Genomic DNA, 72,089 nt, shown 5'->3' on the forward strand with positions numbered 1-72,089 from the left:
TGTTATCTGGAGGACAGAAGAGAGATCACCTTGTAGTGGGAAGGCTCTGTGCTACCGCCCCGCGGTCTCTCTATACCGCCCTCCCCTATACATGCAGCGCACCTGACGACATGTACTTCATCTTCCACGGAAACTTCCGGCACACAGCGTTGTAGTTGGTGAAGATGTAGTGGAGGCACCAGGCAGTCAGCTGCTTGGCATTGTGGAACTAGGAAACAAAAAAGGATGTGGCACCCGTCAGTCACCCAGGCAGGGTGCCAATTACTGGCAGATCCTTGTTAACCCCTCAAAAAAGGCCTTAAGCGCCCAATGACACCACCCTTTTTTTCTCTACAGTTTCTCCTCCCAATTTTCAAAAACTCCTCTTCTTTCCTTCAGATTAAGCGGTCTGGGGTTTCTGCGGGACGGCTTGTATTATTCAGAGCTTCCATTTGATGAACCCTATAAATGTACTAAAAACTTTAAAAGATTTGAAAGTGGAATGAAATGAGAAAAATAACCACCCCCAGTTTTCTGCTGCCCGAATCTTTTTATCTTCTAGTTGACGCAATTGTGTGCGAACTCGTTTTTTCGCGGTACGTCCCGTAGTTTTTGTTGGAGTATATATGGCTTTTTGATCGCTTTTTATTAACATTTTTCTTGGAGACAGGTGACCAAAAAGAGGGCACAATTCTGGCATTGAGTATTTTTTTCTAAGACATTCACCATGCAGGATAAATGTTTGGGGTTTTATTACAGATATTAATAAAAGACTTTCGAAAACCCCTTTCTTCTCTTTTCTTAGTCCCCATGAGGGACTTGAACTTGCAATTGTTTGATTGCTCATAGAACAGAATATACTACTACAGTTTTGCATTTTATCGCTTTCTGACAGGCAGACATCCATGAGGGCCTTCATAAGGGCACGGCAACCGAACGGCACCTTGTGAGCTCATCGGGGCTGTAATCAGTACTCAGACCGATTGTACTATTTCGGGTGGCTGTCAGCTGTCGAAGACCGCCAGCACCGGCTGTATATGGAGCGGAAGCAACTCCCCCCCCACTCTATACAAACCCCACGCTCTCATGACATAAATATACATCCTGCACCATGAAGGGGTTGACGAAGTCAGACTATTTCAGGTCCACCGAACAGTACCGACCGATCCCTCCTCGCAGGCAGCTCACCTGTGCTGTGTCCAGGTACAGGAAAACTTTCCCATCTACATCGGCTCCTTGCACATAGGAGGCCAGGAGCTTGTCCACAGTGTGTTGTTCTAGAACAGGAACACAGACACGTTACATACAACACAGACTCTGCGGAGACAACAGGACTACCTGCTCGATAATGGAGCCTTGCCAGCACATTATAACCAGGGGCCACACGGCCAAGTATCAGAGCAGTCGCTGGAAACTTTGTATTGTTCCCAATGGCACATTCTGGAGGTCACATTGATAATCTATAGAGGACGGGGAGCGCTGTGCGTCACTCACACGTCAAGGACAAGGCCTGCAGAGGAAGCACAAGAGCCCGGGGCAGATAGCACTCCGCTAGTATTGTGAGCTGCCATCCAGCATCAGTGCACACATTAACGGCACGCTACACGCTAACTGCAGTAGTGTCATACAGCTTCCATGCACACCAACCTAAGCCATACCACACGTCAGCTACCGGTTCCACAATAAAGTGCAATCTCAATGTACGTGGCCTGTCCCAGTGCGTTTATAGTATGTGAACCCCCCTGGTGTGCTCACCAGTCAGAGCCTGCAGGTGCGGAAGACACAGCCGGTTATTCAAGATGAGGAGCTCCATGCAGTCCAGCTCAGGTCTTGGTGAGAAGTGACCCAGATACAGATACTCCAGAACTGCCTGCAGGCAGGAGGAGGACGTGCCGGGCAGAGAGACCTGCAAGACAAGGAATGGTCAGGATTAGGTCATGGTGGACAACACTCCGTAAGTGAGACCTAACCTCTAGACTCAATGGCAAGCTACTGCAAAAGGCCCAGCAGCACCCTCCACATAATGTTAGCCCTAGGCGGTGCGTAGGGCATCAGCAGAGTACTGATGGGCTCCTAGCTGCAGCCCAAGATCAGCAAGGCCATGTACAACTACAAAAACGTGGGACGCTGTCTTTCAGAAATTGATGTCAGCCACATCTCACAAAAGTTCGGACAACTAACAAAAGGCTGCAAAAGTGGTAGAAGGAAATTAACCCTTCCGCCGGGTTTAATTAAATCACATGACTGTATAAAAAGAGCTGTTAGAGAGGCCGAGTCTCTCAGAAGTAAAAGATGATCAAAAGTTCACCAATTTGTGAGAAACCGCATCTAAAATCGTGGAACAATTTCAGAAAAGTGTTCTTCGATGTAACATCTTTAAGACTTTGAATATCCCCCATCTACAGCTCATATCATCAAGAGAACCTGGAGAACTTCATGTGTACAAGGGACAAGGCTGACGGTCAGTACTGGATGCTGGAGATCTACCGGCCCTCAGGGGGCGCCGCATTATATACAGGCATGATTCTGTACTGTACACAGTTCACCCTGCAGTCCACATTGATGACCTGTTTTGAGAATAGGTCATCGGTAGTTTAGTCCCGGAAAACCCCTTTAACTGCTTGTTGCCCTATGACATATGTATACGTTCAGGGGAAGGAAGAGGTTGCTGTGAAATGCCATATAGTGGCGTCATGCAGCTGGCGTGGGCTCACTGCAGAAGTACTGCAGTATATTATGTTAGCAATCATGAGATCACAGGTTAAATTTCCTCTAAAAAATGAATTTAAAAAAGTTCATGTTTGGTATACCTGCATCCTTAACGCCCTGTGCAATAAATTAAACACAATCTCCTGCATGGCAAATGCTATAAAAAAAGCAAATACTGAGCCGAAATGTTTTTTGTTCATTTCACCTCCAAAGAGCATAATAACATTGAACAATAACGTCATATGTAGCCGAAAGTGGTGTCAATAAAAACTACAGCTCATCACCAAAAAACAAGCACTCCTACGACTTTTTTAATGGAAAATTAAACTGTTATAGGTCTTTGAATGCATTGATGCAAGAGGCTTTTATTGTGCAAAAGTGTAAGACCTAAAAATGTTTTCTAAACCTCTTATAAGGACAAAGTATGGTCTATATACAATAAACCACAAAGACAAGAAAAAAAAATCACATAGACCACAAAAGAGGATTTGCAGTTTAAAAACTGTCTGGCATAATGTGTCACACCTCCCAATTTATTAACTTTCAACTGCGCATTCTGCTTACAATGAACGCAGAAATCGCACTTGAAATTACCGAATTAGCAATTTATTCTAAGCAGCTCAGAGTCTTTTCTTTGTATCTGCCTTTAACAAGTTTATTTTTCAAAGTGGTACCTCGTCTGAAAGAGACCTCTGTTTTTCTTCCCCACAAAGACATTTTAGGGTCTTGTTCAACTAGATGCCAACTCCTAAAAATCATGGACTGTATAACTTTATGTTACACATGTAAAAAAGAACGCATTGTTCTCTTCAGGTTTTTTTCCAAATGTACTGTATATGCAATTACTTTGTGTGTTTGCAATATTTTTTTTACATATGTTGCTAGTGTACATGAGAAGAACATGACGTAAAAAAGAAAGCAGGAAGTTGTAGGCAGACAGTGCAGCAGCCTCTAGGGACCACCACACCCATCCTACCGTTGTCTGTGGATATTGGAGGCCCCTATATACAAGCCATGGCTACGTTTGATATGGGCAGACTCATTACTATAACCGAGGACTTTCCTGTAATTTGGGACACCAATTGCTCGAATTACCAGGAGAGGAATGCCAAAGATAAAGCATGGGAAGTGGAAACTGAACAAATATCGCACTCTGCTATGCTATTGTCTGTGTTCAAAGAATATAAGAAAATGGAAACCTCTGTGTCTCGAAGAACAGATACAATTTTTGGAAAAACAAAACAGTTTTTTTTTTACACAGATTATATATACATTTTGTATTTACTGCAATCAAAAGAGAAAAGGTTGTCTGTAAGCCATAACGCTACTGCAAATAGAGCCTACATACAAGATTTTACAAAAAAAATAAGAAGCAGCATCAAAAATATGCATGTCTGATGTGGTTCTTTCTGTTGCAGTGGATGACATTAAGAGGAGGTCAAGAAGCGCCCTTGACCAGTTTCGGCGCGAGTATACAGCGAAGAGCAAAAGTGGTGCTGCCAATGTTACAAAGCGTATTATGATATCATCATGTGAGCCTGGCCTTAGAAAGTCAGCAAGTTGGCTGGAGTACTTAGAATATGTTGGTCTAATAGTATGGGTATAACTAATAGGCTGTAAGGTCTCTTTTATACTGGACAATTGTCATTTAAACGAGCGCACAAGCGGGTGATGTCATCGCTACTTGTTCGTACACGTGCAGAATGTTTAGACAGGCAGAACATCGCTGAGAATTGCTACCTTCTTGCTCACTTCTAGCTCAATGCTTCACATTTCTATGTGCAACGCTGAGCGGGGAATGTTTAGACGTAGCGAGAAATGAGCGAACCAGTACTGATTTCTAATCAGGCAAAAAGTAAACAAAGTGCACAATGGCTTTCCATTTAAATGCAACGATTATCACACAATTTTGTTCATTTGAATGGATTTTTAGTGACAATCTCTATGTGTAAATGGGCCATACGTCAGCATGGTACACTAGACATAATCATGTGACTGGCACCTTATAGGAGCCTCTTATATGTGTAATTATCACGCTAAACAGCCAACCCATTCCTGAATGGTAGGTGCGTGAGTGTATTGTCATTAGTACATTGCATCTGTGCAATTTTTCCCCTTACAGCGTTGTGGTTTGTTTGCATCCAGTTGAGAAATGGTATTTTCACGTGGCTGTGTAACACTAAGTATGGCCTTTTTCTGTGATATAAAAAATACTACAGTATCTATATTCAAAGACACCCCAACCCTGCATGAAAAAATCTGGAAAATTCCTTCAAGCATGTTTCTCAATATACTGAAGCAGAATTCTGAGCCATTGTGCTTAATATATCCTTGGGAAATTGATGGAAAATTGTCCCATAATTAAAATCTTGGTGGTCTGTGAGATAACTTCTGTATGCATCAATATATGCTTCCTATTGGGAGGGGTTTATTACAGTAACATTCACATCAGCATTGGAGGCTTTGTTCCTATCCCCATCACAGACTTAAAGGGGTTGTCCCGCGGCAGCAAGTGGGGTTATACACTTCTGTATGGCCATAATAATGCACTTTGTAATGTACATTGTGCATTAATTATGAGCCATACAGAAGTTATAAAAAGTTTTATACTTACCTGCTCCGTTGCTAGCGTCCTCGTCTCCATGGTGCCGACTAATTTTCGCCCTCCGATGGCCAAATTAGCCGCGCTTGCGCAGTCCGGGTCTTCTGCTTTCTTCTATGGAGCCGCTCGTGCCAGAGAGCGGCTCCGTGTAGCTCCGCCCCGTCACGTGCCGATTCCAGCCAATCAGGAGGCTGGAATCGGCAGTGGACCGCACAGAAGAGCTGCGGTCCACGAAGGTAGAAGATCCCGGCGGCCATCTTCAGCGGTAAGTATTGAAGTCACCGGACCGCCGGGATTCAGGTAAGCGCTGTGCGGGTGGTTTTTTTAACCCCTGCATCGGGGTTGTCTCGCGCCGAACGGGGGGGGGGGTTTAAAAAAAAAACAACCCGTTTCGGCGCGGGACATCTCCTTTAAGGTCCATTTGAACACAAAGATAATCTTTCAAAGGAATGAAATATTAAAATATTTAGCAATATTTTGCATAAAGTATTACTTGCTATTAACACTTCATCATCTTCATTTGCATGTAAAAGAACCTGCACCAGTTGTTTGCAGAGCCCAGCTTGTGTTTAAACACACACCCAGCTGTGCAAACAGCTGCTGTCACATTCCATTGTTTTCCTCTGGGATAGGCCACCTGCAGACGGCCGGGTTGGATCCGGCTGCCAGAATTCTCGCAGCGGGACCCGACCCGAACATCTGCAGAGAGCAGCGTAACACTCACCTGCTTTCACCACTCACCTGCTTTCATGTACCGGCTGCCGGTGAGTGACGTTTCTGTGCGGGGCTCGCAGAAATAGAGCATGCCACGATTTGTTTGCAGGTGGCCTTAGTATAAACATGCTTTGGGGAGAACAACCTGCAGCCTTTTGAAAGATGAGCGAAATACATTCAAATGGAATGTATTTGCTCAGTCTTTCAGAGGCTGAACGATGGATTTTCAGTGAACCAAAATTCAAAAAGTGCTCGATGCCTGCATATAAAATGTAATGATTATTGCTCATTCTTGTCCATTTGGCCGAATTTTGAGCGATAATCGTTGCACGTAAAAAGACCTTAAGAAGCGCTGAATGCAGTGCTATCTTGTCCATGAGAATGCTGGAGTGCATAATGGCGCCAAGTGGAACCCATTATAGTCAGTGGATGCAGTTTGAGTCCAGCATGTGCTGAATCTGCCACTTTGTCATTTGCCAAGGAATCTGTCAAATGGCAGAGTAAACATGCCCTAATTACAATTCTGGGCAAACAAAGGTTTGACACCCTGAATATGCATATATTTGTTTCCATATAATATTGGTTTATTAAAAAAAAACCAAAAAAAAATTAACAGTAGGTAGATTTTGGATGATCTCATCTCATTATGGGTTGCAAAAATACAGATCTGATTAATGCTTTGGCAGCCTGCTCACTACACATATTTGATGTTCATATGTTCTACATTTTGTAATCTCAAAGGCTGGTCATGTATGAAAAAAGGGAAACAATGTTTCAATATCAGATTTCACTTCCTCCCAGCTATATTTCTTTGCAGCCCAACCGACCATACTATACTTCTACTTTAAGAGTCCTTCTAACAAGAGGAGGTGGTGAAACTGTGCAAAGATGAGCAACTGGGTGGGGAACGAAGGGATCTCCATCATTGTAATTGTAAGTAGTCAAACTCCTGACCCTGCATGCTATTATAAGTTGTACTTAGTGGCTATAAGACATTTACAATATACACTGTATAAGACATAATGGATTGCAGCAAGCCAGAATTAGAAATCAGTTTTAGATCATTTGCAGACTGCTGAAATACAACTGGAAGTTAAACTATCATTTTATTTTCGTTCTTCTTTATTACTTTAACATTTATCCTTTTTTATAATTTTTTCATACATGTAAATTCCACTTTAAGGCTGTAATGTTGCCAGATGTTACCATTCTTATTATTGCCCTAATATCTGGATCTCCCATGGTGTAACTGAACTAAACTCAGACCACCATAGGGTTCTCTGGTGAACTAAGTAGAGCTGATTTCAGCTACAGCAGACCTGGGTTTACAGCTGCGGGCTACAATATGGCCACATTAGAGTGGTCTGAAAGTGATCTACAATTAAGCAAACACTGGGAATTTCTATCACTTTACTACACAAGATCGCTCAGAAAGCTCTGTCCAAGGCATTGTACTGTTTGAATATGGAAATGTCCTGAAAATCACTATACTAAGTGAAATGCAAGGGATTTCTATATTAATTCTTATTCAGTGGGATTTCTGAGTGATTTTAAAAAGTAGTAGCAACTTTTTACCTCCATGGACTAATAGGAAAATACAAAATACTGTATTTAAAAACATTCAACTAAAGAAATAATACAATGCTTCTAAGGGCTCAGTCACAAAGGCGCCGATGCGCCCATCTTACTGCATGATAAGACTGCCGCACTGCAGGTGCGGACGACTCTCCACATCGCCGGAAAGAAGAACACATTACCGGCTCCATTGTCAGTCATGTGTTCTTTCTTCCGGCGGTGCGGAGAGTCGTCCGCACCTGCAGTGCGTCCGAATTCTACGTGCAGGAACACAGGCGCATGGGCGCCTGTGTGACTGAGCCCTTAGGTGCATTTATATGGGCGATTTGCATGCGAGTACAATGCGCTTTCTCTATTTTTACTATTGAAACAACATACCGAGTTTCTCGGCCCGATATCACGATTGCCCGTGTGTAGGTAGCTGAAGACAGATAGTCAAACACCACAAAAATAGATAAGAATTAACTTTTACCATAGGGCTACTTTAAAATGCAATAATTTTTTTTTATGTTATTTTATTTTTTAGGACTCACAAAGTATATCAGTTTAGCAGTAATTTTTCACATTTACTAGCAAATTTCAAAACTGATTTTTTTAAAAGACCAATTCAGTTCTGACATGGATTTTTGGAGTCTCTATATCAGAAAACCCCCATTAATCACCCAATTTTATTCCCTTAACGCTCCATGATGTACAGTTACGTCATGGTGGTTTGGGGTTTATATAGTGGGGAATCAGGAGCCGATCTTGCTTCTTACAGCAGACACATGATGCCAAGAGCTTATCACCACTGTTAACCCATTTAATGCTCTGCTGTTCAGGGTCCCACATGGCCCCACAGGATTAGATCGCAGGGTGTTGTTCGGTTGCCATGGGTCTTCTAAAAGCCCCCCAGAGCTGCCTTTGCAGATTGCCTATTAAGCCATACCTGTAGAGTGGTTTGATAGATTGCCTGTCAGATCATGGTATGATGTAATACTGTCATTGTTACAACATACTACTGGAGCAATTAACCCCTTGAGTGGCACGCCCGGAAATTTTCCGGGACGAGCTCCACTGCTCCTGGCAACATAGCCCGGAAGATTTCCGGGCAATGTATCACTATGGGAGCTGCAGAGCACAATGCCACAAGCTGTAACATTGTGCTCTGCCTGCACTGTCCCACAGAGAACAAAGCAAGGGCTTTGAAAAACCAGCAGAAGATATTGCCGATATGTCGGCAATCTCCTGCTTTGTTTACAGGTTGCCATAGAGACCATCGGCTTGTCAGAAGCAAGCCGATGGTCTCTGTGGCAGGGAGAGCTGATGCTTGGCTGTGAGAGGACAGCTAGGTACCTGCTCTTACAGCAGAGATCAGAGAAAACCTCCGATCTCTGCTGTGTTAACCCCTTACATGCTGCAGTCTATGTGACTGCAGCATGTAAAGGGCTGTCACTGCAGCATGTAAAGGGCTGTCACCATCGGACCCCCGGAATGTGATCAGGGGTCCTGATGGGTCCCTGTGGAAGTCTCCTAAAGGGACAAAAAATAAAAAAAAATAAAAAAAAAAAAGTTAAAAAATTATAAAAAAAATAATAAAAACACTTGTCTCCCTTTACTTTGTAAAAAAATCAAAAATACAATCACACATGTGGTATCCGTGCGTCGTAATGACCCAGAGAAGGAAGTTAATGCATTATTTAACCCCTTAATGACATGGCCCCTTTTTTTCTTTTTTCCCCATTTCTTTTTTTCCTCCCCCGTTTAAAAAATCACAACTTGTCCCGCAAAAAACAAGCCCTCATATGGCCATGTCAATGGAAAAATTAAAAAGTTATGGCTCTTGAGACGCAACTGCAAAATTAGTTTAAATTCAATGATTAGACCATTTTAAAAAACCTGCCCTGGTGGGCACGACAGGGTGGTAGGAAACCCGCCACTCAAGGGGTTAAACCATCGCAAGTTCTTGTCCCTGATAGGAACTAAAAAAAAATCTGTGGAAAAAAGTTTTATTCATTATTAATAAAAATAAAAGGTAATAAAAGTTTTTAAGAAAAAACTTTTTCCATATTTATAATTTAAAAAATATCTACATTAAAACATACATATTTGGTGTCATTGCATCCATAAAAGTCCGATCTATCAAAGTAATGGATTAATTACCCAGCATGGTGAACGTCGTCTAAAAAAAACCACACAACATCAGAATTGCACTTTTTTGGTTACCCCGTCTCAAAAAAAACACTGGTGTAAAAATTATCGAGGTAGAGATAGTAACCCTGACCCAGTAGTGGTTGCACCAATTCCCGTACAATTTTTCCTGCAACTCCGACGAAGGTGTGTGTGTGTGTGGGGTGGGGGTGGGGGGCATTTTGGGGACTCAATTTATAGAAGCAATCATAATTGGGGTCATCACTAGGTTATTATAATGCAGGAATTTATGATCGCTTCAAAATGCATCCTAAAGATATCCATGTGGAACATTGAGGTATAAAATGCTCTAATGCGTGGCTTTTTTTACTAGCCCCATACATAATACTATTCTCCAAAATTATGCAATTTCTAATGCATCCATAGGTGTTCACTTATTGGGTTTTGCAAAACTGGAGTTGGGATTGGGTATTAAATTGCATCCCTGAGGTCCGAGTAAAGTCTAGGATCTGGGGTCTGAAAGTTCCTGGGGTAATCCACTGAGCATCAGATGAATTGGGTCCTCTGAAGTGGCAGTCCTTGGATACCTTCTCTGGGGTATAAGGGGTTCAGACTCGCTTGATGATAAAGAAGATAACGCCAGAAAAGTGTGGTCATACTCACTAGTGAAGTCTGACTCAGACACAATAACTGCATAAGTCTCCTCCGCAGTAAACCTCCTGCAGGCCATGGTGTAGATGTATCACTCTTTATGCACTAAAAGAAGCACAGCATATTTTTTTAAAGGGTGGGTGACCACAGGACACTGGATGATCACTAAGACGGGGTGACCAAAGATGGGTACAGGAACACAGCAAAAACCTTTGGTTTTTGTGTGTTTTTTTTATTTTGATGGATACGTTGACACTACATTGAGTAACCACACACTACACTACACTGACTAACCACACACTACACTACACTGATTGACCTGTTGCACTAAGTACAATACGTCCATGACGTAAACGTACGTCCTATGATATTAAGGGGTTAAGAACTAAAAAAATATTACAATATAACGACAACAGTTCCCTATTAATTACAATATTTTAAAAATATATGAAGTATTGCTTGTTATTAGGCCAGGCACACAACTAGAATGTGTGCGAGAACCTCTTGGGTGCAACACAAATCCGACAGCACGCGGCGCCTGTCCATGTGCCGTCCTATACACATGGACACAGCGTATAGACAGGCATTAGCACGTCCTATTTCTCATCCATGATATGAACAGGAATAAGACATGCGGTGTCCATCCTTTACTATTGAAAAACACATTAATCTGCATAAACCCATTGGCTATAATAAGGCCATGTGCTGCCCATGAATTAACACGGATAGCATGCGGCCCCAAATACGCTAATCTGCCAAGTCTGGGAAATCACCCAGTGCATTGCCTTCAGAAATATCACTTGTAAAAACACTGTTACAAATGGGTAATTTCGAATTTCTCCTTTAGCATATCTGTTAGGCCACATTCAGATGACCATGTGCGAGTTGCATTAGAGATTCTCAGGCACAACTTGCATCAGACAGCACAAGGACATATATCCAAGTGCTGTTCAATCTCTGTGGACAGTGGACATTGCATGTCCTGTTTTTTTCTATAATGAAAACAAAGATCTGGTACCGTGTTAGCCAGTAGAGCAAAATGTGATTGTTCTCAGCAAGAGAAACCACGTAATCTTGTAGATATGATACCTTTTAATGGCTAACAAAAATACATGATGTAATAATAGCGAGCTTTCATACCAACGCAGGGTACTTCTTCCGGCTTAAATGGATTGGATCTGAAGAGGCATGCATATTTATACACACTTATAACATACATACTTATGACAAGGCACAGATATGGATGGGATTGGTTCACACTTAAAAGGAATTCTGCAAACCAGAAAACAAACTTTTTTTGTCTAGGCACTGATAGCGGAGTGAAAGTTTTATGGTCCCTAAATTACTGTTGGAGGGGGGGAAAAAGGTCAACAGGCTCGAATTGTTATAAGAGATATACAATTCGAGCCTGTTGACCTTTTCCCCCCCTCCAACAGTAATTTAGGGACCATAAAACTTTCACTCCGCTATCAGTGCCTAGACAAAAAAAGTTTGTTTTCTGGTTTGCAGAATTCCTTTTAAGTGTGAACCAATCCCATCCATATCTGTGCCTTGTCATAAGTATGTATGTTATAAGTGTGTATAAATATGCATGCCTCTTCAGATCCAATCCATTTAAGCCGGAAGAAGTACCCTGCGTTGGTACGAAAGCTCGCTATTATTACATCATGTATTTTTGTTAGCCATTAAAAGGTATCATATCTACAAGATTACGTCGTTTCTCTTGCTGAGAACAATCACATTCTGTTTTTTTCTGTGATACACAACAGAATAGATCATGCAGCAACCTTATTCACATGGACCATAGGTCAGTGTGCAAAATTGCCCGTGTATATAGCCTCATGAGCTACAATGGGTCCATGTGCTGTCCATGAAATACTGAGACATCACGTGGATGGGAAATATGCCTGTGGCAATGGGCCCTCAAAGTGCATTTTATTATGTACAGTTATACTATATACAGTTATATGATACAATTTCTATGTTTTCATAAATAGGGATCAAACGAGCTGTGATATACTGATATGTGGTGCAGTGTGGTCCTTTAGTCCCGATCTGTCATGAGGGTGTTTTTTTCTTTACTTATGTTCTATCCATTAGTAGGTGATAACTATGTAGATCCTTGTGGGGTAGCAAGTCTGTTAAAAGACACGTGAAAGTGCTTTGCCCATAGTGCCAATTTAATAACCACTTTAGAATCCACATATTATTGCCTATTTAAGGCCCATATAATAGTGGCAACCAAATTACTCATGTGGTGTTGGTGATTGTGAAAATCAAGCAACAGCTGATCGTCGAAAGCTGGTACCCCTCTTCAGCAGGGCCATTTATAAGCATGAGCTTCCATGCCTGTGAGACAACTTGGTTATAATGCATATTAATTCTCATTATTATTATTATCTTTTCAGCTGGCATGGCTAGGAATAAATGCATTCCTTTTCTGGAATTACTACCTTGTCTATGATGAAGGAAGAAGTTACATCTACTCTAGAAAGCTTTATAGTGTAAGTATCTTTAGCGTTTCGTAAAATGTAACTGTTAACTGGAAAGTCCCTACATATGCTTGAGTTTAACTCTTGATTCAGTTAAATTATGAAGATGTTTCCACACAGTTAGAGGGGTTTTCCATTCTAGACATTTATCTTCTATCGACAGGAAATCAGCATCTGATTGCTGGTCACTGGGAGCCCAGTGATCCTGAGAGCGGGGCACCCCAAATACCCCATCTGAATGGAGCATGCTTGTTCATTTCTATGGGACACAGGGAGACAGATAGTCAAGTGCATCAAACTGCGGGCAGATGGACCACGAGTGATCAGTCATTTTACCCCACTACAGATAGGGAATAAATGCCTTTAGTGGTAAAACACCCTTTAATTGAGAAAAATAGTGGTGTAATTCAAAGCAAATTATTATTACCTATTTCTTTCAACTATTTTTATGCCTAGTGGTGGATTATGTAAATCATAGGCACTGAGCGGCTCTCCAAACTCGGGTCTCCCTTTTCTCCTGCCCTGCCATGCCTTGTCAGTAGTCAACATTAACTTTTTGCGCTAGCAAGTTCAATACTGGTAACACTAAGGATTTGTTATGCATGTATGAGTAAATTGACAACTGGATGTTATCGTTCCCTTTATTGAAGGCTTTGCCCAGATGCAGTGTCCAGTCATCACTGATAATATCCTACTGTTTAGGGACACTGGCGTAACTATAGGGGATGCAGGGGATGCGGTTGCACCCGGGCCCAGGAGCCTTAGGGGGCCCAGAAGGCCTCTCTTCTCCATATGGGGAGCCCAGTACTATGAATAAAGCATTACAGGTTTTGCATTGGGGCCCAGGAGCTTCAAGTTACACCTCTGTGTAGGGATATACCTTCTGACAAAAGCAGTGGTAACATTCTGTTCTCAATTCAACCTCGGCTACAAAGAGACTTTCTGCATACATTTTGTGGAGTACAAGTATTTACAGACATAAATCAAATGACTTACAGGTGACGTTTTCTATAATTGAAGATTTTTTTCTTTCCTTTTTTCCCCACTATGAGCCCAAACTGCAAAATCACTTCTCCTGACCACAGCAGAGTTTTCTGCTGAGACGCCTTCATAAAAAGGGAGTTAAGATTATGGTGGAGATTTTTTAAAACTATTGCATGGTAAAAGTGGGATAGTTTCATTACAAAGAAAAGAATCAGGATAAACATATATGAAAGCATACAGGTATGGTATATACCTAAGAGGGAACAGTGTTATCAATTGGTGTTGTATATTTGTCTATGGGGCAAACTGAAGATTACAATAACCTGTTGGTTGATGAAATTGCTCAAATGGCAATAAAGGGGAATATTGTAATTATGGATGAGCTCAATATACCTGATGTTAATTGGAATATCCAAAAAACAGGACCAGGAATTTGATAGAGGCACTTAAAGAAGCAACTCTAGGACGGCTTATTAGGTCATCAACCAGAGGAGATAACATTCCATATTTAGTATTTACTAATAAGGTCTGGTGTCTGAAGTTAAAGGGGTTGTCCCGCGCCGAAACGGGTTTTTTTTTTTTTTAAACCCCCCCCCCCGTTCGGCGCGAGACAACCCCGATGCAGGGGTTAAAAAAACCACCCGCACAGCGCTTACCTGAATCCCGGCGGTCCGGCGTCTTCATACTCACCTGCTGAAGATGGCCGCCGGGATCCTCTGTCTTCATGGACCGCAGGGCTTCTGTGCGGTCCATTGCCGATTCCAGCCTCCTGATTGGCTGGAATCGGCACGTGACGGGGCGGAGCTACACGGAGCTACACGGAGCCCCATAGAGAACAGGAGAAGACCCGGACTGCGCAAGCGCGGCTAATTTGGCCATCGGAGGGCGAAAATTAGTCGGCACCATGGAGACGAGGACGCCAGCAACGGAGCAGGTAAGTGAAAAACTTCTTATAACTTCTGTATGGCTCATAATTAATGCACAATGTACATTACAAAGTGCATTATTATGGCCATGCAGAAGTGTATAGACCCACTTGCTGCCTCGGGACAACCCCTTTAAGGTGAAAGGGGATTTGGGTTCCAGCAACCACCAATATTTATGGTTTGACATAAGAACAGACTTTAAGCAATATTTTACTACAACCAAAGTATTATATTTTAGATATGCTCATTTAAATGAAATGGGTGAGATTTTAAACATGAATTAAAAAGGTGGAATAAAACACCAGGAGTGTGTGTTCAGTGGACACTATTAAGAATAGCCATTTGAAAGGCAACTAAACCTTATGTCAAACTAACTAGCAAAAGTAGAAGGAAGAACAAAGCACAATGGTTTACTAGAGAAGTAATACAGTAAAAGAAAAGAAGTCTGCTTGTAAGAAGTATAATGAAACTAGAAGTGTCACAGTCTTGTGTAAAATTAGAGAGAAGTGAGTAAACATATTGTTAATGATATTAAAGCACAAAAGGAGAAATAAATGGCCAAATCCATTAAGGGGGGGATAAAACCTTTTTTCAGGCATATTAACAACAGAAGAGCAACTAGAGGGTTTGAGGAGACTTGTAACAATGACTGGGAATCCAAAAGGAGAAAACAACCATGTACAGACAGCTGTTTCGGGGTGATTGTTACAAGGTTTGTTAAAAGGTCTGATATCAACTTACAGGAATGCTGCCTTCTAATAGTTGGTGCTGCAGAAGTATTGTTCCAGCTTTCCCTTTGCATATTTCCCAGAGGAGCATGGATGGTCTTATAGGTCTCCTCTTACCGTCTAGTTGTTATCCCTAAGGAAAAACAATACTCTTCCCGACCCACGTGTACAGCCTTTCACTAACCAGGCCAGAAACCTGCTGCTGATTGATGAGGGGCAATCACCCTGAAACAGTTGTCTGTGTATGGTTATCTTCTCCTTCTACAGAAGATTATGGCTTTGGCTCATAATTCCCAGTGATTCTTACAAGGTTTGTTAAGAAGTCTGCAGAAATGCTGTCTTCCAATAGGTGGCATTCTTTCATCTTTCCACTGACAGAAGAAAAACTACGGAATTATAAAAATTAAAAATGGGGATAATAATTATATTAATGGAGATAAGAATGTCACTGACCATTTGAGTATCTACTTTTGCTTAGTATTTTCAGAAGGTGGCCATCAGAATCATAATACGCACGGGGTGGATTTACCGTGAATTTTCAGTGCCGACCCTCCGGGCGGAGAATCTGCAGCATTTACAGTGGCAGCATAGCACTAGTCGCATAGCTTGAGCTCCTGACAAATTCCAACAGCATAATTTTCATTTAAAGGGGTTGTCCGAGTTATAGTTTTTCTGTAAAAAGTCTTTTCCATGCATTAAATAAACAGTGATATACTCACCTCTCCCGCTGTGTCCCGTCCTGATGCTTATTCCTTCTGTGTTTGTTTACAGGCTGCAGAACGCCCAGTTTATGGGACAACACAAGCGCTGCAGCCAATAACAGAGCTCACCAATCGATCGCTGAACTGTTATTGGCGACACTGCCTGTGATGTCCCGTAAACTGGCTGGGACAGCCTGTAAAGATAATGTCAGAGGGGAGACCTAGACCAGCACTGTGGGACACAATGGGGAGTGGGGAGAGGTGAATGTATCATTATTTGTTATTTTAATGCTTTGGAAAGGCTTTTTTACAGGAAAAACTCTTAACTCGGACAACCCTTTTAGTTGTAAATGTTCAAAATAGATAATTGACGAGTTTTAATGAAAAGTATTCATTAGACCACTGATACTGAGAGGGCACAGTCAAGCAAAATTATTTTTTCTATTTTACATCATTTTCAAGTGTATATTATTATGTTTTACTTTTATTGCAGTCTGCTCTCGCTTGGGCCAGGGCTCCGGCTGCCTGCTTGAACTTTAACTGCCTCCTCATCCTTCTTCCAGTATGTCGGAACCTACTTTCATTTCTGCGTGGATCCAGTGTGGTAAGAAAAGAGCAAAACTACATTCCATAATGCAGGAAAACCCCTGCTTTTACTGTTTTTTACTGAGCAACCATAAGTCAATGGTTATTCTCATGTTTCGTAATTACAGTAACAAACGTATAATCAGCCTATACCTTTTAAATAAATTCACCTTTTAAAACCTTTTAGATAGCCAGAAGGGGAGGAGATAAGTGACCCATCAATGCAGCATTAGCACCCAAGGGTTTTACCAGGATCACAAGCCTTGAATTTTTGCTGATTTTTGTCCATCGCCAGGGCTAAAGCTGCATGCAGAATTTTCAACGCGTTTCCATGCAGATCTGCATGAGAAGCGACATGGTGCAGTTTCATGGGTGGATTCTGTGTGGAATCCGCTGTGTGAACCCGTATTATAGGGGTATAGCGAATTAGTAGATACCATGCCTTTACTAGGTCCTCCTCGGAGCATGGGCAGCTTCCCCGGCATAGTGATAGTGAGATCTTCCTCCCTGGCTCAACACAGAAAAATCGCACTATTTATTGCTGTGGTGGAGATGCTACCTGCACCATGAGGAGAGCTTAGTGAGAGCATTAAGTTTTGCTGTCAGTCAGCTTTTATTGTGCTGAGGGGGGTCTGTGGGCCCCCCTAGCTTAGCTGTGCAGTCATAATGGCGACCCCGGTGACCCATAGAGCTATGCCACAGCCCGACTCTACTTATAAGATTGTGGATTCCTGATCCTCACAACATAATTTATATTTAGGGAAGGTAATATCCTGTCTACCTCATATGTTTATCGCAATGTGTAATGTTACCCACTAGCTTTCTAATCTTCTTACTCACTCTATCTGGAACTCTGTTACATGATATATACTAATTCTAGGTGATATTTGACAGGATCAGGCAATGTATATGTTCTTTAATATACTACTTTTTTTGTTGTCATATATACACTACTTCATTAATACTGCCTTAGGGCTTTCCATCTCTCTATTTTGTTTTTGGAGCAGACAAATATAATTAAAACTGAATGAAATGGTTTTCCTTTTTCTCCATTGATTTCAATGGGTTTAGAAAAAAAAAAAAGGAAAGCTTTCAGTTTGCTTCCACTGCGTTAGGTTTCCGTATTATTAATAGAACAAATAGCGCAGTGTGCAGCACTTTTTATTTCATTTATAAGATGGAAACTTAATAGGATAGAAGAAAACTCAAAGCTTTCTTTTTTTTGAAACACCATTGAAATCCTTGTGCAATAAAGCAGACGTTTAATTCCATTTTAATTCTGTTTCTGTGTTCCAAAAACAGAACAAAGAGATAGAAATCCCCACAAAAAGCCCTAAAACTTATGTAAATGAGCCCTTAAAAGAATTTTGAAAAAGTGTACTATGGTGTCCAATATGGGACTTACTGATTGTCCTATTGCAATGCTTTTTTTTCATGTCACAGAAGCTGTCGCTTTTGTTATCCTAGCAGAACCCACTTATTTATCCTTGCCAATTTCTTTATTGGAAAGGAAGGCCATAGTGAGAATAGTGACTTGTACATATACAGTGTATCTAAATGCGGTCATACACCTTAGGCTGGTGGCAGAGGTATTACGGCCTCCATTTTGCGTGTGTAATACATATATCCGTACCGGTTTGACTGAGGGTCTACTGATCCAAACTTCGAGCACCATACATTCCTGTGATGCTCAGAGTTCAGGTCAGGAGATCCGCAGTCAGGCTGCTACACACTGTGCCACCACCCTTAGCTGTCAACTAGCTATTCCTCCATACTCCCACATACACACTGGGCTCGGCTGAGTGTGTAAGTATTCTCAATGGGATAAGGGGGGTGGGAATAGGATACCTGTGGCAGTGACTAATTTCTCTTGAGAATAAAAGGACCAGGTATGTTGAAATCCAACATGGTTAAACCAACTCTCACCTCACATGGGCTGTTGGTGGAGAGATGGAACACCCGCTACACATTAGATGGTACACTGATTCGGTGCCACTGAATCAAACATTCATTTAATGTTTATGGCCACTAGAATATGAGATATACCCTGCTGTGCAAGATTCTGAAGTACAATCATACCAGAATCAGCTCACTAAGCTTAAAAAATATAGCCTACATAATGGAACCACACACCCCTTACCAGCTACTGATGAGTATGGTCACATCATGTCATACTACACCTCTATCAACACAAGAACGATTTAACGAAAATCATCATGAATCGGGACGGTTGATTCCGACTTCCATTAAAGTTAATGGGAGTAAAAATTGGATTTATTAGTTTGCCCTACAGAAGGTCCCCAATGCAGCCATAGTAAATCAAACACGAATTCACTGAGGCAGAGGAAACCTGAATTTAAATACAGCCAATTCACAGAAAAGTGCCCTAAAATGTAACCTTTATTGATATCAATTAAAACTAAGGGCTACAAACTAACAAGTAAAACAGACAAAACATAACATATAAGTATCACAGTTGGAGAACCTGTCCTCTGCAGCCTTCCCAATGGAGGAATCCCTAGATGGGGGTATATAGTTCTAGGAATGGGAGAAAAACCCCAAGCAAAATAACTCCCTGGCTGGATTGTCTCTAACCCCCACACCAAAGAGGTGCCCTACTAGAATGTGGCCGTATGCTATGTATCAGGGTAAATTCTGAAAGCAAAGGGGTCAGGATCCAGAGTTTATGTAGGAATAAATCAGGTATTTCCAATTTCCTACTAATGCCTGTTTAATAGATTGACTGAGCTTGAATAATGAATCACCCCAATCCAAGCAGAGATAATAACTAAAAGATAGCTAACACAATTGATACACTATATAGAGATAGATTGAAGTTCGGGAATTAATCCTTGACTCAAAATAGTTCAGGCAAAGACAAAATTAATGAGGAGGTTCAAGTGAGTTTGACGCATTTCTGTTGGACCTACAACTCATCAGGAACCTAATCGTCTTGATAAAAATGGATTCATGTTTTATACAGGTACCCCCTGCGAGGTCGGGGTATGAATGAAGAGAGATCGCAGGGCGACCTCTCTTCATACAGCATGGGCATCGGCTATTTTTTACAGCTGACACCTGCCAGCAATAGTGGCTGATCGGCGCTATTAACCCTTTTAATGCCGCTGTCAATCAAATCTCCTGAATGATGTTTAAGATCACAGGGAGCCATGCAGGAGTCATGGCAGCCAGGGCCCCAGGGCTGTCTTGGCAGACTGCCTATCAGGCCGTCTCCGTGGGGTGGCTTGATAGACTGCCTGCTCGATCGCAGTATGATATAATACTATGGCATTACATCATACTGCAGGAGCAATCAAAGCATCGCAAGTTGTTGTGCCCTGTGGGGACTAAAGAAAAGTAAAAGTCAGAACAATAATGTTTTACTAAATATTAAAAAAATAAAGTAATAAATGTAAAAAAAGAACCTTTTGCCATATTTATAATGAAAGAATCTAAATAAAACAAAAATATATAGTTGGTATCACTGCATCCGCAAAAGTCCAATCTATTAAAGTAACGCATTATTTACCCCAGACGATGAACGTCATCCGGGGGACAAAAAAAAAAGAACGCCCAAAATCCACTTTTTTGGTCACCCTGTCTCCCAGAAAAAAATCAATAAAAAGTCATATGTATTCAGTTATGGTACCAACGCAACTACAGGTCATCCCACAAAAAATGAGCCCTCACACAACTATGTTGACGGAAAAATAAAAAAGTTATTGAGCGCAGAAGATAGGGGCAAAAATAATTTAAAAATAATTTTTTTAAATTAAATAAAGTAGTACAGCAAAAAAAAACCTATATAAGTTTGGTATCGTAGTAATCATACTGACCCATGGAATAAAGATATCATATCATTTTTGTTGCAGTCTGTGCGCCGCATAAGCAAGACACAGCGAAAAATGGTGGAATGTCGATTTTTCCATTCTACTACTCTTAGAATTTTTTAAAAATTTTTCAGTACATTACATGGTATGATAAATAGCACCATTAAAAAATACAACTCGTCCTGCAAAAAACAAGCCATCATACAGCTACGTCAATGGATAAATAAAGGAGTTACGATTTTTTAAGAGGGGGGAGGAAAAAACGAAAATGGAAAAAACAGGGTCTGCATCATTAAGGAGTTAATAGTGTATGCAGTTTCCTAGAAATGCGTGTTTATTGAGTGCTGCAGGAAATTTTTATAATGTGTTTTTTAATTGTGTTTCAAAACTGCAACAAAAAACATGAACACAGTCGGGGAGGCAACAAACTAATGCCAAGGTGCTAGATTACATATGTAAATGTGTTTTGCAGCTATATGCAACACAGTTTAGGTATGGGTACAGGTACAGGTGTGGGGGGCCTGAGATGAACTTTAGCACCCGGGCCCCTGAGCCTTTAGCTACGCACCTGACTGACAACAATAACTTTTTTCTACAGGCTAAGGGCTCCTGGACACGGTCGGATTCGATTTGTGAAATCCAGGGTCGGTGGTTGTCCCCGGATTCCACAGCAAATACCACTAATTGCCTTCTATGGAGAACCACTGCTTCCTGCACACGAGCGAAAATTTCTGCTCGTGGCATGAAAAACGCAGCATGCTCCATTGCGTGCGGTTTTCTGTCCCACGGCCCTTCTGCAGTCAGCACTGCAGACGGGTCACGGGATCCACTTTATTGCCTAGTAACGGCTTAGCTTTCTCTGTGCTGAGCATGTGTCGGCGCGATGGCCGGCCCTCCCGCAGTACAGAGAAAGAAAAACCCAGACAGGTAAGCGGCGTTACGGCCGCGCACAGGGTCGGATCCTGCTGCGGGATCCCACATGCTGGATCCAACGCTGTTGTGTGCAGGAGGTCTTATACTTCTTTCTTTTTACCATATAAATGTAGTCTCTAGCACCATATTGGATACACACATGTATTTATTTAATATTGTATTTGTGTATTAAAATATGCATGTTCTTCTACTGCCTATCAGAGACCTTGTTTCCCGTAGGTGCTGGGTGCAAGGGCAGAGACGCCAACAAACCACTGTGCCTTAAAGGAAAGTACTATTGATGATTTATCCTCATTAAAATGAATGGGAGCTGCTCCTGCCGTTACAAGCGATGGCCACTACACCGTGGTCGGAGCAGCAGCTTCCATTCTGACCCCTGTGTATTGTGGCACTGACAGTAAGCACCTGATCAAGCAGTGGACCCCAGCAATTATTGATGACCCATCATGAAGATCATCAATAGTATTTTCCTGGAAAACCCTTTTAACTAGAGGATTAAACATTCTTTTACACGACCTTAAACACTTCTTCGCCTGACAACCAGGTCATGTAAAGGGACAAACTATCAGCCAGCGAAATGAGTGAATCACCATTTCATTTCAGCAAGCATAAAAATACGGATTGGCTGTGCATCTAGTCTATGGGGACGAACAATCATGAGTAAGCTGATTCTTGATATCTGTGAAGGAGAATTAAATGAGCGCCAGTCCACAAGCATGTCAGTTGATGCTCTTTACATGGGACTGAGAAAACAGTTCATGGCAAAGGACCCTAAGATACTGGGCTATGGTAGTTAGCACTAGGTGAAGGAAAGCCTAACTACTAAACCCTTTTGATTTTGCTACAAATTGCATATGATCCAGGTGCTCTTCTGCGAACTTAATAGCCTAGACAACAGACCTACATTGATACATTGTAGCAAACTATCAGGACAAGAGAATGTTTTCCCTGCTGATGTACCGTATTTGGCACACAGAAGACTAGGAATGTTCAGCTGTGACAAGTATTTGGTCCGTGTACCTGTTTTCAGCTTTTGATTGAGGGCTGCGGATCGGACGGCTTCCATTGACTGCAATGGAAGCTGTCTGCGCGGAATCTGCGCAAAATGGAGCATGCTGCAATTTTTCCTCTGCTTTGCAGAAACCGCAGTTGGTTTCCGCAAGTGTGCAGGAGAAATCGATTTCCCATAGCATGCTATGGGCGGTATTGGCTGCGGATCCGCAGTGCGGATGGCCGCTGCAGATTCCACAGCAAATATCCGCCCGTGAGCAGGAGGCCTAAGAGCGTTCACTGACAGAATACAAAGATTTTAAAAGTGAATAGGTGATGGGCAACACAATATATGAGAAAATTGTAATATAACATTGCTCTTGTTTTTTGGTTCTTTTTCTCGTACAATTATTGGCTACAAGTTCTATTTATGCATTTCTTTATTTCCAGTGTTACGGGAGAAGTGTAAAAAGACAGATCGATAGAAACATTACCTTTCATAAAATGGTTGCTTGGATGATTGCATTGCATACAGGTTAGTAGGAGAAAACATTTGTTTCTTAAACATTATTCAAACTTAAATTATATTTCAACCTAGCAGGATTAGTAAAATATAAAGAATGTTTAAAACTGCAGCAATGAAAACTATGGCTTTGACGTGTTGACCTGCTATAGGATGTGATGTTCTATAAAATCATTTTAAAAAAATATAAAAAGCTGCTACTGCATGCATTCACAGTGTATTCTGCGGCCCATGTACATGCTGCCATCAAAGGCTCTCTGACCGACATTAGCCCCAGTTGATCATACAGGTAGAATAGCACTGCATGCAGTGCTATTGTTCCTCTAAAAGCTATGGAAACCATATCAGAACCCAGTGAACCCCATTGTAAGTCTATATCAGTGATGGTGAACCTTTTAGAGACCGAGTGCCCAAACTGCAACCCAAAACCCACATATTTATGCCAAAGTGCCAACATGTCAGGGGGCGGGGCTTATCACGATGTATGATTTCCCCCCCTGTCATTTTAAAAAGGACAGGGACGCTTCAAAATAGACAGCGTGCAGATTTTGACTGCTTTTTGGATGCGGAAATACTGCAGAATGTCCTCAGCAGAAATTTCAGTGGAAAATTCTGCAGCATTTCCGCATGCAAAAGCAGTCAAAATCTGCACCCTGTCTATTTTAAAAAAGCCCTGCCCATTTTTGCCACGTGTAAACATAGCCCATCGATAATAGTGACCCCCGTCCCCATTGTAATGGCGCCCTCCCACTGGCGATTTTTTTCCCTGCGAAATTCGCAGCATTTTTTTCTCTGCAGGGGTCTATGGGACTTGTAATGTTAAAATCGTGATCGCGCAAAATCGCGATTTCGCGGTAAATTGCGATTTTGCGCGATCGCGATTTTAACATTACAAGTCCCATAGACCCCTGCAGAGAAAAAAATGCTGCGAATTTCGCAGGGAAAAAAATCGCCAGTGGGTGGGCGCCCTAATAGTGACACCCCACAGCGGCCCCCAGTATAATAGTAACACCCCACAGCAGCCCCCAGTGTAATAGCAACACCCCACAGTGTACCCCAGTGTAATAGCGACACCCCACAGTTGCACCCCAGTGTAATAGCGAAACCCCACAGTGGCCCCCAGTGTAATAGTGACACCCCACAGTTGCCCCCAGAATAATAGTGACACACCACAGTTGCCCCCAGAGTAATAATGACCCGCACAGTGGCCCCCAGAGTAATAGTGATGCCCCACAGCGGCCCCCAGTGTAATAGTGACACCCCACAGCGGCCCCCAGTGTAATAGTGACAACCCACAGCGGCCCCCTCTATTATAGTGACACCCCTATCCCCCTTCCCCGAGACCCATATACTTACCCCCTCCTCCTCTGCTCAGGGTTGCTGCTGGCACTGATCCCGGTGCAAACTGTGACATCAGTGGGCTGCCAGATGCCTCCTCCCTGTGCTCTCGCGGAACTAAGTAGTAGGAGACGTCAAGGGAGGGGAGGATCCCGGCTGCACACTGACATCGCAGTGTGCACCAGGATCAGTGCTGCTAGCAGCGCAGCTGAGTGAATGCCGGCAGGGGAGCTGCAGCCCCTGCCAGAATTCACAAGTGATGAGCGGCCAATGGCGGCGCGAGCCAGCAGGGAGGGCCCTGCGTGCCGCCTTTGGCATGCGTGCCATAGGTTCGTCACCACTGATCTATATGGTACATTGAGCACTGGTGGCATCTGTTGACGGATCCTGTAATGCATTGCGATTTCCATTGTAATTGGAAATTACAGTGCAAGAATGAACAGAGTCATTATCCTTCAGCACCATTGTTGTGTCTTTAGGTATCCTAAGGCACCATTCAGATGGGACGGAATTCTTCCACAGGATGCAGCCAAATCTTCAGCTGCGGAATTCCACACCAAAATCTGCAGTTCTAACTTTGGATTTTGATGCGGAATTGCAGGCAGGTTTTAAGCCATTTTGAATTCTGCATCAAAATCTGCATATAGCTTGTGGATTTTTATGCTGAATTTACAGCGGTTTGCAGTGCATCACATGGCCTATTCCATCCTGTGTGAAAGGTCCTTACAGCTTTGAGCTAAAGCCTCTTTTATATGGCATGATGATTGTGCAAATTGCTTGTGAACACATGCAGTGAAAGAAAGATTAGCAATAAATTGCTGATTGGTACTTTTTATGCAGGCCTAAAAATCATTGTAGAACCATCTCTGGCCCATTCCACCTCCATTCACCAATGGTCACTCCTGCGAAAGGGCACAGGAGCCATCATTGCTGGGAGAGTTGTCAGACAATTTAGCACTCAACAGTCGCCCTAAAAGGGACTTAAGGGAAGGTGCATTTGAAAGAACAAGTAAGTGAATCCCTTAGAATTATCAGGATTTAGGATTTAGTTACTAATAAAATTTGATCTGATTGCTATCTAAGTCACAATTATAGACAAACACAATTGAAGTATATTAACACACAAGCATATACCTTTCATGTCTTTTATTGAGCACATCTACAGGGCAGGGATAAAAAGTGGGTAAATCTGTGGTAATGATTTCTCCAAGAGCTTATAAGCAAACGGTGTTTCAGTTAAGGAGATGAGATTGCAAGTGAGGGGTTGACAGGTGCTTTGTCCATTAAATAAAGGTGCACAAAGCCTGGTTACTGACAAATCTTTTTATCCCAAGAGAGATTAGTAAGTTTGAACCATGCATTGATGCAAATAACATTCAAAAGACCTCAATAGACATGTTATAGAGATACATGAAGCTGACAAAGGTTCCAAATGCATTGCTAAAGACCTAGGTGCACATGAGTCCACAGACAAATAATCTAAAATGGAGAAAATTACAGGACTGTTGCTAATCTCCCTGGGAGCGGACATTCTGTTAAGACCACTTCAAGACAATGAACAAAAGGTGAGAAACAGTAAACGACCTACAGAAGACTCTACAAACTGCAAAAACCTCTTTTCATGCATCTGTTATTAGAAAAATTCTGAACAAGAATGAATTTGAAGCTGCTGCTGTCCAATAAAAACATTGCGGCCCATCTTAAGTTTGTCCAAGACAACAATGCTTCTGAGAAAATGTTTTATGGTCAGATAAGACAAAAGTAGACCTTTTTAACACAAAGGCCCAATGCTATGTTTGATGTAAAAACACTGCAAATTAACACCTAGCCTAATAGTGGAACATGTTGGAAGGTGTATCTTGGTTTGGCGCTGCTTTGGACAATTAAAACAATTAAATCGAAGCTGTATCAAAACATATGTAACCTATGTAGTGTAAAAGCAGCAGTCCGTGACCTCAAAGCAGAAGAAATATTGGGTGGCACAGCAAGACAATGACCCAAAGCACACAAGTAAATCAACTAAAGAATGGTTGAAAAATATTTGTTTTTTGAAATGGCCAAGTCCTGACTATCTTTACCCAATTGAGATGTTGTAGCATGACTTAGATTGTGTTTGTCTATAATTGTGACTTAGATAACAATCAGACCGCATTTTGGTAGTAATCAATGTAGAAATCCAGGTAATTCTGAAGGGTTCTTTGAATTTGTCTTACAATTGTATAGCTGCGATCTCTATAAAGATATCTTATGAAATTAATCAGCACAGACTTTTAGATCTGTAAACAAAATGATGTTCAAAAAAGAACTTTTTTAATCTCATGACATTATAATGTATACATGATGTCACAGTATTGGGATAAAGAAAAAGTAAGAGAAGGGTATATTATACAAGGCAGAGGTAATCATGGGGCTCCATAGTAAAATTTGGAAAGGCCACATGCAATTCTTCACGCCTCTTTACATTGTACATAATCTTTCATCCCTGAGTGGAATAGACCCCTTTGCTTATTGGGTCCCATAGCTGTGCTGGTGCCTGCTACCACAATACTTATACCCATCTTCAGGCGCGTAGCTAGAGGCTCATGGGCCGGGGTGCAAATGTTTAGCTTGGGGCCCCCTTCCAGACCCCTCCAACCCACACTCCTTTTCACGGCTACTCCTTGTACATCACTTTTAGCTACATTACTGTTTTTTTTAAATGACCCATCAATGGTTTTAAGAGAGTTTTAAAACATCCAGAACACAAGCATCAAGGCATGCTTTGCTTCCCCAAGAAAGAAAAAAATTATATATATATATATATATATATACACACATATACACACACATACATTGGAGACAGCATAATAACAATATATACAATAGAGACAACATAAGCTAACTTTTATAGCATGTTAGGGCTGATGTCCACGACCAGGTTTTCACCACGTATTATACGTGCGTTGCGCACACACACGTGGTGCGCAGTGAACGGAGTCAATGAAAGTCAATAGACTGCGTGTAGATATGCAACAGAAATAATTCTCAGCATGCTCTCTTTCTCTGCGTACCATGCAACGTGAGTCCTGTACACTTGTATTGGTTGCATATGATACACTGCCCATACGCAATACATTGCTTCCAAACGCATTGTCACTCTAAACACTCCCTATCACATGGAACACCCCTCGTCCCCCCCCACACCCCATCACACGGAACACCCCTCGTTCCCCCCCACTCCTCATCACACGGAACACCCCTCGTTCCCCCACCACCACCCATCACACAGGATGCCCCTCATTCTCTTTCCCCCCACTCCCCATCACACAGGATGCCCCTCGCTCTCCCCCCCATCACACAGGGTCCCCCTCGTTCTCCCCCCCATTACACAGGGTCTCCCTTGTTCTCCCCCCCATCACACAGGATCCCCCTCATCCCCACCCATCACACAGGGTCCCTCTCGTTCTCCCCCCCATCACACAGGGTCCCCCTCGTCTTCCCCCCCATCACACAGGGTCCTCCTCGTTCTCCCCCCATCACACAGGGTCCCCCTCGTTCTCTCCCCCCCATCACACAGGGTCCCCCTCGTTCTCTCCCCCATCACACAGGGTCCCCCTCGTTCTCTCCCCCCATCACACAGGGTTCCCCTCATTCCCCCCCATCACATAGGGTCCCCCCTGTTCTCTCCCCCCATCACACAGGCTCCCCCTCGTTCTCCCCCCATCACACAGGATCCCCCTCTTTTCCTCCCATCACACAGGGTCCCCCTCGTTCTCTCCCACACCATTGCACAGGGTCCCCCTCATTCTCTCCCCCCCATCACACAGGGTCCCCCTCGTTCTCTCCCCCCCCTTCACACAGGGTCCCCCTCGTTGTCTACCCCCCATCACACAGGGTCCCGCTCACTGACCGCAGTTACTTTCACTAAGGTCTCTGCGTGGGCCGGCAGCTTCTCCTGCACACCAGCGCTTCCTCCCGGACCTCTGCTCAGACTCCTCCCCTCTGATGATCTCAATGCAGAACGAGATAGGGGAGGAGTCTGAGCGGAGGTCTGGGAGGAAGCGCCGGTGTGCAGGAGAAGCTGCCGGCCCGCGCAGAGACCTTAGTGAAAGTAATGCAGTCAGTCAGTGTGTGGAAAGTGGGCTCAGGGGCCGGGTCGCAATCGAGACCACAGCGACCCCTATATGTACGCCTATGCCCATCTTCCATAGTATCCAAGTATAGTTTAAAAAATTACTTGGTGTCTGTTGTTTCTGCTATTTTTCTTCCCAGTATATATGAAATCAGGTATGTTCTGTGCATGACCATAGGTAATATACAACATTTATTCTGTTAGAAGATCTATACCCATCTGGTTTCTGAACATATAATGCATGATGAGTCAAGCCTAAAAAAACACAAAAACATAGCGGTAAATAGCTTGTCACCACAGACCTAATGAAATACTGGCAGTCCTTACGTGTGTAGTCACATGGTCGTGGTTTATGCGCAGTTAAAAGAGTGCATCAGGAAAAACGTATGCATTTTCTGCTATGGTTTTCATTGCGGTTTTCAGTTATTATGTTTTTCACCTGTAAAAGTTGCAACTATGTTGAAAACAAAAGCAAAGATGTAAATAGTATTTGTAATGTAGTTTTAACAGTACCGCGCCCGTGGGGAAGCCCCCTAATAGGTGCTAATTTGTAAATTACTTTTCTGGAATTCCATTCAAATTTTTCATGTATTGTGATTTCTGTGACTTTGATGGTGGGACATACACTCCAATTAAGTCTTCTGTAGTATCATTATTATTTTGTTGTATTTCGTTATAGCTATTCACACAGTGGCGCATTTGTTTAATGTGGAATGGCTGGTTAATGCTCGAGTGGAGGGAGTAAATGGTACAATAGAAACTTTTCTAACTGACCTCGGAGACAAGGACGGCGAAACATATGTCAACTTTGTTCGTTCAAAAACGCCAGTAAGTAGCCTAATTTCCTTTTATCAGTTCTTTGAAGACAATGTATCACTTTCTTTTTAGCTCCTTAAAAACACATATGGAAACTTCTATTTTTTGTACATAATTTTGGGTGCAGCCATGTTGCCTAAGCTACTGCCCTGAGCTATAAGACACAGTTTCAGATATTTGTTTACCACAACCGTCCAGTCATGAGCTCAGAATTGATATGTATGTAAGTCAGTACCTACAGGCAGGGGCATAACTATAGAGGATGCAGGGGATGCGGTTGCACCCGGGCCCAGGAGCCTCAGGGGGCCCATAAGGCCTCTCTTTCTCCATATAGGTAACCCAGTACTATAAGTAAAGCATTATAGTTGGGGGCCCTGTTACAGGTTTTGCATCGGGGCCCGGGAGCTTCAAGTTACGCCTCTGCCTACAGGGGGTGATTACGTACTATTTATTTCTCCTCAAATCTTGCTCCTTGACTGCTTTTTAGCTCAGCTGTGTCAGCGTGCATTCGCATGGGCAAGAGCAATATAATATCACACTTATAAAATTTTGATGTTCACTGCGAGTGCATTGCAGTGCGCGAAAAAAATCTCATTGCATCTCTGAACATGTAATTTTCAGGTGCGTTTTTCATGCATGTGTAAATTGCATGTATTTTAGATAGGGAAAATTAAAATTTGCATTGCAGTTGCATAAAACTCACATATACATGTAAGTGTGATGGAATTTTTTTCCTCATCCATTGGAAACAATGAGCAAGATTTCTGCAGACTTGCAGAAAAATAAAAAAAACGCAGCATGAAAACTGTGGGCTCTATTTCAGTGCGAGTTTTATGCGTCTCTCAATGCACAAAACTAGCTGAATGCACTTTTAGGACAGGACTTTTAACTGTGCCTATAATTTAGTTACAGAGCCTGCTTTGAGGTAGCCTGTGACACACGCCTTATCTCATGTATGGTTCGGAGTGCAGAGAAGGTAGCCCAAACCCATGAGGAGTGCTGCCCTCAGATCATACACTAGATTCTCACAAGCTTTATAGGGGTTTTGGCATTAGAAAAAAAAATCAATACTTACCTATTCCTCCCCAGGCAGTTATCTTACCGCATCTTCTCCTCGCCGATCTTCTCCTGGCTCCTCCAGTCCCCGGGTCACCTACAGCCAGCCGGATCCTCTTCTTCCTGTTATGTACTGTCCATTCACGCCATTCTGCTTCCTGCAGGTCAGTGTACCCGGTCACTAGTGATGTAGCGTTCACTGCCTAGCAGGGAATGCCTAATCCTATGCCGGGATTGCCGAGATTGCGCATGCGTGTTGTCTTGCCGCGAATGTTCATATACTATTGCCACGAGACACCACGGAAGCACAGTCATGGCAATAGCCGGCATAGGACTAGTGACATAGCGTACATTGACCTGCAGGAAGGAGACTGCTGAGAATGTACATAACATCACATAAAAGGATCTGGTCAGCTGGAGGTGAGGTGACCCGGGGGACTTGGAGATCCAGGAGAAGATTGGTGAGGAGAAGATGTGGTAAGAAGACTGACAAGGGAAGAATAGGTAGGTATTGATTTTTTTTTCAATGACAAAACAGCTTTAAGCCATGGGCACAAAAGTTATTTCTTATGAAAAAAAAGTTTAAAGCATACTGATATTCATTCTCTTTCTTAAAGGGGTTGTCTCGCGAAATCAAGTGGGGTTATACACTTCTGTATGGCCATATTAATGCACTTTGTAATGTACATTGTGCATTAAATATGAGCCATACAGAAGTTATTCACTTACCTGCTCCGTTGCTAGCGTCCTCGTCTCCATGGTTCCGTCTAAATTCGCTGGCGGCTTGCTTTTTTAGACGCGCTTGCGCAATCCGGTCTTCTGTTCTGAGCACAAACCGCTTCAGTATGCTCGCCGCTACAGCTCTTCTGCGCATGCGCAGACGAGCTGTATCTTCTCGGGAGCGCGCTGGAGCGGCCATTCTGCTACCATCCTCTGTCAGAGGAAGGTACAGAAACTGGAGCCGCCCAGCCGAGAAGCCCAGCCCAGCAGCCCAGCCCAGCCGAGCCGCCAAGCCCAGCCCAGCCACCCAGGTAAGTGATGGGTGACGGACTGACGGGGGTGACGCGTGACTGACTGCCGCTGTGGCCCCGGAGCCTACCGCTGGGCCCGGGAGCCTACCGCTGAGCCCCGGAGCCTACCACTGGGCCCCGGGGCCTACCGCTGGGCCCCGGAGCCTACCGCTGGGGAGACGGGGCCTACCGCTGGGCCCCGGGGCCTACCGCTGGGGAGCCGGGGCCTACCGCTGGGGAGCCGGGGCTAGTGCGGGGAAGCCGGGGCTAGCGCGGGGAAGCCGGGGCTAGCGCGGGGGAGCCGGGGGCTAGCGCCGGTTACCTGCTGCCTGGCGGTGGGTGACTGGTCGGCCGCGTTCAATCCCGGGGTCCGGTCGGCGGCTGCGGGGCGTCTGGTTGTCAGGGAGACACAGCTGGTAGCATCTCGGGAGCGCGCACGTCGGGCTACAGCAAGCGATGGGAAAAGAGCCGGCGGCCATCTTGGGGAAACTTTTTATAAGTTGCTGAAACGCTGGAACTGTATGTACAAACCAGCTAGAAAAGTCATTTACAGGGGGGCTTAGTAATGTATGCTTAATTAGGGGGACTGGGCAAAAAAAAAATTTCACTGCTTCCTCGAGACAACCCCTTTAATAGATGCAAATGTATGAACCTTTCTATTGTTGTTAGTGAAAAGTGGCATCTTCTAGCTCCTCGGTTTCCATCAGCCCTGTGTGTAAGCTTTATGTAAATGTTCACAAACCATCCCAGTCAACAAACAAGGTTAAAACAGTAAATACAGAAGGCCACCAGTAGGGCGAGGAAGCAGCTGCAGCTTCTCACTCAATGTTTCATTGAGATAGCATGAGAGAGAAGGGGAAGTAAGTCAGGGGAGAGGGGTATCTGGTTCAGAGCACACAGCAAAACCTTTATATCACACGAAGAAGAATTTGCCTATTCTGCAAGCATGGAAAGCAAGCTAGACAACATTTCTGGTTGCACTACAACTGGTATGCACTTGCAAAAAAGTTAGTGAACCCTTTGGACTTACCTGATTTTCTGCATTAAGGCCTCCCTCACAGACACCGCTTTTTGAGTGCAGCAAAGCACTGCGTTTTAAATCATGTCGCTTTGCTGTGTTTTACTTTCATTTTTGGCTGCAGCAACACCAAAACTTAGCACTCCTCATCATTATTGAGGAGCATTAAGCGCCCAAAAATAGACCATACACCGCTCGAAAATCGTGGTGCTGAAAAGCGCCGCATTAGTGTGGCTGTCTGCGTTCCCACTGGAAAAACAATGGGAGTGTTTTACTGCGATTATCGCGGTGCTGAAAGTGCTGCGCTAATTTTGTTAAAAAGCGCCTATGTGAGGGGGGCCTTATTGCTAATAAAATGTGGTTTGATTGTTATTTAAGTCACAATTTTAGACAAGCGCAATATAACTAAGCTAATATCACATAAACAGTTTTAGGCTTGGTTTACATGGGACGGAAATCCCGCGGATTGTCCGCAGCGGGACCGCACGGAAATTCTGCCAGATTTCCACAGCTTGAAGTCCCGTGGGATTTGGCGTGGGTTTTCAAGTGGCTTATTCCACTGCGGCCAGCTCTTCTCATAGAGAGGAGAGTTTCCACGCGGCTTGGCCACAGCGGATCGCCCGCAGCGTGTGGACGAGATTTTTGAAATCTCATCCACTTTGCTATATTAACCCAGGATAAAAATTGCAGGCGGAATTTCCATTCAGAAAGTCTGCACGGAAATTCTGCTGCAATTCCGCCCTGTGTGAACCCAGCCTTACTATTCCTGTCTTTTATTAAGCATATTGCATAAACATCCACAGTGAAGGAAGATAAAGTAAATGGACCTTTGTGTTAATGACTTCTCCAAGAGCAGTTTCAAATACTGTAGAGAGATGAGATTGGAAGTAGGGTTTTCAGTGCCTTTATCCATTAAATTAAGCGCACAATATGCCTTGACAAATCTGCTCTTTTCAAGAAAGATTGCTTAATGTGATACAAAAAACTTTCAGAACAAAAAGGAAAAGGTTACAAATACTTTGGCTAGACAAATAAAAAATGGAGAGAATTCAGCACTGCTGCTACCCTCCCTAGGAATAGGTGTCCTGTTAGGATCACTCCATCAGCACCATGGGCAGTCCTTAAAGGGGTTGTCCCGCGCCGAAACGGGTTTTTTTTTTTTTAACCCCCCCCCCCGTTCGGCGCGAGACAACCCCGATGCAGGGGTTAAAAAAACAAACCGCTCAGCGCTTACCTGAATCCCGGCGGTCCGGCGTCTTCATACTTACCTGCTGAAGATGGCCGCCGGGGTCTGCTTCCTCCGTGGACCGCAGCTCTTCTGTGCGGTCCATTGCCGATTCCAGCCTCCTGATTGGCTGGAATCGGCACGTGACGGGGCGGAGCTACACGGAGCCGGCATTCTGCACGAGCGGCTCCATTGAAGAGAGCAGAAGACCCGGACTGCGCAAGCGCGGCTAATTTGGCCATCGGAGGGCGACAATTAGTCGGCTCCATGGGAACGAGGACGCCAGCAACGGAGCAGGTAAGTAAAAAACTTTTTATAACTTCTGTATGGCTCATAATTAATGCACAATGTACATTACAAAGTGCATTAATATGGCCATACAGAAGTGTATAACCCCACTTGCTGCCGCGGGACAACCCCTTTAAATAGGTGAGTGAGCACCCAAGGGTGACAGCTATAGATGAGCGAGTATACTCGCTAAAGGCAATTGCTTGAGCGAGCATTGCCTTTAGCGAGTATCTCCCCCGCTCGAGACGGAAGGTTCGGGTGCCGGCAGCGAGCACGGAGCTGCGGGAGAGAGCGGGGCGGAACGGAGGGGAGATCTCTCTCTCCCTCTCTCCCCCTCGCTCCCTCCTGCTGACAGCCGCTACTCACCGCTCCCCCGCGCAGGCACCCAAACCTTCTGTCTCGAGCGGGGAAGATACTCGCTAAAGGCAATGCTCGCTCGAGCCTTTAGCAAGTATACTCGCTCATCTCTAGACAGCAAAGAACCTACAAAAGACTCTACACAGTGCAAAAACCTTTCTTCATGCTTTGATCATCAGAAAAAAACGCTGAACAAGAATTGTTTTCAAGGAAGGCCACTAATGAAGGCTCTGCTGTCCAAAAAAATTTACCTGAGATCGTCTGGATACTCCACAATGCTTCGTGGAAAATATTCTATGGACAGATGAGACAAAACAGAAACTTTTCTGCACAAATGCATAAGGTTCTGTTTGGAGGAAAAATATCACTGTCCACTAGTATAATCATAGTGGAATAAGCATCATGGCTTCTAGCTGCTTTGTTGAATCAGCTTTTGATCACCTTGCAATCATGGAGGGAAGAGTAAATTCTAAGATGTATCAAAACATTTTACAGTATAATATAAAGCCAGCAGTCCATGATCTAAGGCTGGAGAAATGGTGGGTCATACGACATGATAATGACAGAAAGCACACAAGTAAATCAGTTAAAGAATGGTTGATAAAGATTAGTGTTTTGGCATGGCCAAGTCAGAGTCCTGACCTTGACCCCATCAAGTTGATGTGGCAGGAACTTTGAGGACAGAGTGCACTCAAAGCATCCCATAAATACTGATCAACTGAATTACATTTGCATAGGAATAATTTTTCTCAGCATTGTGCAAATCGTATTTGAAGCTACAGAAACCGTTTGGTGGAGGTGATTAGTGCTAACGGGTAATTTACAAGTTATTAAATTCAAGGCTTCACTTAAAGGCTGCACTTACTTTTTATCCTTGCACTGTGGATGTTTACCCAATGCGCCAATGAAGGATATGAATGTTAAACCTGTCAGAATTATCAAATACCATGTAACATACAATGCGCTTTCCTGAATCAGTGTAACGTGAAACCAGTTCCAACATTCAATATCACAGACAGTCTGGCTGGATTTTGCAGTAAAGTGCATGTGCCACAGATCCAATTAGTATGGCCATTTCAGTGGTAAAACGTCTGTATTACTGAAATGTCTGCACTGATCGGCGGTCTAGTAGCGCCTGTCTGCGGTATTACATTGCCTGTACTGCTCCTTACCTGTAACAGGGGATGAGCAGCTCCTTTGGATACTAGGTGATTCCTTGTTATTTCTGACTTTCCTATGTAAAGACTTACTTTCTTTGTATTAGTTATCACTTTTCTTAAATATTTATTTTGTATTACTTTTGGATAACATTATTGGGCTTCAGTACTAATTAACTGTTTTCCATAGAGTTGTGGTTTCAACATACAATGGTCGTCCTAGAATCAATGTATATTGTATATTGCAGGACTACTGTATATATAAGGTAACATATATAACAAGAATATTTACCTCTGTTTACTGTATACTCAGTTTCATAGAAAAATTTGTACATTTTAGATGTATTTACTTACCTAGAAACTCTCAAACTAATCTTGTTGCCTAGATAGAGTAGTGAATGCAATAGACGTTTCAGTGCATTGTTTTCATCGTAGTACTTATCCTGCTGGATGAATGATTGGTTTTGATGTTATACATTATTCTCTGTTTCATGTTATTTTACAACAGAATCCAGTAGGGGGAATTCATGTGGCATTCACATTTCTGGCTGGCCTTACTGGAGTAGTGATTACTCTTGCGCTGATCCTAATAATAACGTCATCCACAAAAATTATCCGCAGATCCTACTTTGAAGTGTTTTGGTACACTCATCATCTTTTTGTTGTCTTCTTCATTGGCCTTGTCATCCATGGAGCAGGGTTCGTATTTTATAATGCACTGTTCTATCTAACTCCAATTCCCTTATGTGATGGAAAATCCATATTATACAATAATATTCACTCAGGGCTCCAACCCACTAGCGATATGTTTTCTTGCAATGCGAGAGTGAGTGAAAACGCATGATTATGAAACCACTGATTTTCAATGACTTCATACTCATTTGCGTTGTGTGCACTCAAGGCTCGCAAGGTTAAGAAAAGCCTGCGCTATTGCGCATTGCTTTCAAAGGGCCAGCGGCAGTAGCGCTGGCCCCATTGAAAACATAGGGAGTACATTGTGCTCCCCTGACACAGCTATGACAACTATGGCAGGGAATTCCTTTATCCCCGCTGCGAGGCTTCAGTGCACACAACGCAAATGAGTACGAAACCATTGAAAATCATTGGTTTCATAATCATGCATCCTCACACACTCTCGCATCGCATGAAAACCTATCGCTGGTGGGTTGGAGCCCTCAATGTGTTCTTTTTCTACATTTATATTTTATTTTGGACGATTATGTACTTTTTGTATATAATTTTGTTGGCTGTAAAACTGGACCTTTGAATGCACTATTGTACATGTCAACCAATGTTGCATATGTATTATTTATAGGAGCAGATGAAGTCATAAAATAGAGATAAGATAGATACATACTCCAAAACTATGCGGCATTTCCAAGTCTGGTAAAGTAATCAGTGTATTTATTCACCCATAGATACAACGTTTCAGCCCTCACACTGGGGCCACTTTCAAGCCTCAAGCCCTAGTATGAGGGCTGAAATGTTGCATCTATGGGTGAAAAAATACACTGATTATTTTACCAGACTTGGATGTGCTGTATGATTTTGGAGTATTTAAATGAATTTTCTGGGACTTAAAAAAAAAGTTAAGAGGGCATAAAATTAATAAAAATTGAATACTCACCTATCCCGGCTGCTTCCCTTCCAGTGCTGCTCAGAACCTGGAAGAAATGGCAGACAGTTATGTGACTGCTCAGCTACTCACAGGCTTCAGAGGCTACAGAAGAATCACCACTGAAGCCTGTGAGTAGCTTATAAGTCACGTGCACAATGGACGGCACGTGGCCGCCTGCCACTTCTTGCAGGTTACGTGCGGTGGGCACTGGACCTTCAGCGCTGGATGAGGAGCAGCCAGTATAGTTGAATATTCAATTTTTTATTCATTTTAAGCCCTTTTAACTTTTATTTTTTAACTCCCGGAAAACCCCTTTTAAGGACCTGGATTGTAGTTGTGATGCTGGCACTCCTCTAACTTGGCACAGTGCTGCTCTTGTTCGCTGCATATAAATAGTAGATTAGTTGAATGTTAGCCTATAAAATAGACTTCTAATTAAATAATCCTAAGTGGTTAGAGTGATGCAAATGTGAAAAACCCACTAAAATCGTCTTTTGTGTTTTAGGCGCATAGTGCGAGGTCAGACTCTGAAAAGTCTAGACGAACATAACCCAGATGTTTGTAGCCGGAATTTTACAGAATGGGGTCCAAAGCCATGTCCAATTCCACAATTTGCAGGAAATCCACCAATGGTATAATAATTTTCGTAGAGTATTTTTACATAAATCAATTATACTGCAACTTTTTCTAACTAAAGCTCCACACTGTTGCAGATTTTCCATCTGATATTTTTAATACAGAAAATAGGTTTATTTTTAAGAATGCTGTTGTACAATGTATTGGAAATCTTTTAATTTGTCAGGTGGTGTACATACAAGAGAGTTAGCACCATAGCAAAGATCAAAATGTGCCAACCATTATGGCGCCAGGCCATTCCCCTTGGACAAATTTCCTATCCTATGCTTTACCAAAACTATTTACAGTTACTTTGAATAGGGAAGTCCTGCATGGCATCTCACTAACCAATAGCAAAAGAGAAGAGCCCACCCAGGGCTATGCCAAATGTTACTTCTAACCTTTGTGCCTGGAAAGGAAATAGTTAAAATAAAAATCTGATGAGATTAGCAGGGTTTGTAATTTTTAACTGTATCCATTCCAAAATGCACATGTAAGAGGGAATAGTGTTTAGGCCCCCTCTCCTCAAAGGTCCTATATCAGTCACGAGATCTATCTGCATCTTATATAGACTCTCATCACTATCTATCTAGTAATTATTAAGAAACTGTATAGTACCGGTGTTTCTGGTAACATAGTAACATAGTTCGTAAGGCCGAATGAAGACAATGTCCATCTAGTCCAGCCTGTCTAGCCTCCTTTGTTGATCCAGCGGAAGGCAAAAAACCCCAAGAGCAGAAGCCAATTAGCCCGTTTGGGGAAAAAAATTCCTTCCCGACTCCCTAATGGCAATCGGACTGATCCCTGGATCAACCCCTAATAGTTTCTACCTGCCTGTATACCTGGATTAACAATTAACCTAAGACTTATATCCTGTAATATCCTTCCTCTCCAGAAAGACATCAAGTCCCCTTTTAAACTCCTCTATGGATTTTGCCATCACCACTTCCTCAGGCAGAGAGTTCCACAGTCTAACTGCTCTTACAGTAAAGAACCCCTTTCTATGTTGGTGATGAAACCTGCTTTCCTCTAAACGTAGCGGATGTCCTCTTGTTACCGTTGTGATCCTGGGTGTAAACAGATCACTCCCCCCACACATGTGACTGATTCCATAATGGTGACATCATCACAGGTCCTGTAAGCACACGGCTGCTATAGGTGTTTGTTAGTATTCTATCTCCTACAAACCCCTGCAGCCTCAGTTGCTACGAAATGCTAACAAACACCTAGCTCAACAGCAGCCGTGTGCTTACAGGACCTGTGATGATGCTACCGTCATGTGATCAGGGGTGGAGCATGTAACTCACTCAGGATGAAGGACCTTTGATGACGTCACCGTCATGTGATCAGGGGCGGAGAATGTAACTCACGCACGCAAGGACGGACAGGTGGTCGTTGGTATTTGATTGCGCGCACCCTATGCGCAGACAGCCAAGATCAAGGAGAGGAAGTGTGGAGTGATGTAGGCAGAGCATGGCTTGCAGGACATGGAGAGTGACGGTGCTGAAATGCAGCTTCAGTGAGAAGTGAGTCACAGCAGCAGCCTACCATGATACTATCTATCATTTTTCACTGTACATTGTCGATCTAATCTTTTATCTGTCTTTCTAAATATATACTTCTATATACAGTGTATGCCTATAGGATTGGTATTATATATTGTTCTAAGGGGATATTAAAATTATTTAGTTGATATTACTAGCCCCAATTTACACTCCCTCTAACTAAAACAGTCATGTTGTGAACCCATATATTTCCAGACAGTTTCAAATAGTTTAATTGCTCATCTTTATAGTATAGGAAATTAGAAACAAATGCTTTGTGGCTTTATATTATCACAGCTAATTGAGATGCTCTCTGTTACAGGGATCTAAGGAGTGGTCAATGTGCTAAATGCTATTGAAGTGTCTATTTACAGTGATATATTTTCAACTTTAACATGTTTAGTATAGTAATTATTTTTTCCCAATAGACCTGGAAGTGGGTTGTAGCACCTATGGCCTTATATGTCATTGAAAGACTCATCCGATTTTGGAGATCCCAGCAAAAAGTTGTTATCACAAAGGTAGTGCTATTTACATACCTGGCTGTCTATGTCGCAGATATCTGAAACTACATTATAGGGTTAAAATAATGAAGAACCTAATCACCATCTTGATTCCTTGTACAATCAGGTTGTTACACATCCTTTCAAAACTATTGAGCTGCAAATGAAGAAGAAAGGTTTCAAAATGGAAGTCGGACAATATGTCTTTGTCCAATGTCCTGCAGTATCTAGCCTAGAGTGGCATCCATTCACCTTGACTTCTGCCCCAGAGGAAGACTTTTTCAGCATTCATATTCGTATAGTTGGAGATTGGACAGAGGGTTTGTTCAAAGCTTGTGGTTGTGACAAGACCGAATTTCAGGATGCATGGAAACTACCTAAGTAATTCTTATACTAATAGCCTTATAGCTTGTCATACAAAATGTAACTATCTAAAGTTAGAAAGTTGCCAAGCAATAGTTATTTGATGAAGAGTTACAGGTGGTGAACAAAATATGTAAACACCGTATGAAATATATGCCTTAAACTCGGTCTCACTCTCTACATAAAATATCTGTCTAAGCAACAAGGTTCTATTGGTCAGGGGTTTGAGCCACTTAGGTGCTGTTACCAGCTGTCTCCCCAAACCACTCAGAGGAGGGCAAGAGGTGAAGTAAACACAAATTTGATGGGAAAGCTCTCAGGCAAGCACGGATCAAAAGGGAAGCTATGTGCTAATGATTAAAATCCCGTGCATTTTGTAGGTGTTTCCATATTTTTGTCCACCCCCTGTATCTTTCTCTTCAAATTTCTTCTGTGACATTATTTCTCTGCAGAGTGTAGTAGGGTACAAAAAACTGTTAAAGGGGTTGTGCCAAGATATAAAGTTATTCCCTATCTACAGGATAGGGGATAACTTTATGATCTGTGGGGCTCTGACTGCTGGAGCCTCCGCTGATCCTGAGAACGGGGGTTTGGCATGTGTAGGCTATGGCTTATATTTCAACTGTTATCTTAATTACTTTGTTTTCATATTAATGTGCCCTAAAGTATTAATGAGTTGTATTGTCTTATATTTCCATAAGGATTTCAGTAGATGGTCCCTTTGGAACAGCGAGTGAGGATGTTTTTAGGTATGAAGTAGCTATGTTGGTTGGAGCAGGCATTGGAGTCACTCCATTTGCTTCTGTCCTGAAATCTGTCTGGTACAAGTACTGCAATAATGCATCAACCTTAAACCTTAAAAAGGTAGGTATCTTTAATCCCTTTGTAGAGCTTACTCCTATGAAGCTCTGAAAAGGTGTTTTTTCTGTTTTTCATATTTGTCCTAATTGATTGTTTCATATTTTCCCTTTAAATTATATGTAAATGAAAGACAGTCTGAAAAAATAATTAATGAGTAGCAAAAAGCTGTCCAATTCTAAGTCCCAGTGAGAAAAGTAATTGTCCGGCTAGTTATTTGGTCAGTCAACCACATTTAACCCTTTCCAATCCAATTTGTATCCTGGTTTTCCTAGGGGGCTTACTCTTTTTCTGTCATCATACAACGGCGCTATATGCTGGCTAAAACCAGTACTGCATGAGGTGACATGTTGGATAGGCTCCCACAGCAGAGAAGCTGGCAATATACAGTAAGAGAACCCCGACGGACGTCTTCCAACATCGGAGCTATTCAGACTTAAATCATAATGTCTTTAGACGCCAGACAGTGGATTGGAAAGGGTTAATTCAACACATCCAGGCTGAATTACTGCCACATATAGCAAATGTTTTTACTACAAAAACTGCTAGTTCATGAGCAAGAATCTGAAAACCAAGGCTTTATGCCAGAAAACTGTCATAGAAAAGTTGCAAAATTTGACACTTTTAAGCCTTCTGCGACAGCCTTGCTGCTTTCAGAGAAAGTGGGGAGGCTTGTTGAGAGTGGGCATGGGCGCCGGGACCAACAGATTTATATATTTATGCCAGAAACTGATGAAAATAATTGTGCCAGAAATGCATATCTGGTTGGACCAGGTGTATATTTCTGTAATGCACACAGAGCTGCCAGGTAGGGCTTGCACCTCTTTATGTATTAAGCACCCCATGTGCTGGGAGAAACTGTACTAAGCCTAGCATTGGAAATGCCGGGCTTAGTAAATCCCCCCCCCCCTCCTCCCCGGTTACTATGTGTGGTCTTACCAATAGATCCATAAATCCTATATAATTTTAGCTCTCGGCAAGTCTCATGGAGTCTTACAATTTCCTCAAAGTTCTACTTCTTCCCAGAATCACTTATCTGAAGAATGCCACATCTAAGATTTCCTGCAGCCTCTACTTGGCAACACATGAAACCTGCGCTGTTTATTAGGCCTCATTAACATGGGCGTATCTGCGCTCTGTATTATGCACATATTTTTCATGTGCATAAGAGCTCCTACCCACTTGTGTTTTTTTAACATGAATGTGAATGGGACTCTCTAATGTTAAAAACGCATCGCACAAAAATTGCAAAGCACAAACTTGTGATGCATTTTTATCATCAGAAAGTCCCATTCACATTCGTGTTTAAAAAAGCTGCGTTAACGCAGCGGTAAACAAAACGCAAGTGGATAGGGGCCCTAATACGGAGAGCTGAGACCCACTTGACTTGCATTGGTGCATTCAGACAAGAGTTTTTCATGCAGTATTTGAAAAAATCACAGCATGTCCTATTTTACGGACTGGAATAGCCCACTAAAGTCAATGGGATCGTGAAAACTTTAGTAAATACACATGGTCAATCTGTATTTACTGCTTATTATGCATTAAATGTATGGAGCGTTCTTGCAGGTTTTTTCACACATGAAAAATGCAATGAATTTACGTGTAAAAATAGTGCAATACTCAGTAAATATGCACAATTTCAGTCTGTGAAAACGCTGTGTATTTCACGGACCAAAAGTAAACGGGCCCTTAGGGCTATTAAAACATGAATACAGAAAAAGACTAACATGAGCCTCTTGGCATGCAGAATAGGAACTACTGCAACTACCAAATGCATTTTTTTTTTCAAATTATGTTGTAAGATTGTGTGCTTAACTAATTATATATCCCCCTCAAAAAAAAAAAGAGAAAAAGAAAATTATTCCTCAATATTTTTATATATAAGGAATGTAAAGTAAAGGGCTTGTGGCACGGAAAATCACCCTAATAGGCTGGTAATGTATATACAGAATAGGTGGAAAAAGGTGAATTGAGCTCTAAAGGGGTTCTCACTTTCTTTGGGAGCCCATTGGCCTTTCTTTAAAATATCTGATAGATGACCTCTCTCAGGCACAGACAGTCTTTAGCCCTGTAGCAGCTGCCAATGTGCCAGTTTATTGTGCTCATTAAGGGTTTTTTATAGCACTCCAGAATAATGGCAGCATGGCTGTACTGTAAAATAATACATTAAGAGATGTGATAAAGAAATTCCTAATAAAATATAAAGCAATAAATTCCTGCAAGCCAATGTAATTTGTTTTACTATTACAAACCCTCTAACTGACCAATAAAATAGTAAAAATTAAAGCCGTATCTGTAATGTAAAAATACCTAAAACCACTTTAATAAGGTATAATATATCTTATTAAAGTGATTTTAGGTGTTCTCCTAAATTCCAAAAATTACTAATTATATATGATAGTAAAAAATAAGGTAATATCTGTCATGAAAAGACACCTAAAATCACTTTGATGATATATATATATATATATATATATATATATATATATATATTACTTTACTGGTTAGAATTAGAGATGAGTGAGCACCAAAATGCTCGGGTGCTCGTTATTCGGGACGAACTTTTCGCGATGCTCGAGGGTTCGTTTCGAGTAACGAACCCCATTGAAGTCAATGGGCGACCCGAGCATTTTTGTATTTCGCCGATGCTCGCTAAGGTTTCCTTGTGTGAAAATCTGGGCAATTCAAGAAAGTGATGGGAACGACACAGCAACGGATAGGGCAGGCGAGGGGCTACATGTTGGGCTGCATCTCAAGTTCACAGGTCCCACTATTAAGCCACAATAGTGGCAAGAGTGGGCCCCCCCCTCCCAAAAACTTTTACTTCTGAAAAGCCCTCATTAGCATGGCATACCTTAGCTAAGCACCACACTACCTCCAACAAAGCACAATCACTGCCTGCATGACACTCCGCTGCCACTTCTCCTGGGTTACATGCTGCCCAACCGCCCCCCCTCCCCCCCACAGCGCACACCAAAGTGTCCCTGCGCAGCCTTCAGCTGCCCTAATGCCTCACCACCCTCATGTCTATTTAGAAGTGCGTCTGCCATGAGGAGGAACCGCAGGCACACACTGCAGAGGTTTGCACGGCTAGGCAGCGACCCTCTTTAAAAGTGGCGGGGCGATAGCCCACAATGCTGTACAGAAGCAATGAGAAATAGAATCCTGTGCCACCGCCATCAGGAGCTGCACACGTGGGCATAGCAATGGGGAACCTATGTGTCACACACTATTCATTCTGTCAAGGTGTCTCTGCATGCCCCAGTCAGACCGCGCTTTTTAATTCATAGACACGGCAGGTACAACTCCCTATTGTGAAGTCCCTGTCGACCGACAGCATGGGTGGCTCCCTGGAACCCACCGGCGGTACATAGAAATATCCCATTGCATTGCCCAACACAGCTGAGGTAGTAATGTCGTGCTTAATGCAGGTGGGCTAAAAATTTATTTGATTACACTGTAGGCGAGGGCCCACAAAAATTGCTGTATCAACAGTACTAATGTACCTGAAAAAAATTGGCCATGGCCAACCAAGAGGGCAGGTGAAACCCATTAATCGCTTTGGTTAATGTGGCTTAAGTGGTAACTAGGCCTGGAGGCAGCCCAGTTTAACGAAAAATTGGTTCAAGTTAAAGTTCCAACGCTTTTCAGAGCATTGAAACATCTAAAAATTGTTTAGAAAAATTATGAGTGAGCCTTGTGGCCCTAAGAAAAATTGCCCGTTCAGCGTGATTACGTGAGGTTTCAGGAGGAGGAGGAGGAGGAATATTAGACACAGATTGATGAAGCAGAAATGTCCCCGTTTTGGATGGTGAGAGAGAACGTAGCTTCCATCCGCGGGTGCAGCCTACGTATTGCTTACGTATCGCTGCTGTCCGCTGGTGGAGAAGAGAAGTCTGGGGAAATCCAGGCTTTGTTCATCTTGATGAGTGTTAGCCTGTCGGCACTGTCGGTTGACAGGCGGGTACGCTTATCTGTGATGATTCCCCCAGCCGCACTAAACACCCTCTCCGACAAGACGCTAGCCGCAGGACAAGCAAGCACCTCCAGGGCATACAGCGCTAGTTCAGGCCACGTGTCCAGCTTCGACACCCAGTAGTTGTAGGGGGCAGAGGCGTCACCGAGGATGGTCGTGCGATCGGCTACGTACTCCCTCACCATCCTTTTACAGTGCTCCCGCCGACTCAGCCTTGACTGGGGAGCGGTGACACAGTCTTGCTGGGGAGCCATAAAGCTGGCCAGGCCCTTAAAGACTGTTGCACTGTCTGGGCTGTACATGCTGCTCGATCTACGCACCTCCCCTGCTACATGGCCCTTGGAACTGCGCCTTCTGCCACTAGCGCTGTCGGATGGGAATTTTACCATCAGCTTGTCCGCCAGGGTCCTGTGGTATAGCAACACTCTCGAACCCCTTTCCTCTTCGGGAATGAGACTGGGAAGGTTCTCCTTATAGCGTGGGTCGAGCAGTGTGTACACCCAGTAATCCGTAGTGGCCAGAATGCGTTGAATGCGAGGGTCACGAGAAAGGCATCCTAACATGAAGTCAGCCATGTGTGCCAGGGTACCTGTACGCAACACATGGCTGTCGTCACTAGGAAGATCACTTTCAGGATCCTCCTCCTCCTCCTCCTCCTCAGGCCATACACGCTGAAATGATTACAGGCAACCAGCATGGGTACCGTCAGCAGTGGGCCAAGCTGTCTCTTCCCCCTCCTCATCCTCCTCCTCCTCCTCCTGAACGCGCTGAGATATAGACAGGAGGGTGCTCTGACTATCCAGCGACATACTGTCTTCCCCCGGCTCTGTTTCCGAGCGCAAAGCGGCTGCCTTTATGGTTTGCAGGGGACTTCTCAAGATGCATAGCAGAGGAATGGTGACGCTAATGATTGCAGCATCGCCGCTCACCACCTGGGTAGACTGATCAAAGTTTCCAAGGACCTGGCAGATGTCTGCCAACCAGGCCCACTCTTCTGAAAAGAATTGAGGAGGCTGACTCCCACTGCGCCACCCATGTTGGAGTTGGTATTCCACTATAGCTCTACGCTGCTCATAGAGCCTAGCCAACATGTGGAGCGTAGAGTTCCACCGTGTGGGCACGTCGCACAGCAGTCGGTGCACTGGCAGATTAAAGCGATGTTGCAGGGTGCGCAGGGTGGCAGCGTCCGTGTGGGACTTGCGGAAATGTACGCAGAGCCGGCGCGCCTTTACGAGCAGGTTTGACAAGCGTGGGTAGCTTTTCAGAAAGCGCTGAACCACCAAATTAAAGACGTGGGCCAGGCATGGCACGTGCGTGAGGCTGCCGAGCTGCAGAGCCGCCACCAGGTTACGCCCGTTGTCACACACGACCATGCCCGGTTGGAGGCTCAGCGGCGCAAGCCAACGGTCCGTCTGCTCTGTCAGACCCTGCAGCAGTTCGTGGGCCGTGTGCCTCCTATCTCCTAAGCTGAGTAGTTTCAGCACGGCCTGCTGACGCTTGCCCACCGCTGTGCTGCCACGCCGCGCGACACCGACTGCTGGTGACGTCCTGCTGCTGCTGACACATCTAGATTGCGAGACAGAGGTTGAGGAGGAGGAGGAGGAGGAGGAGGAGGGTGCTTTAGTGGAAGAAGCATACACCGCCGCAGATACCACCACCGAGCTGGGGCCCGCAATTCTGGGGGTGGGTAGGACGTGAGCGGTCCCAGGCTCTGACTCTGTCCCAGCCTCCACTAAATTCACCCAATGTGCCGTCAGGGAGATGTAGTGGCCCTGCCCGCCTGTGCTTGTCCACGTGTCCGTAGTTAAGTGGACCTTACCACTAACCGCATTGGTGAGGGCGCGTACAATGTTGCGGGAGACGTGATCGTGCAGGGCTGGGACGGCACATCAGGAAAAGTAGTGGCGACTGGGAACTGAGTAGCGCGGGGCCGCCGCCGCCATCATAGCTTTGAAGGACTCCGTTTCCACAACCCTATACGGCAGCATCTCAAGGCTGATAAATTTGGCTATGTGGACGGTTAACGATTGAGCGTGCGGGTGCGTGGTGGCGTACTTGCGCTTGCGCTCCAACACTTGCGCTAGCGACGGCTGGACTGTGCAGTGCGAGACATTGGTGGATGGGGCCGAGGACAGCGGAGGTGAGGGTGTGGGTGCAGGCCATGAGACGGTTGTGCCTGTGTCCTGAGAGGGAGGTTGTATCTCAGTGGCAGGTTGGGGCACAGGGGGAGAGGCAGCGGTGCAAACCGGAGGCGGTGAACGGCCTTCGTCCCACCTTGTGGGGTGCTTGGCCATCATATGTCTGCGCATGCTGGTGGTGGTGAGGCTGTTGGTGGTGGCTCCCCGGCTGATCTTGGCGCGACAAAGGTTGCACACCACTGTTCGTCGGTCGTCAGGCGTCTCTGTGAAAAACTGCCAGACCTTAGAGCACCTCGGCCTCTGCAGGGTGGCATGGCGTGAGGGTGTGCTTTGGGAAACACTTGGTGGATTATTCGGTCTGGCCCTGCCTCTACCCCTGGCCACCGCACTGCCTCTTGCAACCTGCCCTGCTGATGCCCTTGCCTCCCCCTCTGAAGACCTGTCCTCAGTAGGCGTTGCACACCAGGTGGGGTCAGTCACCTCATCGTCCTGCTGCTCTTCCTCCGAATCCTCTGTGCGCTGCTCCCTTGGACTTACTGCCCTTACTACTACCTCACTGCAAGACAACTGTGTCTCATCGTCATCGTCCTCCTCACCCACAGAAAGTTCTTGAGACAGTTAGCGGAAGTCCCCAGCCTCTTCCCCCGGACCCCGGGAACTTTCGAATGGTTGGGCATCAGTGACGATAAACTCCTCTGGTGGGAGAGGAACTGCTGCTGCCCAATCTAAGCAGGGGCCCGAGAACAGTTCCTGGGAGTGTTCCCGCTCCTGAGCAGGTGTCATTGTAGTGGAGTGAGGAGGCTGGGAGGAAGGAGGAGCAGCAGACAGAGGATTCGGATTTGCAGCACTGGACGGCGCAGAACTGTGGGTGGATGATAGCTTGCTTGAAGCACTTTCTGCCATCCAGGACAGGACCTGCTCACACTGCTCATTTTCTAATAAAGGTCTCCCGCATGGACCCATTAATTGGGCGATGAATGTGGGGACGCCAGAAACGTGCCTCTCTCCTAATCGCGCAGCAGTCGGCTGCGACACACCTGGATCAGGAGCTCGGCCTGTGCCCACACCCTCACTTGGCCCTCCGCGTCCTCGGCCACGTCCACGTCCTCTAGGCTTACCCCTACCCCTCAGCATGCTGTATTACCAGTGATTTGATTTCCCAGGCAGGAAATAAATTGACGCAAGCCTGCAGGCCAAATATAATGTTTTCGCTTTTTTGCAAAGGGAAGACCCCACTGCGTGTATTCAATGAAAAACAAGAAGTTTAATATCTGTGGTATGGCCCTCAAAAAGTGTCACACAAGTATAGTGTAGCAGAGTTATTAACTCTAGCAGAGCAGGTATTTGCCAGTCAGGAAAGACAATGGCGCTAGGCTACAGTAAAGCGTAGCTGGTTGCGTCTGATTTTTGTACGTTGTACCCGCAGCACACACGTACACGGAGAGCTTAGGACTGACACAGGCTGGCCAAATATAATTTCTTTTCCTTTTTAGCTTAGGGAAGGACCCACTGCGTATATTCAATGAACAATAACTTTTAGAACTGTAGTGTGGCCCTGAAAAAGTGACACACAACTTTAGTGTAGCAGAGTTATTAACTCTAGCAGAGCAGGTATTTGCCAGTCAGGAAAGACAATGGCGCTAGGCTGCAGTAAAGCGTAGCTGGTTGCGTCTGATTTTTGTACGTTGTACACGCAGCACACACGTACACGCAGACCTTAGGACTGACACAGGCAGGCCAAATATAATTTATTTTCCTTTTTGGCAAAGGGAAGGACCCACTGCGTATATTCAATGAACAATAACTTTTAGAACTGTAGTGTGGCCCTCAAAAAGTGTCACACATGTATAGTGTAGCAGAGTTATTAACTCTAGCAGAGCAGGTATTTGCCAGTCAGGAAAGACAATGGCGCTAGGCTGCAGTAAAGCGTAGCTGGTTGCGTCTGATTTTTGTACGTTGTACACGCAGCACACACGTACACGCAGACCTTAGGACTGACACAGGCTGGCCAAATATAATTTTTTTCCTTTTTAGCAAAGGGAAGACCCCACTGCGTGTATTCAATGAATAATAAATGTCTTCTGGCCCTGCCTACACAATTCTATCCCTGTAGTATTAATGCCGGGTGCAATGCTCTGCACAGCCGGTTTTGAGAAGAAAAAAAAAATATGCAACACTGCTAACAGCAGCCTGGACAGTACTGCACACGGATAGAAGTGGCCCTAGAAAGGACCGTTGGGGTTCTTGAAGCCTACACTAACTCCTAACACTCTCCCTGCCTAACCCCCACTTCTGTCCCTATTGCAGGGCGCAATGCTCTGCAGATCCAATTTTGGACAAAAAGAAAAAAAATACTGTGCTAACACAGTACTGCACACTAGTAGATGTGGCCCTGAGAAGGGCCGTTGGGGTTCTTGAAGCCTACACTGACTCCTAACGCTCTCCCTACAGCAGCACCAGCAGCAGCACTTTCCCTCAGCTAAGTCACAAGGCATGTGTGGCGAGCCGCGGGAGGGGCCGATTTTTATACTCGGGTGACATCTGATCGCCCCAGCCACTCACAGCAGGGGGGTGGTATAGGGCTTGAACGTCACAGGGGGAAGTTGTAATGCCTTCCCTGTCTTTCAATTGGCCAGAAAAGCGCGCTAACGTCTCAGAGAGGAAACTGAAAGTAACCGGAACACTGCGTGGTACTCGTTACGAGTAACGAGCATCCCGAACACCCTAATATTCGCACGAATATCAAGCTCGGACGAGTACGTTCGCTCATCTCTAGTTAGAATATATTACTATATTTCAGACGTACACTTTTCACCATCACCAATAGCCTGGTCCTTCACATTTACAGTAGTCTTCCCTTCCTTTCGTGCATAGAGCTGGTCAACGCAATGTTTAACTTTCATTAGATCCTGTTTGTGTTTATAGGTTTTACAACCAGTATCCAGCCGTTCTTTATTCAACATAGAGTAAGGCTGCCTGCACACGGGCGGGTCAGATTCCACATGCGGAATACAACCCTGGCTGCAGAGGCGTCCGCACGTACCTGCTCTTCTCGAATCTGTACCGTGGATGGTCCACACGGATCACGGTCGGACATGCGCAATACAGATTTTTTTTAAACTCCTGCTTCCCCTGTGGAATCTGCAGCCCGTCCACAATGTCAATTGCGGATGGGCCGCGGGCCTGATGGCTTCCATTGACTTCAGTGGAGGACATCCGTGAGGGGAACTGCAGGAAAGTGGAGCATTTGGATTCCGCAGCAAAAGGCCGCCCATATGCATGAGGCCTAATACTTACTAAGGCCTTAGTCAGACGGGCGTTTTTTGCCGCGATTTGCGCATGCGCATGCGTCCGGCGATTTTATAAAACCATTGCTTTGCAATGGTATCGGACACATGAGCGCTTTTTATGCGCTCGTCCGATAAATTATAGAACAGAAATCGCAGATCGCACCTATCTGCGATCTGCGATTCCTGTTCTCTTCTCTATATGCGCTCAATGGGGCCGGCGGCAGCAGCGCCGACCCCATTGAGAACATATAGAAGACAAATCATTCTTCTCTGCCACAGCTGTAACAGCTGTGACAGAGAAGAACGATGTTTGCCCATTGAATTCAATGGAGCCGGCAATACAGCCGCTCCATTGAAAGCAATGGGCTGCCGGCGTGCGCGGGGTGAATTGTTGGGAAGGGCTTAAATATATAAGCCCTTCCCTGCAATTCATCCTAAAATGTGTTAAAATAAAAAAAAATTGTATACTCACCTTTCCGCTGCAGCCGGAGTCCAGCCGCGGCCGCTGTCAGTTCTCCTGAACTGCTTCTCGGCACTATTCAGCCGGCGGGGCTTTAAAATCCCCGCCTGCTGAATGATCTGCCTCTGATTGGTCACAGCCCTGACCAATCAGAGGCAGGTTTCACTCACACACCCATTCATGAGGCAGCAGTCTGAGTGACTGCTGCCTCTCAGAGCTGAGCCAATCAGGGGCAGGTCTGACTCACATCCATTCATGAATTCATGAATGGGTGTGAGTGAGACATGCCTCTGATTGGCTCAGCGCTGAGCCAATCAGGGGGCAGGTCTGACTCACACCCCCTTCACACCGACTGCAGGACGGCCGCGCGGAGCTCCGGCTGCCGGGAGAAGGTGAGTATATATATATTTTTTATTTTTACACATTTTAGGATGAATTGCAGGGAAGGGCTTATATATTTAAGCCCTTACCGACAATTCATCCCGGGCTCGCCCGCAGCGCATTGCTTTAAATGGAGCCGGCTCTATTGCCGTCTCCATTGAATGCAATGCGCTGGACAGCTCCGGCCCATTTCTAATGAAACGCAGCTAGGAGCAGATTTTCGGGCGATTTGCGGGCGACTTGCGCGCACCGGTCACGCGATTTGCGGATGCGCATCCGTCATGCGATCCGCAAATCGCGTGAAAAAACGCCCGTGTGACTAACGCCTAAAACTGTTTTGCAAGAACAAAATGATCACTTAATGTAAGAAAGGTCCTCACGATTGTTAAACATGCCCTCTAGTACAGAAATATCTGTTATTACTAAGTACTTTACACTTAGATTAAATGCTAAAAATGCAATTTAAGCATGTGTATCCATTAATGGACAAACATATTAATCACAATATTAGAAAATCCAGATTTGACTTCACAAGCTATTCTAGTATCCATTATTCTCCATAATAGATGTTTCTGCTAAAAGCCCTCGCTGTCTCATAACTCCATTCATCTCGTCCGTAGCGTGAATAACACTATCAGGAACGTTGGGGACATCTGTTTAGAACAGCTAAAAATGTTCCCTCCTGTGTTATGGCTGGTCTTAATTGGTAGCACTACAACTCAGAACTGTGTATTGTATGAAGGCAATTTTCTGCATCTTCTTGTCCATTAGTAGACCTGTATTAATATTCATTGGCATACACTAGACGTGCTGCGCCTGAGCTACTATTATTACTGAAAGGCACAGGAGCTGGTTTGTTCAATAATGTATGCCTGTGTGAATGTAATCAGAACATAACAATTCACAATTTAGAGAAATGGCACTTCTAATAGGACACAACTATTTCTACGTAGCATTGTTGCAGTGGAAAATCCTTTAATTAGCAATAAAGTTATAAATATACTGCAGTTTATCTTTGCACCAGATCTTGCCTATTTGAACCAAAACTGCTTGTATGTTAATAAAGAGCAATATTTCAACTTTTTAAAAATGCTTTATTTCTAAACAAAGGTAGGAAAACCAAGCGGGGCCAACAACCCCGTCCCAGAAAAAGTCAATACAGCAGTAGTATGACATGAATAAGAGCAATCACATCAAACCACCAGGATATTTCCATCATGATGACTTTTCTCATAATGTTTCAGATCTACTTTTATTGGCTGTGCCGCGACACACAAGCATTTGAGTGGTTTGCAGATCTGCTACAATCATTGGAGAATCAAACACTACTTCAGAATAATCCAGATTTCCTCACATACAACATCTATCTCACTGGTTGGGATGAAACTCAGGCAAGCAACTTACTGTATTTTCTCCTGTTCTGCAATATATATATATATATATATATACCTTTTCAGTATCAGATGTACTTTTTTATAGAGCTTAAGTTAAGTGATCTACTGGGAAACAAGGAGCAGGCGCATTTGGAGAGTAAAGAACACTTCAGCAAATTGTATGGAATTTCCTTTTTAGATACCATTGTACCATTGCTTAGTAGATAGGAGAGATGCCAACAGCACAATTTCAAACCTGCATCCGGCTGGACAGGGGCATGTATAGCCACCACAGCAGGTCTTGATCCAGTTGAGACCCCAACTGCAATACCAATATAAACAAAGGAGATGGCAGCACTCGTGGTGGGCAAAGTCTGTGCACATAAAGACTCTACAGTGATAGTTCTTTCAGAGGATCAGTAGGGGGTCTTAGAATTCAGACCCTTGCAAAACAGAAAATGATGACATATCCTAGCAACATGCCAGCGTTCTCTATGGTGGGAACACCTCTGTAACACATTTGAATATCTTTAACATTTGGACATTATAAGTCAAATAAAATCATGTGATGATTGGAATTAAAATCTTCACACTATGCTTTAATTGTTAACATCCGTAGACATACTGTATGATGAATGGAAAATTGATTAGGAAAGTTGACTGTTACAGACAGTCATACAGAATTGTCCTCTTCTTGTATAAAATATAACACAACATGTAAGCGTAGGGGACTGGAGTGGACATTCACTCCACGAGTGGGAACTCATTTTCAGTGCATTATGCACAGTGCTCATTAGCATGCTGCACGTTATAAAGCCTGAGGAAGAACCCTGAAAGGTTTAAAAGCTCGCTATAACATCATGTATTTTTGTTAGCCATTAAAAGGTATCATATGTACAAGATTACGTGGTTTCTCTTGCTTGGAACAATCACATTTTGCTCTACTGGCTAACATAGTACCAAACTTATTTCATTATAGTTGATGAATATGATGCAGCATAAGGGGTGTAACTATAGGGCATGCAGGGGATGCGGTTGCACCCAGGCTCAGGAGCCTCAGGGGGCCCATAAGGCCTCTCTTCTCCATATAGGAAGCCCAGTACTATGAACAAAACATTATAGTTGGGGGCCTTGTTACTGACTTTGTATTGGGGCCCAGCAGCTTCAAGTTACGCCTCTGACACAGCTACTTTGTTGCAATAGCCTTCCCTGTCCTTTGACAGGGTCTTACCTGTTGCAGTATATTGCCACTTTTTGAAACAAAAGTACAAACAAAGTGTGAATGACCCCTTGCTTTTAATGTATCTTACCAGGCCACAGCGTTTTCTTTACACCATGACCAAGAGAAGGATGTGATCACTGGCCTAAAACAGAAGACCTTGTATGGAAGACCAAATTGGGAAAATGAATTTAAAACTATTGGAAGTGCACATGCAAGGTACGTGAGAGGTTTCCTTCGCATGTCCTAATTCTCGTACATGGATAGGACATGCAATGAGTTTTTTCCTGCAGACTGTGCCGGCAATAAAAAATTCAGTAGTGTGTGCTGCCTCACCGAATAAAATGGGGACAAATGCTGTCTGCGTGTCAGGCGGTTTTTTCCACATCCGACACATGAATAAAAAAATACTCTAGTGTGTCAGGGACCTAAGGCTTGGGACTTGTAAGGAACGCCATGGCATTTTCTGACAAACATTTTTTGTTTCATGCTGTTTTTACCTATTTTTTTTTTTCTTATAGAGAAGCCTATGTGAAAATGGCTTAAAAATACCATGCAATAAGCAAGTTGCCTTTAGAATGAAAATTCTTACAAGAAATACAGTTCTTGCATCTGAATGCTTCTATAGGAAACAATTGTTTCCTATAGAAGCGCTTTCTGTGCGCCCACAGTGCCTGTATGAAACAGCCCTAAGGCTGTCTACACGCGGGCAAGAAAATCGTGCAAGATTTGTGCACTGCAAGATGTACAAATCTCGCACAGATATGAGCCCCATATTTTTTTTTCCCGCATGGCACCACAATACAGGAATAAAATCGCAGCATGTTCTAGATTTGTCTGTGCTCTCACATTGCATAGCCCATTGTTTTCTATAGGGCTGGCGGCAGCATCGCACTATGTGCTAAGTGCGTGCAATGCAATATGCAGTCTCCCTTTGAAATGAATGGGAGAAACACCGCGAACCTCCTCCGCGGCTGACATCTGCAGTGGAGGTTCCCTGCATCCCCGAAGTGATGCAAGGCTATTTTCACATGAAAACACCTCGCATCCTCGGGATTTCTCATGGATGGCGAAGGCCGTGATTCACAGACCTATATCGCCTTCGCCCCTGTGAAGTTAGCTTAAGGGCGCCCACCCACTGGCGTTTGCGACAGTCCAGTGGACAGGAGTACATTCAAAACTAATTGCTCTTGAGAAAAAACGCAAAACGCAAAGGAAAAAAAATCGCCAGTGGGTGGGCGCCCTAAGGCTGGGTTCCTGCAGGATGGAAATCCCACAAAAATCCTGCGGAAAGTCCGCTGTGGGACTGCATGGAAATGCTGCAAGAATTCCGCAGCGGAAAGGTTGCATCCAAGCGGCTTTCCAGCCTGTGTTCTGCTGCGGAAATCTCTCCCCATAGAGAGAAGAAGGCCTGCAGACAAAACGCAGAAACAATTGACATGTCACGGATTTTAATTCCACGCTGCATGTCAGTTTCCGCATGGCTTGTCTGCAGTGGATTGTCAGCAGTGTGTGAATGAGATTTTTGCTTGTCCACTTTGCTGCTTAGTCTTGGGTTTAAAAATACAGGCGGAATTTCTGTGCGGAAAGTCTGCAGCAATTCCACCTGTGTGAACCCAACCTAAAGGGATTGTCCTGGTTAAGAAACCCATGGCATTCTTCTTCCAGCAACAGTGTTGCACCTGATCATATGCAGTACTTGGTATTTAAGCTTAGCCAATTTAAGATGAATAGCTCTGGGCTGCAATATCATACATGAGTGTGGCCCTGTTTCTTTCTGTACAACCCCTTTACATATATATATATATATATATAATATATATATATATATATGTATGGCTGACCGATGAACTGTACATATATATATATATACAGACACATTTTCAATTGTTTTTCTCTGCCCTTTTCAGCTCAAGAGTCGGTGTTTTCCTGTGTGGACCAGAAAGTCTTGCAGGGACCCTTAGCAATCTGTCTATTACCAACTCCAGTGTGGATCCTAGAGGAGTGCACTTTATTTTTAACAAAGAAAACTTCTAATTCAGGAAAAGCGTCCCATGCCATACACTATGAGGATATTGTAATCTGAAGGATAATTCATTCAAAAATAAAAACACATTCTTTGATTTCACAACCCTAAAGAATTTAGTACATATTGACCTCTATTGCCTGGAGATTTTCTGCTTAAGGCTTTTTAGCTTTCTATTCCCCACCTTTAGGAAAAAAACATATGGGTGCATGAGTTAATATGTTCGCCGCTACAGGGTGAATTAGTACATGAACTGTTTTTTTTTTTTGACTATTCAAACTCGCTATAGCATGCAAGTTTGAAAAGAAAAGTAAGAAGATAGGTCTTGCCCTATTTTTCTTGCACATAGTAATAGCCCGAGAGAATCCTGCTAGTGAATACTAAAGGCCCATTTACACCAGCCAATGATCGCTAAAAAAAATCGCTAATCAGCGATAATCGGTGCATGTAAATGTGCGCCCATCGTGTGCTTTTTGGGCACTGCTAGCTGGTTGTTAAATTCAGTGCAACCTAAAAATCGTTGTTCAGCCTTATCAGCAGTTCTCCATGGGGAGTGCTGATAGCATTGTTTCCCAGTGGAGAACAAAGGATCTGAGCGCAGATAAGAGCCCTCGAGCTATTAACTGCATTCAGCTAAGGCTTCATTTGCACACCTAATTGCTATTAAGTAGCTGAGTAGCTACTTAATAGTTTATTCAAAATGATCACTGAAAGCTGTCACTCAAACTGTCGTTTGAGCGATCTTTAAGTGATCATGGGCCCGTGTAAACCAGCCTTAAACCATTGAAATCCATGGCTTTGTTTCTTCCCGTTATGCGGCCGTGATTTTTATGGCCACACAACAGGACAAAATCCCGCCCATCTGTTTAAGCCCTTAGTTGTGTGAGAAGGTGGCGGTCAGACTTGTATCATTGCATAGCTAATAAATGACAGACTCTGCTGAGCCTAATGAGCCACATTTGCTTTTAGCAATCAGTTACATTTAATTATCCTGACTTTAGTTGCTTTAGAGTGCTTTGGAGCTCATGCTTGTACAGTATTAGGCCTTAGTCAGACGGGCGTTTTTTGCCGCGATTTGCGGATCGCATGACGGATGCGCATCCGCAAATCGCGTGACCGGTGTGCGCAAGTCGCCCGCAAATCGCCCGAAAATCTGCTCCTAGCCGCGTTTCATTAGAAACGGGCCGGAGCTGTCCAGCGCATTGCATTCAATGGAGACGGCAATACAGCCGTCTCCATTGAAAGCAATGCGCTGCGGGCGAGCCCGGGATGAATTGTCGGTAAGGGCTTAAATATATAAGCCCTTACCTGCAATCCATCCTAAAATGTGTTAAAATAAAAAAAAATTGCATTCTCACCTTCTGCCTGCAGCTCCGGGCAGCCGTCCTGCAGTGGGTGTGAAGGGGGTGTGAGTCAGACCTGCCCCCTGATTGGCTCAGGGCTATAAGCCCTTCCCTGCAATTCATCCTAAAATGTGTAAAAATAAAAAATATATATATACTCACCTTCTCCCGGCAGCCGGAGCTCCGCGCGGCCGTCCTGCAGTCGGTGTGAAGGGGGTGTGAGTCAGACCTGCCCCCTGATTGGCTCAGCGCTGAGCCAATCAGAGGCATGTCTCACTCACACCCATTCATGAATTCATGAATGGATGTGAGTCAGACCTGCCCCTGATTGGCTCAGCTCTGAGAGGCAGCAGTCACTCACCCATTCATGAATTCATGAATGGGTGTGTGAGTGAAACCTGCCTCTGATTGGTCAGGGCTGTGACCAATCAGAGGCAGATCATTCAGCAGGCGGGGATTTTAAAGCCCCGCCGGCTGAATAGTGCCGAGAAGCAGTTCAGGAGAACTGACAGCGGCCGCGGCTGGACTCCGGCTGCAGCGGAAAGGTGAGTATACAATTTTTTTTTATTTTAACACATTTTAGGATGAATTGCAGGGAAGGGCTTATATATTTAAGCCCTTCCCAACAATTCACCCCGCGCACGCCGGCAGCCCATTGCTTTCAATGGAGTGGCTGTATTGCCGGCTCCATTGAATTCAATGGGCAAACATCGTTCTTCTCTGTCACAGCTGTTACAGCTGTGGCAGAGAAGAATGATTTGTCTTCTATATGTTCTCAATGGGGTCGGCGCTGCTGCCGCCGGCCCCATTGAGCGCATACACAGAAGCGAACAGGAATCGCAGATCGCAGATAGGTGCGATCTGCGATTTTTTGTTCTATAATTTTTCGGACGAGCGCATAAAAAGCGCTCATGTGTCCGATACCATTGCGAAGCAATGGTTTTAAAAAATCGCCGGACGCATGCGCATGCGCAAATCGCGGCAAAAAACGCCCGTCTGACTAAGCCCTTAAGGGAATGAATGTAAAACAGTTAATGTTATTACAGATTTAGCTTCTTTTCATAAGTATCTGCTTATCAGCCCAAGGATATTTCACCAGGTTTTTGAAAAGAAAATTGCTGTCAATAAGCTGATGGGTATTGTTCTGCAATGAATGCATTATTAGTTATATATTCAGAGCTTTAAAAATAAAAACGGTTGTGTTTATGCCTTAGATTTCATCTTCTATGAAACTCATTGATTGTGAAGTTCTGGAAAACTATTTGTTTTAAAAATAAAGACCATTTTAAAATGTGCCATGTTTTTTTTCACTTCCTTTGCATTTTGCACATTTTAGATTTCATCCCAGTTCTTGAGTTCAAAAATGCATTGACAATCTGAAACTTGCATTTTGCAGGCAGAATTGGCAGTTTGTTGTTAGTTGGGCCAATCCTATATTATAGTGGCAATCTACAAGCTTTTTGGCTTTCCATTTTAAGATTCTTTGCATATTGTAATTATTCATTGAGTTAAAAGAATGTTGTAGGTTTACCTAAAGTCTCATGAAAATACAAAAATTAGAAATCCAGTAAATAACTACATGGAAGATTGATGGCAAAAAAATAACCCCATGGTGCATCTAGTCTGTCTTTATATTATTTCCTATCTTTAGGATAGGACATCAGTATCAGATCAGTGGGGTCTGAATCCTGGCACCCCCAACCAATCAGCTGTCCGGAGGAGCCATGGTTCTCAAGTAAGTGCTACGGCCTCTTCTTCAGTTCATTGGTCACATGGTCTTTCTGCAGCTCAGTCTTCTTCCAGTGAAGGGAAATGAGCTGCAATATCAGGTACATCTACTATGCAGTGTATGACACTGTGCTTGGTATACAATGAAGAGCTGCAACAATCGACAAGTATCACAGATTTTTCAAACAGTTGATTAGTAGAGATTAATCAGACCCACAAAATCTGATATTGATGACCTATTCCAATGATCGGTCATCAATTTAAAAATTTCAGATAACCCCTTTAAGATGTTCTGGGCCAGCTAAAAAGCAACCATAGCATATCAACCCCATCAGCCCACATACAAAATCGTCCCTATATAATGGAAAAATAACGGCATGATATGCTGGCTGCAGCGAAGTTTGCTTTACTTTGTTATAGTCCCTTAGAGTTGACCAGTATATCGTTATTTTCACAAATGTGTTAGAGCACTTAAGACACTTACCACTTACTTATATTGTATATTATTAGCACTTGTTCTCTTCTGAAAAGTTGCCATTAGCAGCCTCCATTGATTAACACTGCATGACATGAGAAACTAAATGTGATTGATCTCAGCAAGAGAAACGACGTAATCTTGTAGATATGACACCTTTTAATGGCTAACAAAAATACATGATGTAATAATAGCAAGCTTTCGTACCAACGCAGGGGTTCTTCTTCAGGCTTATGGATTGGATCTGAAGAGGCATGCATATTTATACACACTTATAACATACATACTTATGACAAGGCACAGATATGGATATGATTGGTTCGCACTTAAAAGGAATTCTGCAACAGCAAACAAACTTTTTTTGTCTAGGCACTGATAGCGGATTGAAAGTTTTGTGGTCCCTAAATTACTGTTGGAGGGGGGAAAGTCAGCAGGCTTGAATTGCTACAAGAGATACACAAACATTTTTAGCTAAACACTGAATGAGAAACTAATACATGAGCAGTGCTATTTAATGGAGACTGCTAATAGATGAGTCTGGTCACACACACCTCCATCAGCAGCTATTTTGTGGACCAGAACTCTATGCAGTCAGGAAGTAGACTGTACTAAACAAGGGAACAACATTTCTCAGAAGATATCGGTGCTGATGTGCCAATAGCAATATATTAGTAAATGCATTGGAATGCTGTTTTTAGCACATCCCTGAAAATAATTTAAAAGTGGCCAAAATTTTCAATATGTAAATCTCACCATCAACACAGGCAGGAAAATAAAAGCTGAATATAAAAACCTAACCAGACGGTCAGAGACAGGTGTATATTCACTTTTTTAGTCAGGGACAAGTATGCACTACCAGTATATATTATAAGTACCATCCTAACCAATATTACCACCATACAGTGACCATATAGGGGTGGACGTCATATCTACACATGCAGTCTACAAAGTATTACCATGCTGCAGGCTATACAAGAGAATACAATACTTGTATTAGCTATCAACTAACAATTCTGGAGTACTTCAATTATAGCTGTGCGTAGTTTGATAGCAGCAGTCCACAAGATAGCTATACATTGAGTTGTATGCAGTGTATTGCAGTTGTAGTTCAAGTGGTAAAATCAGTTACTTGCATGACAGATAGTGTCCAAATAGGCCAAGCCTTATTCATACATTTCCAGGAGAAATTACAGAGGAACGTCACAGTGCAGAGTACTAAAGTTAAGATCCTCTAGAATTGTTATCTCGTGGGTAATTGAAACATTAACTATACCAGACAAATCAGGAGAAGTGACAGCTCTGCTGCAAATGTAGTGCCTCACAAGTGATGTCTCCTGATTGTAGATGTTGTATTTCCCTTTCTTCTCTATCTTGTCCAGACCACCATGAAAACTTCCCCTGAGGACAGCAAAGTTACCTGACGAGATATCTCTGGTCACTTGCTCCTGCAGCCATCCACAACCTCTCTTGCTGCACAAATAAATTCACTCACCAAACCTGGTAAACTGATTGTTAGTCTGGGCCTGTATTTATCTAGCTTGTCTTTTTGTCATATGATATTTATTTATTTCATTTCCAGCACTGTAACTTGAAACTTCCAGTTCCTATTTACAGAAAGATTATATGTCCCAGAGTAACCTACAATAACAGTAATGACTACAAGTTTGTAACCTACACAAGCTTGAAGCCATGTGATGTGTGTTGAGAGTCCCATGTGGTTTTGAGTAGATAATTCCTCACAGTAGGTCTCATTCTGCATCTATGGGATTAATGTTCCTTGAGAAAAGAGAAGCAAGAGGTGAGCAGCAGAATGTTATGAAGTACGGTAGACTAAAGGTTGTTTTACATGGGCCGATGACAAAGTATAAATGTACGGCTGCCTGATTGTCGACCTGTGTGAATATGCTCGCAATCAGCTGACAAACGAGCAAATGCTCATTCCTGTCTAATTGTATATTTTATCGCTATGATCAGCACCAATCCAGGACCCTTTTGAAGTAAGTGGAGTGGTCCCTGTACATTGCGGTGCCAGTATTTATGCTGCATCACATTTGCAAATCATTAATAGGGGAGGCCCCACTGTTGGAGCAGCTCACCAGAAATCTGTCCATCCAGGTCTGCATATGACTTCTATAGGGGCTTGCAATCAGTCATAACAGCCCCTAGTACTTGAAATCATGTCAGTGCAGCCCATAACATAATCAGTCGACCCCAAGAGATTTTAGTGCATCATAATATGCATTCATCTGCAGAAGTTGTTCCCAAACAACACTGGCAGAGCCTTTTCTTAAATAGGATATATGTCTGCAATGCTACCTGTCTTGATGTTCTCATTGGATGATACCTCAGCGGAACAGTATTGGGTGGCTGAATCAAGTAGATGTTAGCTCTGCCATGGAGACAACTGCTTCTCTTCTTAAAGCTTACATGTTCTGTAGACTATTTTATCATTATATTCTCCATCATCAGTTCCATTAATAATACATTATAGAAGAGCTCAGAAGATCTGCTGGCCTCCATATCCAAGATTATGTGAGGGCCACAGGCAAAGAAGTGTTTTCTGCACTAATGACAAAAGGTCTCATGTTGACTGGATCAGTTTCCCCCAAGTTCCAACCAGTAACACCACTAGTCAGAAGAAAAGCCAGACGGAAATCCTGAGCCTGAAAGAGTGCAACTGGATTCGGTCACTATACGACCCTTCTCATTAGTGCAGAAAACACTTTATTTCCTGTGGCCCTCACATTAGTCTGGGGGCCTGAGAATCTTCTGAGCGCTCACATCAGGCAGTGTTGGTGGGTCAAGTACATGCATTTGGCAATTTACAGGGCTCTCAATAATTTCAATGAAAGTACTGGAGCTTGCTGGGCACTTGAACTCAGTTATTTTCAGCACTCCCATTGAAATGAATAGAGCAGTAGTTGAGCATGCGCGCTCCCGCTCCCAATCTTTCTGGGGGACACAGAAACTCCGTTCTGGCAATTGGTAGGGGTCTCAGCTATTAGACTTCCACTGATCAGGTAGTTATCCCCTATCATGTGGATATGGGATTACTTTACTGGAAGAAAGAGAGGTTATCAAAATTGAGTTTATTTAGTTTAGAAAAGACGGTTAAGGGGCGACCTACTAACTACGTATAAATATATCAGGGGACAATAGAGAGATCTCTCCCATGATCTGTTTATACCCAAGACTGTGACTGTAACAAGGGGTCACCCTCCATGTTTAGAGGAACGAGGGTTCCATCACTAACATAGAAGGGGGTTCTTTACTGTAAGAGCAATGAGACTGTGGAACTCTCTGCCTGAAGACATGGTGATGGCGATTCGATAAAAGAGTACAAGAGGGGCCTGGACGCAATATTACAATATTACATGTTATGATCACTAATTACTTCAGAAGGGTTGTTGATCTAGGGATTATTATAATTGCGTGATTGGAGTCGGGAAGGCATTTTGTTCCCTTAAATTGTGAAAATTGGCTTCTACCGCATAGGTTTTATTGCCTTCATCTGAATCAACATTGAGGGGTAGTAGGCTGAAATGGATGGACCTATATTTTTATTCGGCCTAACATATTATATTACTTTATTTGGGCGACTATGAATAAATATAGAGATATAGGATGACTGAATAAACATGGAGGTATTTGGGAGACTGTGAATAAATAATAATAAGAATTTTTAATAATTAATATTTTTTTCATTTTAAGGCCTCAGTCACACGGGCGCATTGGCACCCGTACACCGGCGCCGATGCGCCCATGTGACTGCAGGAAGGGGACGGACGTACCTGCAGACGGCCGTCTCTCTGCAGCGCCGGAGGAAAGAACACATGACCAGCAATGAAGCCGGTCACATGTTCTTTCCTCCAGCACTGCAGAGAGACGGCCGTCTGCAGGTACGTCCATCTGCTGGTGTCAGTCACACGGGCGCATTGGCGCCGGTGTACGGGTGCCGATGCGCCCGTGTGACTGAGGCCTAAGCCCGTAGTGACGGCCCCATTTTACGTCCTTGCAAAGTGGGCTTTAATCCTCAGGAATGTAAAACCATGCTTCCTCTGAAGATTAAAGCCCTTCAGGCTGCGGATGTGGCAGCTCCATGCTGACAGCTGCCGGAGGTAGCCGACAACCTGGGACTGTCATAGGGGCCGGGATATTTGACATCCTGTCACGTGATATTAAAGTTAATAAAAAGTGAAAAAAGTTAGAGTTTCAGCTCCCCTCACAGATCGCATCCATGAGGGGTGCTGAAACTACTCACCTCCGTCCTCCATGATGTCCCACGACGATCTGGTCCAAAATAGGCGACACATGAGCAGAAGACCAGATCGTTGAGGTACATTTGAAATCTCCTGGCTCCCGGCTACTGAAGGTAGCCGGGAAGCAGGAGACATCACCGTGGACTGCTGTGACCAGTCCCCGGACCCGTGATCGCCGCTATCCAATGGATAATGGCAATCACAGAAAAGTTGGATCCATCAGGGAAGGTGAAAATACTCAACCCCTTCTTCCGCGATGTCCCGTGGTTATTCTGTCCTTCCAGGACCTGACAGCGGCTTCTGCGCATGAGTGCCATATGTCATTTGTCGGGCACGTGCTCCGAAGGGCTCGCACCCTGGGAAATTTAAAATCCCTCTGGTCCCAGCCAGCATGTGTAGCCGGGAGCAGAGAGATATCACTGGGGATTGCTATATGCGATTCCCGATCACATGATTGCCATTATCCAATGGATAACAGTGATCATGTAAAGTAAAAAGAAAGTTTAAAAAAGTGTAAAAAATTTTTTTTACAAGTTTAAGTTTCATCTGCCCTCACAGATCATATCCATGAGAGAGGATGAAATTATGTACATAAGGCCCCTGGATCTATCCGCAGACCTTACCCAAGCTTCTGTGCATGTGCCTGTAGCCACAATGGTGGACACATGCGCAAAAGCCGTGGATTGGCCAGGTAATTTAAAATTTCCCTGCTTCTGGCTACCAAACGTGTCCTGTTGTGCATATGGACATAAAATTAGGGCCACAATGGGTATGCTTCTGAACACAGGACAAAACAGGGGGATCCATTTTGGGGTGAAAGTCTTCATTCCTATGTATGTTGTACAAAAAAACCTGTTTTTAAAAAGACACAATTGCCCCAAAAAAATGAAAATTGCAATTTTTTTCTCCTGCTTTGCTTAGACTTATTCAAAAACTATGGGGTCAAGATATGCAGTACACCGCTAGATGAATTTGTTAAGGGGTCTAGTTTTCAAAATACGGTCATTTGTGGGAGTTGTCCATCGTTTTGCCGCTCAAAGGCTCTACAAGTGAGCTATGGGTCCTAAAACACCTTCATTCAAAATGTCTGACCTGAAAGTCACCGGCTGCTCCTTTCAGTTTGGGCCCCGTTGTGCATACAGACAGAAGATTAGAGCCACAATGAGTATGTTTCTGAACACAGGACAAACAGGGGTATCCATTTTTGGGTGCAAATCCTATAGAAAAAAAATATGTCTTTAAAATGACATATTTGCAAAAATATGAAATTTTATTTTTTCTCCTCTAAATTGCATTAACCCTTGAAAAAAAAAAGTGGGATCAAAATAATTATGACACCCCTCAGTGAATGTATTAAGGGAAGTAGTTTATAAAATGGGGTCATTTGTGAGAGTATCAATCATTCTGACACCTATGGGCCTCTGCAATCTTGGCTTGGTGCAGGAAAACAAAGTGTTCCTCACAATGTTGATAAGTAATGTTAAATCTCCTAAATAGTTAAAAAAACAAAGGTTTTCAAATGTGCATCCAGAATAAAGTAAACAGATGGAAATATATATCTTAGCAAAAATTTGTACAGTATGTTTGCACATATTTGAGATATTACAGTTGAAAATGTGAAAAAAACATTTTTTCCCAATTTTTCCCAATTTTAGCATTTTTAATAAATATACACAAATTCTATCTGTCTATTTTTACCACCTAAATGAAGTACAACATGTGGCGAAAAAACAATGTCAGAATCACTGGGATATGCAAAACCTTTACGGAGTTATTCTATGTTAAAGTGACACATGTCAGATTTCCAAAATTTGGCTCCATCAGGCTTTGTCAGTAAGGGGTTAACATTTTCCTTATCATTTCTGCTTTTCTGTTTAGAAGAAGTGAAATGAGCTCCAGGTAAGCTATGAAGTTTAATATACCGTATATACCGGCGTATAAGACGACTTTTGAACCCCGAAAAATCTGCTCTGCAGTCGGGGGTCGTCTTATGCGCCGGTAATACAAAAAAAAAAAAGTGTTAAAAAAAGAAATTTTATTACTCACCTCCCACGGCGTCCTGTCGCGCTCCGGCAGGATGTCGCTCGCTCCGGCAGGCTGTCGCTCGCTCCTCGTCCCCGGCGCAGCATAGCTTTCTGAATGCGGGGCTTGAAATCCCCGCTTCCAGAAAGCTAATACACACGCCGGCAGCCATGACAGCATTGAATGGCTGTGATTGGCTAAAGCACACGTGGCTTCAGCCAATCACACTATTCAATGACATCATTGAATGGCTGTGATTGGCTGAAGGCGCACGTGTTAGCAATCACACCCATTCAATGATGTCATTGAATAGTGTGATTGGCTGAAGCCACGTGTGCTTTAGCCAATCACAGCCATTCAATGATGTCATGGCTGCCGGCGTGTGTATTAGCTTTCTGGAAGCGGGGATTTCAAGCCCCACATTCAGAAAGCTATGCTGCGCCGGGGACGAGGGGCGAGCGACAGCCTGCCGGAGCGAGCGACATCCTGCCGGAGCGCGACAGAACGCCGTGGGAGGTGAGTAATAAAATTTTTTTTTTTTTCTCCACTGAATACCGGCGTATAAGGTGACAGTTGGGGGGTCGTCTTATACGCCCCGTCGCCTTATACGCCGGTATATACGGTAGTGGATCAGTTACCAAACAGAGACAAAAAGAAGACATGCACATAATGCAATGACAGGGCCTATAGGAACTGGACTATGATCCATACTTTCAATTTAGTTGTACTAGACAAAGAAACTGTGATCTCAGGGGATGGTCTCTTTTGATATGCATTGTTAAGGATTATGGACACCATAGTGGAGATATTATGATGGCTACTTAGAAAAGACGGCAATTACTCCAGTTAAAGTTTATTTCACTGGCTCAGTTTCTAGATAGAGAAATAGAGGATTATAGATATAATGCTATGACAGGGCCTATACCAAATTTATAGAGGGTTTTTTTCACACTTAAATTTTTTTTGTATAATGTATGTTTTGTTTATCACTGGGTTGAAAGTCCCCTAACATTTTTCTTTTTTTGTCAACGCTATTATGTGAGGGTTTTTTTGTGTGGGGTGAGTTATACTTTTTAATTGTTCCATTTGTTGATCCATGTAACGTTCTGATCACTTTCTATGCTGTTTTTTGTAAGGCCATGTTTTTTGTGCACGTTAAATAATGACCCGGTACTAACTTTTTTCTATGGGTCATTATGAACTATACCACATATGTGATTTCATTATTTTTTTATTTTTCTACATAGTAAAGGAAAAAGGTGGGGTTTTCACATATTTATTTTTAATTTTTTTATACTTTTTTAAAGCAGACCAATAAGGAAACTATAGGGAGGTTTCACATGCCGTGCGTGTAAAGGGTTAAATAGCTGGAAACAAAGGTTTTTTCGGTTTTCCCTATTAGAGCAAGTGCCCGGCTGTCATGCAAAAGTCAAGCACTCGCCCCCCACCTCACCATCCCGGCAAGGGAGACCCACACTGCGCTGCAGAATAAAGCCCCTTAATGGCCATCATCAAAAGACTTAGGGCGGTCAATAAAGGGTTAATATATGACAACAATTTGTGTTCTTAAAAGTGTCCTCTCCCCACAAAGGTTTTTAAGAAAGAGGTTGTACCTATGGTATTGCCTTTTCTTCTACAATTAGCTCTGTTATGTATTTACATGTTATTCCCCTTTCTTACATTCATTCTAACCTCTTCATCTACATATTTATCTGTCTCTCTCAGGGACGCAGTCAAGCGACATATTTGTATCACCACCTGTGATGTCTGTCACTTTTCCTGCTCTGCTGCTTATTGCAATGTTAAGTCTCAGGGAGCATTTAGATACTTTACTGTAGCACTAAAAAAACTGACAAAAGTGATAGATTTAATCAGGAAATATTGAGATTTTTGCTCTTTTTATAGAAAATAAATACATCGACAACTCTATGAGGATTTCTAAAAAGTTAAAAGGGTTTTCGATGCAAAATACCTGTTTTTTTTTAACCATTTAGGAGACAAATTTGACATTAATTATCAACATTTTGAGGAACACTTTGTTTTTCCTGCACCAAGCCAAGATTGCAAAGGCTCATAGGTGTCAGAATGATAGATACCCCCACAAATGACCACATGTTAAAAACTACACCCCTTAATATGTTCACTAAGGGGTGTCATGAGTATTTTGACCACACTTTTTTTTCAGGAGTTAATGTAATTTAGAAAAGAAAAAATAAAATTTCATATTTTTGTAAATATGTCATTTTAAAGACAGATTGTTTTTCTATAGTGCACATGAAAATGAGGATTTACACCCCAAAATGGATCCCCCAGTTTGTCCTATGTTCAGAGGCATACCCATTGTGGCCCTAATATTATGTCCTTATGCACAACGGGGCCCAAACCAAAAGGAGCAGCCGGTGGCTTTCAGAACAGAAATTTTGCTTGAAGGCGTTATTGGCCTCATTGCCCACTTGTAGAGCCCTTGAGCAGCCAAAACTATGGAGATCCCTCACAAATGACCCCATTTTGAAAATATTGGATCAGTGATGGGAGGTGAATCTCAACTTTTTTTTTTACTTTTACGTAATTGCCGTTATTTATTCGATAACACTGATCCTATGACCAGAGACTGTGTACCGCGACCCCCCGTGAAATCTTCAGGCTCTCAGCTTTGTTTGGTAGCCAGGAGCAGGGAAATATTAAATTGCCCTGGCAATTTGCGGCTTTTGCGCATGCGTCCACCACTTTGGCGACGGGCACGTGTGCAGAAGTCAGGGTAAGGTCCATGGATAAATCCATGCGTCTTCATTACGAATGATCCATATGATCCGTGAGGGGAGATTAAACTTTTTATTTCTTTTTTTAAAGTTTTTTTAAACTTTAAATGATTGCTGTTGTCCACAGGATAACAGCGATCATGTGACTGGGAACCACATACAGTGGTCACCGGTGATATCTTTCTGCTCCCAGCTACACATGCTACCCGGGAGCAAAGGGATTTTAAATTTTCCAGGGAGCGAGCTCTTCTGAGCATGCGCCCAACAGATTAAGTCTGGCATGCATGCGCAGAAGCTGATGTCAGGTCCGGGAAGGATCAGAACGTCGTGGGACATTGTGGAGGACGGAGGTGAGTACTTTCAGCTGCCCTCATGGATCCGATCCAAGAGGGGAGCTGAATCTTTGCCTTTAATTTCCTTTTTTTAACTTTTCTGTAATCGCCATTATCCATTGCATAGCAACCATCACAGGCCCGGGGACCAGTCATCGCAGTCCCCAGTGACATCTCCTGCCTTCCGGCTACCTTCAGTAGCTAGGAGCCAGGAAATTTTAAATCCCCCACAACAATCTGGTCCTCTACGCGTGCGTTACCATTTTTCTTTAGGCACGCATGCGCAGAGGACAGCCGAAAGTTCTTTTCAGACCAGATCGTCGTGGGACATCGCAGAGGATGTGGGTGAATAGTTTCTGCTGCCCTCATGGATCAGATCCGTGAGGGGAGCTGGAACTCTAACTTTTTTCACTTTTTGTTTACTTTCATGCGATCGGTGCTATTCATTGGATAGCACCAATCACATGAACGGGGGTAGGTTTTCCCGAACCCCTATGACAGCTCCAGTTTGTTGGCTATCTCCGGCAGCCGGCATCATGAAGCTTTCACGTCCACAGCCCATGTGGCTTTAATCCTCAGAGGAAGCATGTTTTTACGTCCTTGAGGATTAAAGCCCACTAAGCTAGGACTTAAAAAGGCAATGGGACCGTCACAAAGGGGTTAACCAAAAACACGGTGTAATTACATTGTATATTTACTAGTAGTCACAGAAGTATATTGACCCTGGTAACTTGGCACAGTACACTACTGTGCCACGGCACCCTGGTTGGGAATCATTGGGCTTCAGGTTGCTCTAGGTATACTCATAGTTGCTCTAGGTATACTCATAGTAAAACTATTTATAAATTCTGTTCACATCTTTGGGTAAAGCAACCAATATGATACTGCTCATATAACGAAGGTATTGCATGAACATGGCAACACTTACTCCATATTCTAGTAACAACAGTTATGTAATGAAGAAGTTTCCTCTTTTTGCAACGTCTTGCAGTTTCTAGAAGTTTACAAGCTGTACGTCTGAAGTAATCTTGAATGTGGTTAACATGTCTTTCACTTCCTCAGTCTTATATTTCCTGCATATAAATACTCCTATGGAAAACGAGAAGATTTTGTTGTATGCTACCCGTTTCTTGTCCGATATTTGCTTATTGTGTATTGCACAGCATACTATATGAAGTTGAATCCTATATATGTTTGAGGGGCAAAAGTTTAGAGACCAAGGTGTAGTGGCCCAGAGTTAATAGGGCCCCTCCATAATGTTCTATGTCTGTCTCGTACCAATGTCTTGTCAATGTCTTGTTTGTGGAGTGCATTTAATTTATGTGCATTGCATGGCTGCAGGACTTAATGTCTGGTATGTTCTGTCTTGTCTGAAAATGTATCGGTTTATATGTGTCACGTGATGTTGTTGCATATTTATTTGCTGAATGCAATGCAAGAGAGTCGAGTCAGTGAGAGTCTGTGAGAGTTAGCGAATGCCAGAGTCGGAGATGTGATCTGCTGTTCCCGCTAGGGCCTGGCCCTGCAAAGAGTCTACTTATGGCTTCCATGTGCAGTGAGAATGAAAGCCCGGACATGATAGAAATGCATGGGTTGGCAGCATCGGTACGGCATGCATCCAGAGGAATGTAAAACCCCTACTAAGCAAGAGGAACGTGAGTGTATGATAAGAGAGAGAGCATGCCGGGAGAGAAATCTCACAAATAACGTAGACTTTGGATATATACAAATGCCTTGAAAATCCTCCCTGCTGCCCCACCATAATTGGCTACTGTACAAAGACTGTTTTATGTAAATATAAGTTCAAGATGAACATTGAAGATGAACAGAATTGACCATTCCTGGTTCTCATTCAGAAAATACCCTGTGTGGACTACCTTATTACATCTGGGAAATCCACCGTAGTGGACGGAACAGTGGTGTCATGAGTGACAATTGGACTACAGGTAACCTCTGGTTACTATCCCCTTGATCTATCCCAGCAGGACCTTGGACAGGGTCCCGTGCTACCCCAAGGGAAGGAGATGGTGGAGCCCTGTGACAAGGCCTTTCTCTACCCCGCTGTCTCTTCTGCTGTGGGCTCGTTCCTTGGATGCTGCAAAGGCTCAGGCAAAGCCAACTTGGTAAATCCTTAATTTTGCTTTAGGGACCTTTGACACGGGACGGAATTATGCTGCTTGATGTAGCCAGATACGCAGTTGCGAAATTCCAGACCATAATCTGCAAGCCTAAGTGCGCATTTTGATACAGAATCGTATGCAGGTTTTAAGCTTTTCAACTCCGCTTCAAAATCCGCAGGTAGTCTGTGGATTTTGGTGCCGAATTTACCGCAGCTTGTGGTGCGTGGTGCGGCCTATACCTTCTCGTGTGAAAGGTTGCTTAAGGAGTTGCTTGTGTAAATACAAGCTCAAAACTGTACACTTACGGATACAGTAAAGTATCCATCTTCTCTATCAACACAGCCACAATTGAACAAACCATCCACAGATTCGGCCTCCAATAACACCTCTACTCTGATGACACCCAGCTATACACCTCTTCCCGTGACATCTCTGCACCCCTCCTCCAAAACATCCCCGACTGTCTGTCCGCTGTCTCTAGCACCATGACCTCCCTTTTTCTCAAACTTAACCTCTCAAAAACTGACCTCCTTGTCTTTCCACCGTCAACCAGCCGACCTCCCCTCAACATTTCCATATCAGTATCTGGCAGCATCATAACCCCCAGACAGCACGCCTGCTGCCTTGGGGTCACACTATATTCTGACCTCTCCTTTATCCCCCACATCCAATCCCTGTCCCAAACATGCCACCTGCACCTCAGGAATATTGCTAAAATCCAGCCGTTTCTTACCATACTAAATGTGGCAGCAACTCATCTTCCTATCCAGCTGCTTCTCAGATGCCTCTGCACTATGCCAGTCACTGCATTGGCTGCCCATATACTACAGAACTCAATTCAAACTCATCATACTCACCTACAATGCTCTCCATGGAGTTGCACCAATGTATATCGCTTCCCTCCTGTCCATACATCACCCATCCCGCGCGCTACGCTCTGATAACACACTCAGACTAAATACCCCTCTAATACGAACCTCATATGCTAACCTCCAGGACTTCTCTAGAGCAGCACTGATCCTCTGGAATGCTCTACCCCAAAACATTCAGACAATCGCCAATGCACGGAACTTCAAACGTGCCTTAAAGACGCACCTCTTCAAAGAAGTATACCAAACCTCCTGATCTAGTCCTCCACCCCCACAATATGCCCCCTGCCCCTCCCTATGGTTTTCCACTTTTGCCCATCATGTACACTTCCTGCTTCATACCTCCTGTACTACACCCACCCCGTTTGTGTCCTAAACACTGTATAT

General features: G+C 43.6%; 1 protein-coding gene across 1 annotated transcript; it reads left to right on the top strand.

Moving 5' to 3' along the window:
• The first annotated feature begins 6,809 nt into the window (after window positions 1-6,809).
• CYBB (cytochrome b-245 beta chain) lies at window positions 6,810-56,911 on the top strand. Its single transcript, XM_066577319.1, has 13 exons — window positions 6,810-6,937; window positions 12,769-12,864; window positions 16,685-16,795; window positions 22,980-23,064; window positions 29,181-29,329; window positions 35,937-36,127; window positions 37,552-37,678; window positions 39,634-39,726; window positions 39,836-40,089; window positions 40,773-40,935; window positions 52,422-52,568; window positions 53,864-53,988; window positions 55,680-56,911. Exons 1-13 carry the CDS (start codon window positions 6,893-6,895, stop codon window positions 55,804-55,806), a joined length of 1,713 nt encoding a protein of 570 aa, XP_066433416.1. The 5' UTR covers window positions 6,810-6,892; the 3' UTR covers window positions 55,807-56,911.
• Window positions 56,912-72,089: the final 15,178 nt, after the last annotated feature.

The sequence above is a fragment of the Eleutherodactylus coqui genome, chromosome 1 (assembly GCF_035609145.1).
Source record: "Eleutherodactylus coqui strain aEleCoq1 chromosome 1, aEleCoq1.hap1, whole genome shotgun sequence".
NCBI classification, from domain to species: Eukaryota; Metazoa; Chordata; class Amphibia; order Anura; family Eleutherodactylidae; genus Eleutherodactylus; species Eleutherodactylus coqui.

Coding starts and splice junctions, on each gene's coding strand:
- CYBB (XM_066577319.1), top strand. CDS start 6,893: ATGAGCAACTGGGTGGGGAACGAAGGGATCTCCATCATTGTAATT. Junction 6,938..12,768: donor GGATCTCCATCATTGTAATT/GTAAGTAGTCAA, acceptor TTATCTTTTCAG/CTGGCATGGCTAGGAATAAA. Junction 16,796..22,979: donor TTCTGCGTGGATCCAGTGTG/GTAAGAAAAGAG, acceptor CTTTATTTCCAG/TGTTACGGGAGAAGTGTAAA.